Source organism: Microcaecilia unicolor, chromosome 6 (genome assembly GCF_901765095.1).
Source record: "Microcaecilia unicolor chromosome 6, aMicUni1.1, whole genome shotgun sequence".
Lineage (NCBI taxonomy): Eukaryota > Metazoa > Chordata > Amphibia > Gymnophiona > Siphonopidae > Microcaecilia > Microcaecilia unicolor.
The window spans coordinates 318431975-318495476 of NC_044036.1; the positions used below are offsets into that span (position 1 = coordinate 318431975).

At 44.3% G+C, this 63502-nt stretch overlaps 2 protein-coding genes across 2 annotated transcripts; both read right to left on the minus strand.

Moving 5' to 3' along the window:
- Positions 1–1077: 1077 nt before the first annotated feature.
- MRPL58 (mitochondrial ribosomal protein L58) lies at positions 1078–15626 on the minus strand. The gene is made up of 6 exons (XM_030208324.1): positions 15413–15626; positions 12684–12720; positions 11783–11842; positions 7555–7637; positions 3286–3455; positions 1078–1286 (listed from the first exon to the last, which is right to left on the minus strand). The coding sequence occupies exons 1-6, from the start codon at positions 15563–15565 to the stop codon at positions 1202–1204; spliced, it is 588 nt and encodes a 195-aa protein (XP_030064184.1). The 5' UTR covers positions 15566–15626; the 3' UTR covers positions 1078–1201.
- A 6248-nt stretch (positions 15627–21874) lies between these two features.
- Positions 21875–32443, minus strand: LOC115472561 (cerebellar degeneration-related protein 2-like). The gene is made up of 5 exons (XM_030206858.1): positions 32401–32443; positions 31804–31916; positions 28746–28894; positions 25818–25982; positions 21875–23533 (listed from the first exon to the last, which is right to left on the minus strand). Exons 1-5 carry the CDS (start codon positions 32441–32443, stop codon positions 22648–22650), a joined length of 1356 nt encoding a protein of 451 aa, XP_030062718.1. The 3' UTR covers positions 21875–22647.
- Positions 32444–63502: the final 31059 nt, after the last annotated feature.

The window sequence follows — 63502 nt, forward strand, 5'->3', positions numbered from 1 at the left end:
TTTCCAATTCTACTATATCTTTTTTGAGATACGGAGACCAGTACTGAACACAATACTCCAGGTGCGGTCGCACCATGGAGCGATACAACGGCATTATAACATCCGCACACCTGGACTCCATACCCTTCCTAATAACACCCAACATTCTATTCGCTTTCCTAGCCGCAGCAGCACACTGAGCAGAAGGTTTCAACGTATCATCGACGACGACACCCAGATCCCTTTCTTGATCCGTAACTCCTAACGCGGAACCTTGCAAGACGTAGCTATAATTCGGGTTCCTCTTACCCACATGCATCACTTTGCACTTGTCAACATTGAACTTCATCTGCCACTTGCACGCCCATTCTCCCAGTCTCGCAAGGTCCTCCTGTAATCGTTCACATTCCTCCTGCGACTTGACGACCCTGAATAATTTTGTGTCATCGGCGAATTTAATTACCTCACTAGTTATTCCCATCTCTAGGTCATTTATAAATACATTAAAAAGCAACGGACCCAGCACAGACCCCTGCGGGACCCCACTAACTACCCTCCTCCACTGAGAATACTGGCCACGCAATCCTACTCTCTGCTTCCTATCTTTCAACCAGTTCTTAATCCATAATAATACCCTACCTCCGATTCCATGACTCTGCAATTTCTTCAGGAGTCTTTCGTGCGGCACTTTGTCAAACGCCTTCTGAAAATCCAGATATACAATATCAACCGGCTCCCCATTGTCCACATGTTTGCTTACCCCCTCAAAAAAATGCATTAGATTGGTGAGGCAAGACTTCCCTTCACTAAATCCGTGCTGACTTTGTCTCATCAGTCCATGTTTTTGTATATGCTCTGCAATTTTATTCTTAATAATAGCCTCCACCATCTTGCCCGGCACCGACGTCAGACTCACCGGTCTATAATTTCCCGGATCTCCTCTGGAACCCTTCTTAAAAATCGGAGTAACATTGGCTACCCTCCAGTCTTCCGGTACTACACTCGATTTTAGGTAAATTATTAACTCAGTACATAATGTTAAACATCACAGAATACTTTATTTTTTAAATAACAACAAAACTAAGTTAATATTTTGTTTTTACATTTTTACAAAGAACTCTTCAAAATCTTGCAAGACAGTCCACACAGTCCCTTCTGAGTATACTGTCCAAGATTTCATTACATCTTGTTTCTGGGTCCTGCTTCCCTCAGTCTACAAAGCTCATTCCACATCTACTCTCCGGCTTTGCTTTATAATGGAATGAATTCTTTTCTGTTGAAGTCGTTCTCGATTCATGTTCTCTACCCTAGAATCATAAGCAACAGAATTAGAAACTTAAGAGGGGTCTAGTAACACCACGTACTACTTCACCAAGTAAAATACACATTTTTTTACAAGAATGAAGAAATGCCTAGAAATGAGTGCACAAGCTTTGTAAATATGTGACTGTAGTGTGTTGTGTTCATAAGTCAGGCTTTAATACTACAAAACCACTTTAGGATTATCTACTAAACATTTTCCTTAAAAACACACTGGTAAAATCATGCTTTGAATGTATGATTCTTATGCCTTTTACCTTTGTAAAGATATAAAATTGTGTGGGCTGAACTACTTGATATTTAATATGCTATGAGAGCAGTGGCGTAGCCATAGGTGGGCTTGGGTGGGCCAGGGCCCACCCATTTATGGCTCAGGCCCACCCAACAGTAGCACATGTTCAGTGGGAATCCCAAGCTCTGCCAGCTGAAGATTTTCCCCTGATGGTAATGAAAACACTACTCTCCATGACACCGGCACCTGCTCAGTTTTCAATGCAGGCCTGCTGCCAAGGTGGAAAGAAGCGTTTTCCCACTAGCTGAGTTAATTTTTTTTTTTTTTTTGGGGGGGGGGGGGGGGGGGGGGGGAGAACACTTGGTGCCCACCCAATTCTTGCCTAGGCCCACCCAAAATCTGTTCTCTGGCTACGCCCCTGGATGCGTTTTACATTTATAACAATAAAAATCAAATCACAAACTGCTTAAAGCCACCTAAAACATCAGCACTTTGCAGCTGCTGCTGAAGCTTCTTCAAACATATGCCATCTGCTTCTCCCCCCAACTCAAACAGAAGTAGCAGCACTGTTCTTCTGCTGCTCTGCCCCCTACCTTCTGGCAGCAGTAACGTCACGTCCTGCTGAATCTCCCCTACTCTGGCTACTGCGAATCTTGCTGCTTAGCTCACACTTTATACAGGTCTTCGGCTGCTTGACTTGGGTACATGCAGCTGTCTCACTATGGGTCCACGGCTGTGCATGTACACACACAAATACGTATGGATAGACAGGTAGATGGACACAGCCTCCAAATAAGTAGTTTTTTTTTTGGTTTGTTTCTTGTGAAATACGATTAAAAGGGTAACATTCAATTAAAAGTTGTGGGTAAACTGTGTCTACCTGTTTATTACTCAGGTCCAGATGCACAAAAATTAATGAGTCAGCAAAGTGGTTTTTACACTGGTTTTAGCTGGTTAAGCGAGCACGGAGTTCAGCGACACATGTACAAAGGGGTCCTACGGGCTCTTTTCCTGTCATGGTAGCAGCTAACGATAATTGCATGCTAAGTTATTTAAATGAGCTTAGCATTCAAGTGCATTCCGAGTAACGCACAGCTGTTTTCCTAGCGATGCACAGAAAAGACCGCCTACCTTAATGATGAAATTTTTATGGGTGGTCAGGAGCTCTTGGTACTGTTGTTTCCTTCCTACTGCCTTGGAAATAGCAGCTGCCTATTGGCCGAGGAGAGCTATGGCATCTCTAGTGCCCACCCCCTAAGCATTCTTTCGCTCTTTCCTTCACCTGGCTTGCTTTCCTTTCCCCGTCAACACCAGCTCCACTGCTGCCGAGAGTCATTAGGGAGGTCTGGCCGCAGGAAAGGGAGTGCTGCAGAGGAGACAGCTGGCAGCAATTAAAAAAACGTTTGGACAAAAAAAAAAAAAAAAAAAGCTACACCCTGCTTTCATACATGCAGCTTGTATGCATGTATGAAAGACGTCTTCAGCATGCGCAGAGCAGCCACGCTTAGCAATTGGCTGTTCTGTGCATGCTCTGGTGAACGATTGCCTTCCACCCTGTCGAGCTGCTCGCTGTTTTTGCGACCAACTCATTTGCATCTCGTTTGTTTTGAGCATCCTTTGCTATTTTCAACTTGGTAATTTTACAGAGGTGGAAATAGCAATTTGTGCTTTAACAGTACTTTGCTGCATCTGCCTCTCAGAGCGGTTTCCTTTTGGGTGCAGAAGGACCAATAATCCGCATTGCTTTCTTGTACCTTTTCCTTAGAACCTCTTTATCTTCCTTGCTCATGTCCTTGGGTTTCTGACTGGCATCTGCAATTATATCCCGGATTTTTTGCAAGCACTCAGCCAGGTTCCTCATCTGGTAACGACTTACTTCTGAGCTAACGATCAGCTCCCCAGACTTATTCATCTTGTTTTTATGCTAAAAAAGAGCAAAAAAAAATCTAATTTTACAAACTGCACACCCAATGAACTTGGGAGGTGGAAGCAGTGGCGTAGGAAGGGGGGGTATCGGTGGGGCAGTCCGCCCCAGGTGCACGTCGCTGGGGGGGGGGGGGTGTCGGCTCCGCTGGTTCCCTGCTCCCTCTTCCCCGGAACAGGTTCCGGGGCAGAGAGAGCAGGGAACCAGCGGAGCCGACGCAGCTCCCAGCGACGTGCACTCGGGGGCGGATCGGCCCTCTCGCCCGCCCCTCGCTTCCTAATACAAGTAAGAATACGCTTCGGGGGGGGGGGGGGGGGGGGGGGGGAGGGTGCGCTCCAGAGGGGGGGGGGGGGGGGGCGCGCCGTGCTGCACCCGAGGGGGGGTGTGTGCAGCGGCGACACGCCCGGGTGTCAGCTGCCCTCGCTACAGCACTGGGTGGAGGATCAAATAAGAGACCTTCCGCATGGATGTGTACAGCGCCAAGTCAGCCAATAATGATACTTTTTTATATTCTCTCTTAAAGCCCAATGCACAGAGCTTACCCAGTCTAAAGCAAATGTTATCTATTGAGTAATGCACAAAGGTTTTTTCCATGGCTCTAACGTGTGCAGTTAGAAGCCACCGAGAACCCTATACAAATGAATTACAACTAGCTCACTAGTATTCTAATGAGTATTCCGTGTAATGCACAGTTCCAGAGCAGCTGTAAAATCTGAGCTAGATTTTAGGGCTTCTCTGGAGTTGTTGGAGAGGAAGGAAACAGGCAGCTGCAAAGACTGCCCGTTTGTGCTTCCTATCTCTCCCTTCCTGACCCCTCCCTGCCACCCCCCCAAACCAAAAATCCCTGACCAGTGGACCCAGACACCCCTACCCTCCCAGACCTCCCCAAGCAAAAGAACCCTGGTGGTCCAGTGGACCAACTCCCGACCCCCCCCCCTCACTATAACTATCCCTCCCTGGTGGTCTAGTGACCCCCCCTACACACCTCAGATCCGCAGGAGGGTAAGAGCAACGCCTTCTCCCTCCTGCCTCTGGGCCCAGTCCTCTCAAAATGGAGGCACCCAGTCTCTAGCCGGTGCATCCTGAGATGCACTGTGAGGGGCTAAACACCATATAAGGAGTTTTATTTTCCTTATATTTATTTTATTTTTTATTTATTGCACTTGTATCCAGGGGTGTGCTGTTAACATTTTAACAACGGGCTCTCTCTCCGGGCATAACCGGCCCTGAAATTTGGGGAGGAGGGGAATACATGCCTCTCTTTTCCCTCCCTTCTGCAGGCAAGCTAGGCATACCTTTGCCGAGCCCCACCAGCCAATAAATGGACTGCCACCATTCTCTGCTGCTCGTTTCTGGCTCTGAGCAGCATGATGGAACCTTCTTGCGCTTGCATGAAAAGTCGCTCAGAGTCAGAAACACGGAGCACGGAGCAGCAGCAGTCTATTTACTTGGCTGGTGGGGCCAGCATCACTGCCAGCAAAGTAAAAGAGACTTCAGGAGGGGGCCCAAGCCCACATTTTGGGAGTCAGTTGTTAAAGTAGCCATGGGGAGGGGCCTACTTTAACAACCGGTTCCCAAAATTCTTAAAAACTTAACAAACGGCTCTCGCGAGCCCGTGAGAGTCCGCTCCAGCACACCACTGCTTGTATCCCACATTTTCCCACCTATTTGCAGACTCAATGTGGCTTACAGAGATCTGTTATGGCTTCGTCATGGCAAAGTATACAGTTGGTGTTACAAAGAGATAAAAGAAAGCAAGAGGCTCTGATCAGGTAGTAGTAGAGTGAGAAATTCTGAGTAAAGGAGTTTACATCTTACGAACTCCAGAAAAAAAAAAAAAACTCTCTCGGAAATAATGCAAGTACTACGGTGATGGTGTTCAGCCCCTCCCAGTGCATCTCAGGATGCACTGCGCAGGGTCTGAGCCCAGAGGAAAGGAGGAGGATGAAATGCTTCTCCCCTCCTACGGATTTAAGGTACGTGGAGGGGTCACTAGACCACCAGGGAGGGATATTTCCAGTGTTTGGAGGGGGGTTGTGAGGCAGTCCACTGGACCACCAGGAAATTTGTACAAGCTGTCAAATGCATTTGAAAGCTTCCAGTTGCAAACAATGATCGATGCACAAAAGGGGATCCAAGCAACTCATTTGCATGCGATCCCCTTTGTGCATTGCTTGCTGTTTGTGACCCGGTAAATTTTCCAGTGGCACTTGTATTACTGGGTGTCGCTGTGCATCGGCCTCTCAGTACCAAATGAAAATGTTTGTGAAGATGCAATACTACAGGTTGTGCTGGGAGCTGTTTGGCAGCTTCATGGGCAGAGCCTGACATGCACAAGCCATTATTAGATTGTAAGCTCTTTGAGCAGGGACTGTCTTTCTTCTATGTTTGTGCAGCGCTGCGTATGCCTTGTAGCGCTATAGAAATGCTAAATAGTAGTAGTATTATCACTCAGCAACAATGGAAGAATTTAAAACATGTGCTTTAATTAAATGCTGTCACAGATTATAGTAACATAGTAAGTGACAGACTTAAGGTATCTTTCTATATTTTCTAACCATTTTTTTGTTACCGTTACTCAGGTTTGCATTTTATGCATCCATCACTCCTTCCTGAGCCTACTTCCTTGGAGCTTCTTATCAAGAGTTCTAGTTCTATTGCTTCTTTTCCTTTGGAAAGGACTTGTTTGTGCATTGAGTGGAGGAGTGGCCTAGTGGTTAGCGCACCGGTCTTGAACTCCAGAGGTTCAAATCCCACTACTGCTCCTTGTGATCTTGGGCAAGTCACTTAACCCTCCATTGCCTCGGGTACAAGCTTAGACTGCGAGCCCACCTGGGACAGAGAAATATCTAGTGTACCTGAATGTAACTCAGCTTGAGCTTCTACTGAAAAAGGTGTGAGCAAAATCCAAATAAATAATAATTGATATTTTTAGGTATTTGAAAGGTTGTAGCTTATCTCCCCTATCTCTCTTCTCCTCTTGGCTCTACATATTTAGGTCCTGAAGTCTCACCTCCTATAGCTTCTGCTGCAGACCCAGAACCACTCCCCTGATTACCGTATTTTTCGGACTATAAGACGCACCGGACCATAAGACGCACCTAGGTTTTAGAGGAGGGAAATAGGAAAAAAAAAATTTCCTTTTTCCCTCCTCTAAAACCTAGGTGCTCCGGTGCGTCTTGTCCGAATCCCTCCCTCCGAGTTCGGGATCGCCCTCCCCCCGGCCCTGTCACCACTTCTCCCTACTCACGTCACGCGATCTTCCCTGGTGGTCTAGTGACGTTGGGGCAGGAAAGAGCCCCCTCTTTCCTGCCCAGCGCGCTGCTCTCCGTCCTCCTGTATGCAGCCTGACGGTCTCGGTGAGATTCAAAATGGCCGCTGAGAATTGAAGTCGGGCGATCGATCCCGAACTCGGAGGGAGGGAGGGAAATCTCTACCTTCGGACTATAAGACGCACCCCCCATTTTCCTCCCAAATTTGGGGGGAAAAAAGTGCGTCTTATAGTCCGAAAAATACGGTACTTCTAGCTGTATTACTGTATTACTTCTATTCTGTCTTAGAAGGGCCCGACAGAATCCAATATTTACTAAATAAATTTTGCAGCTGAAAAGACATTTCTGTTGGCCTCTCTGTTTCCTCCTGCACTTTTGGGCTTTCAGCTCAATGAGAACCTGCTCTAATTGGGAGGATGGTGCCATGAGCCTTCCATGACAGCTACCTGTGGTTTTCTCTCAACTTTTACTCTCTCCTCTTTAGTCCAGGCGCTGTAGCAATAATTCTCTGGTTGAGAAAGACCACAGTTTCCCCTACACAGACTAGTGCAAATGCACTCAACCAATCCCTGGGGGGCTGTAAATGCTACCTTTGCACCATCCCCGACCCTGGCTCCCCATACAGGAACTGGGTCCAGGATTTTAACCTATCATACAACAGTACACAGTGCTACCAGCAAAACCATTAACGAAAATATGCAAAAAGAGAACCAACTGAAGTCAAGTTGGCTAGCTGAGTTTTTCTTTAAACTCATTTTGTGTCTAATAATACAGAGGTTCCTCCCTATTTAAAGGAATCGTGTCTGGGGTAAAGGGTCATTGCGTACCATTATAGCTATCTTCTGCCGTACATCTTCTGCAATCCAATCTGCTGCTCCCAACTGGAAACGAACCTCTGCCTTGGTATTAACTGCAAACCAGAGAAAGGCAAGTGATAATCATCAGAGAAGGCAACACTAAGGTTTCCTAGTGAAGAGCACTGTGAATTGAATTTATGGCTCTGTTAAGTGACACAGAAATATGGGCTTTTGGGTTTGTTGCCTTTCATAGGATAATATCATAACCACATAACATTTGAAAATATCTATTCCCCGGGAACCATCCCAGTACATAGAAAGGAAGGACTCTCTCAGTCCTGAGAGAGATCTTGGTGTGAAATTGAAAACATCAAGTATTTCCAGAGCCTAGATGTCTTAAATTTCAGAATTAATATTTCTAGTACGCTATAGTTCTATATAACTATCTGTTGCTTTGATTTGTCCCTCCACATTCCCCTTACATCCTCTTTGCTTTGGGAACTGAAAGACTGGGGTTTCAAGGGGCCGGTGGTTGGGAGGCAGGGATAGTGCTGGGCAGACTTATACGGTCTGTGCCAGAGCTGGTGGTGGGAGGTGGGGCTGGTGGTTGGGAGGCGGGGATAGTGCTGGGCAGACTTATACGGTCTGTGCCAGAGCCGGTGGTGGGAGGCGGGGCTGGTGGTTGGGAGGCGGGGATAGTGCTGGGCAGACTTATACGGTCTGTGCCAGAGCTGGTGGTGGGAGGTGGGGCTGGTGGTTGGGAGGCGGGGATAGTGCTGGGCAGACTTATACGGTCTGTGCCAGAGCCGGTGGTGGGAGGCGGGGCTGGTGGTTGGGAGGCGGGGATAGTGCTGGGCAGACTTATACGGTCTGTGCCAGAGCTGGTGGTGGGAGGCGGGGGTGGTGGTTGGGAGGCAGGGATAGTGCTGGGCAGACTTATACGGTCTGTGCCAGAGCTGGTGGTGGGAGGCGGGGCTGGTGGTTGGGAGGCATAGTGCTGGGCAGACTTATATGGTCTGTGCCAGAGCTGGTGGTGGGAGGCAGGGCTGGTGGTTGGGAGGCAGGGATAGTGCTGGGCAGACTTATATGGTCTGTGCCAGAGCTGGTGGTGGGAGGCGGGGTTGGTGGTTGGGAGGCAGGGATAGTGCTGGGCAGACTTATATGGTCTGTGCCAGAGCTGGTGGTGGGAGGCGGGGCTGGTGGTTGGGAGGCAGGGATAGTGCTGGGCAAACTTATACGGTCTGTGCCAGAGCTGGTGGTGGGAGGCGGGGCTGGTGGTTGGGAGGCAGGGATAGTGCTGGGCAAACTTATACGGTCTGTGCCAGAGCTGGTGGTGGGAGGCGGGGCTGGTGGTTGGGAGGCAGGGATAGTGCTGGCCAGACTTATACGGTCTGTGCCCTGAAGAGGACAGGTACAAATCGAAGTAGGGTATACACAAAAAGTAGCACACATGAGTTTATTTTGTTGGGCAGACTGGATGGACCGTGCAGGTCTTTTTCTGCCATCATCTACTATGTTACTATGTATATAAAGAAAGCAAACTTTATCAACTAGTTTTTATACGCTTTCCTCCCATAGTTTTAAAACTTATACTACAGCTTTAACAGATAGCCTCTAGCAGCAAGACCTAGTTTAGTAGGGCTGTACTATTGTCTGCCGGGACAGAACGAACAGAAGGAAAACTGGCAAATTGGGCAAAGCTATAATAATGGGTGATTTCAATTACCCTGATGTTGACTGAATAAGTGTTACATCAGGGAGTGCCAGGGAGATAACATTTCTATATATAATAAAATGACTGCTTCTTGGAGCAACTGGTCCAGGAACAAACAAGGGGGGGGGGGGGGGGAGACAGACATTTTGGATCTGGTCCTTGGTGGTGTGCAGGGCATAGTGCAAGAGGTGGCGGTGTTGGGTCCTCTGGGAAACAGTGATTGTAATATGATCAAGTCTGAGCTACTGTCTGGGATGAACCTGCAAAGGAAATCTACTGCAGCTGCATTTAATTTTCGAAAGGGCGACTATAATAAAATGAGGAAAATGATTAAAAAGAAACTACAAGGATCTGATGCTAAGGTTTGGACACTAAATCAGGTGTGGATGTTATTCAAAAATACCATTTTGGAAGCCCAGTCCAGATGCATGCCACGTATTTGCAAAGGTAGAAAGAAGAGAAACGACAGTCAGCATGGTTAAAAGGTGAAGTAAAAGAGGCTATTACAGCCAAAAGATTGTCCTTCAATAAAATGGATCCAAATGAAGAAAATAAGAAGCAACATAAGCACTGGCAAGTCAGACGCAAAGCATTAATAAAGACAGCTAAAAGAGAATATGAAGAGAAGCTTGCCGCAGAGGCTAAAACTCACAGTAACAACTTTTTCAGGTACATCAGAAGCAGAAAGCCTGTGAGGGAATCTGTGGGACTGTTAGATCACAAAAGAGCAAAAGGGGTGCTCTGGGAGGACAAGGCCATAGTAGAGAAACTGAATGAATTCTTTGCTTCTGTGTTTACGGAAGAAGATATAAGAGATCTGCCTGTATCGGAAATGGTTTTCAAGGGTGATGATGCAGAGGAGCTGAAAGAAATTTCGGTCAACCCCGAAGATGTACTGAGCCAAACTGACAAATTAAAGAGTAGTAAATCACCTGGACTGGATGGCATACATCCAAGGGTACTCAAAGAACTCAACACGTGAAACTGTTGATCTGCTGTTAGTAATATGTAACCTGTCGTTAAAATTGTCTGTAGTACCTGAAGATTGGAGGGTGGCCAATGTGATGCCGATTTTTAAAAAGGGTTCTAGGGGTGATTTGTGAAATTACAGACCGGTAAGCCTGACGTCGGTGCCATGCAAAATAGTGGAAACGTTTACGGAACACAAAGAAAAACATGGTTTAACAGGCAGAGTCAGCTTGGATTCGGCCAAGGGAAGTCTTGCTTCATCAATTTGCTTCATTTCTTTGAAGGCATGAATAAACTATGTGGATAAAAGTGATCCGGTTTATGCAGTGTATCTAGATTTTCAGAAAGCTTTTGATCAAGTTCCTCATGAGAGATTCCTGAGAAAATTAAAGAGTCATGGGATAGGAGGCAAGGTTCTGGTGTGGAATAGGAATTAGTTATTGGACAGAAAACAGAGGGTAGTGTTAAATGGTAATTCCTCTCAATGGAGGAGGGTGGAGTACCACAGGGATCTGTATTGGGCTCAGTGCTATTTAACATATTTATAAATGATATGGAAATCGGGATGACAAGTGAGGTGATAAAATTTGCAGATGATACAAAGTTATTCAAGGTTGTTAAAACACGAGCGGACTGTGAAATATTGCAGGAAGACCTTAGGAAATTGGAAGACCGGGCATCCAAATGGCAGATGAAATTTAATATGGACAAATGCAAGGTGATGCACATTGGAAAGAATAATCTGAATCATAGTTACCTGACCGCACCTTGAGTATTGCATTCAGTTCTGGTCACCGTATCTCAAAAAAGATATAGCGGAATTAGAAAAAGTTCAAAGAAGAGTGACCAAAATGATAAAGGGTATGGAACTCCTCTTGTATGAGGAAAGGCTAAAGAGGTTAGGGCTCTTCAGCTTGGAAAAGAGATGAATGAGGAGAGATATGATTGAGGTCTACAAAATCCTGAGTGGTGTAGAACGAGTAGAAGTAAATCGATTTTTTACTCATTCCAAAAGTACAAAGACTAGGGGACACTCAAGGAAGATACATGGAAAAACTTTTAAAACAAATAGGAGGAAATATTTTTTCACTCAACAAATAGTTAAGCTCTGGAACTCTTTGTCGGAAGATGTATTAACAGTGGTTAGCGTATATGGGTTTACAAAAAGGTTTGGACAAATTCCTGGAGGAAAAGTCCATAGTCTGCTACTGAGACAGACAAGGGGAAGCAACTGCTTGCCCCGGGATTTGTAGTACGGAGTGTTGTCACAATTTGGGTTTCTGCCGGGTACTTGTGACCTAGCTTGGTCACTGTTTGGAAAGCAGGGTACTTGGCTAGATGGACCATTGGTCTGACCCAGTATGGCTACTCTTATGTTCTTATGAGTGTATTGTTCTGGTTTTGAATTTCCAGATTTTAGAGAAAACATTTATGGAAGAAGGTCATAGAGGATAAGCAAGTCTTTGTTCTGGTAGATTTCTGTAAATGTAGATGAGCTCTGGAGCAGTCAGGAGGTCTGGCTTCAATGAGTTTGAGAAATGGTGCAAAGGTAATAAGAAGCAAACTTGTTTCTACCTTTATTTACATGTTGGCCCCCTGGTCCACTGCTTCGACTATAGGAGATTGTCAGACGATCTGGAAGACAGAAAGCAAAAATAGGATACAAATTATTTTAAAATCTAAAGTCTCAAATATAGTGATGCAGGTTTTCTAACCATAGACATTTTGTGCAATTACTTGCAGTAAGATCTGAACTTTATATCTTTAAGAACACAAGACAATAACACAAACATACTTGAAACTTAGTTCATTGCTAAAACAAGGCACCACTTCTCTAAGCTCTAAGAGAATAAAACACTTCCTTTCCCCCTCTCAAAAAAACCTTAACTGTACAGTTGAATTTGTAAGCAAATTTTAATGTCACAGTAACTTAGAATACAGAGAATCTGTTCAATTCTTCACTCATGAGCATAACTGCAGTGTGTGTCAATCTTGGATTGATGTATCTTTCTGAGATCACATGACAGGTTTGGTTTAAAAGCAATACAATACCAACTTCAAACTTCTCTTTAACTCAGAAGTGCTTACATTATACTAAACTAGTAAAAAAGCCCCGTTTCTGATGCAAATGAAACGGGGGCTAGCAATGTTTTCTTCTGTGTGCATGTGGGAGTGTGTGTGTCCCTGCCCTCTCTCCCCTCCCCCCTCTGAGTCCTTCACTGTTACAGAGCCAGCGATTTGATTTCCTGCTCTGCTGTTTTCCTTCACTGACTGTTTGTGTTACAGAGAGGGTGGGGCAGACACTCATGGGGAAACCGGATATCTCTCCCCCTTCACACTTCCGGCTGGAGGCTTCATAGAACGTTGGTGTTGCCTTTTATATAGAGAGATGATATGTATTCTGGTCAAATATATCAAAATCCAAACAAAAGATGCTTGTTAGTTCAAACATTTTCCCCATGCTATGCAATCTTACCTACAGGAATATCAACGTTGCTCTGTTTTGTTCCACCCTGAAACATACATAAACATTAACAGGTGAATATTAAAAAGAAGGTGGGGATCAAAGACAGGAGTGCTTTTCCTTCCTTCAATCCCTTCATGTGGCTGCATTTTATTGAGTTTTTAGAATGTTATGCCCTCTGATACAACATGAATTGTATAACAAATGTGTCTATGTTAGGTTCTATATAATATGATTATTTATTGGGATTTATTAACATCCTTTATGAAGAGATTCACCCAAGGCAGTGCACAGCAGGTACACTAACATAAAACTTACAATTTTGTTAAACTTAATAGAACTACCGTGAAACAGTATCACAAATATACACATTTAACAGCACTGGAATTCAGATACCAGAGATTTAATACAACGTTAGCATAATACCAATGATACACCTATTAGAACATTCATCTAACACAGATACGATGGTAATGATTTTCTACAATAAAGTTTTACCACATGATGGGAACAAGATGTGTGGTATAGAGTCAGTTGGGATAATTTGATGGTTAGCTAAACTCAAGGCAAGTTCTTAGTATAGTTAAGCAAGAGATAAGGAACTGATCTAAGTTACAGTGTGCGTAGCAAAGCTAGTCCAGGTGTAGAATAAGTGTATAGTCAGTCACCCTATGTATTAAAGGCTTGGCAGAAGAGCCACGCTTTCACCTGCTTCCTGAAGTAGAGGTAGTCTTGATTATGCATGTTCTTTTGTAAATCACTTAGTTAATTAAGTGGTATATAAGTTTTTAAAATAAATCTTAAGCTAAATTCAGTAAATGGCGCTCAAAAATCAGCGTTCAATGCAATTCTATAATGGGCACTCAAAGGTGAGCATCGATTATAGAATAGCATCACGTGCCGATCTGGACACCAGCACTTACTACTGCCGAAACCAGGTATAATTCTGGGCGCCCAATTTGGGCGCACATCCCTGGTGTTCTATAGCACTGCATGCAAATTTGGATCAGTGCTCAATTTTGGGCACCATATATAGAATCCAGGGGAATAATGTACAGGATAAAATGAATTAGAAAACTCAGTAAATTAAATGCTCCAATTGGCTGAATGTCTCATTGTAGACCTTTTGTTTAAAGCTCTTTATTAATAGTGGTATCTTACAGTATCAACTTGGAAGGCAGGTTATTCCCCATCAACAACTCTAATCATAATGATGGTCAAGGTTTAATAAACTGAAAAAAATAGTAAAGGGAAGTGACAATTTGAAAGAAACAGCTACTAAGAGAGAAGTGCTATTTACTTTTGCTGAACTACAAGGAGAATAAGATTGTATCTGACCAGTTACAGTGAGGGAAATCTAGGTTTCAAACTAAAAGAGAAATAAAATCCAGTCTTAATTTAAATCTTTAAAATCCAACCTGGAGCTTGGAAGCTATATATGACTTTACTATAGGATTTTTGCTGTGGCAATAAAGAATGGAATTACATTTGAAACGTTACGATAAAGGGAGAGATATTCAGCCTGCAGCAGTTAGTACTTTTTTAACACTTAAAGCTGCGCGCTGAATTAATCCCCCAATATTCAGTGCCGGGCCAGGTCTGGGCCCTGAATACCTAGGTAATTGCGGTCACCCAGCAGTTAACTCATCTTGCTGTCCTAACTTTATCTGCTTTCTTAGCTGGTTAATGGATCAATGAAACAAATCATTCCTTAAACCACCCAAGCACACCAAAAAAACACCTCTCACACGACCTTACCTAACACCTTCCATCTATATCCTCTTTCACCTCTGCTTATGATTGACTGTTTTGAAATCATGTAACAACGTTATCATATCTATACTCTGTAAGCCACATTGAGCCTGCAAAAAGGTGGGAAAATGTGGGGTACAAATACAATAAATAAATAAATGTTGCTGATAAGTTCTGGCTTCACCCCCGCACAACTTTGGCACTAACAGGACAGTACCTGGGCAGTCAGAGGCAATATTCAGCGGCACTAACTGCTTGATGGCCAACCCAGAGGGATTTAACCAGACAGGTGCCCATTAACTATTGGGTCCATAGTTATTCAGAAGATATCACAGCTGAAGTGATGAAGACATGGAAGGAATGCAACAACATTTCTTTTTAATTGATATGATAGACTCCCGACTTAAATGTTCAGCAGAAATGATAGGAGCCAAAACAGTGGCAAAATTCAGACGAGCTTGTTGGGGTAAGGAGAGGTTGACCAATCAAGTAAAGTCTTAAACAGCACAGTAGATGGGTAGGAATGAGTAACCTGGTGAACCCATTGGTTCTTACCTTCTAACTGCAATGTGTGTTAATCTTGGGTTGTGTTATATTTCTATGTAGGTACAAGTTCTTGATCTTAAGCTCTACCACAGCACATGAAGTAATGGGTGCAACATATATATTCCTTAAAGTATCAGTGGAAGGAGAAGGATCTAAGCCCTTCTTTCTAGGCTAAACTAAGTTACCAATGGACAGAAGAAGGGTATCAAGTGGAGGTGGTCTGCTCAGGCTCCTCAGTTTGCTCCTGGGAGAAATGTCGCCTAATGGGTTAGTTTAGCCCATACCATGACAGCCATGAACCTCTCGCAGAAGCCATATGTGGAGTATCATATGAAACGGGCGCCAAAGGTTAACTTGCTGCTGCCTCTTTATCCTAGTAGCTTTCTACTTCATGCACCCTTCCTCCTACCGATGCTCCTCACTAGAAATTTTCCGATTCTCACCTCGGAGCTGGGGTACAGCTTATCCAAGCTGTAGATGCTGCGGAACTCCGAGCCGGACTCCCCGTGCAGGAAGCCTCTGAGAATCTGCCCCGGTGCCGCACTTCCCCGGGACGAGCGACAGACAGAAACCCTAAAGGCAGTGAAAGCCGCCATCTTGGAATGGGAGACCAGCTGCACTAGCACTAGGCCCTGCTGCTAGGGGGCAAAGCAGGCGGCGCGGCGCCCGCAATTTGACGTCACTTCCGGTTGTGTGACGAAGCAGCTGAGCCGCAGAGCTCAGGTCAGCTGTGGAGTTTCTGTCTTTTCCTCATAATCACTTGTAGCCTAGGGTAGCTCGCGGGCAGCAAAGGTTAACAACTGCAGAGCTTCGAAGTTACCCACCGGAAGGAACATTTTAGACCAGTCACATTATGGGACCTGCAACTTCAACAGTGATTGAAATGGGTAGAATCAGGAACTTTGCTTTTGACTCGTAACCACTTGTATCCACTCTCCTCTTTCCTCTACACATTAATTGATTTGTTTGCTTTATTTTTTTGTCTACTAGATTGTAAGCTCTTTGAGCAGGGACTGTCTTTCTTCTATGTTTGTGCAGCGCTGCGTACGCTTTGTAGCGCTATAGAAATGCTAAATAGTAGTAACTATAAATCTTACAGTGCTTTGGGATGTATGTTTAAAACAACCAGGACTGGCCAACAATCTCCCCACTGGAACTGCGTAAGTTGGCAGCCCTGCTTTTGGGTGGACCGGTTAACATCCTGGACTTTTGAGTGCCCCCCTTTTTTTTCTTTCCTATTTGCTGTGCTGATTTCAGATGCAGAAAGCAGCGTTATACAGCCCATGATGGTCTCAAAGCAGACGGTTCCGAAAACCTGGATGCGCTCATGTCTTCCTTCAGGATCATTTGGCAGTTCTGTGTTACTAAGGCCTGGACACTACTAGAATGAATTGGAACGTGCATATCCAGAGTATATCACCCAAAAGACCATATTAGCATAACTATTATTAAAACAACTGTCTGAACACAGCACCATATTGCCACAGGGCAGAGCATGTTTCAGTTACTTTACAAGTGCTTCTATTCCACATATAGAATATGTGGGGCTGCTTTCAGTGGCAAAAAGCGGGGTTACATAAATGTTCTAAATAATATGCTACTACTACTTAACATTTCTAGAGCGCTGCTAGGGTTACGCAGCGCTGTACAAAATAAACAAAGAAGGACGGTCCCTGCTCAAAGGAGCTTACAATCTAAAGAACGAAATGTCAAGTTGGGGCAGTGTAGATTTCCTGGGTAGAGGTGTAGAGGTTGAGTTCAGTGCAGATCACGATACAAAGAAATCTAGCAATAACCCTAAGGTTCTTTTTCTTCAGTATTCAGATTTTAACACATCCTTCTTGAAAATAACTTCATGTGTGCTAACCTTGCAGAAATGGTGCGTGGTTACTATTACATAGCTCATGTGAATAAAGCAGTGTTCCCAGTTTAGAATTAAGGGAACTATTGGTGTAAAGATCCAGTTGAAAACTAATGATGACTTGATGAGTTGTTTCATTAACTTACAGTAGGGTACCACATTTTGTTTATACTTTTTTTTTAACCCAGGGCTGCCAAGTTACCTAATTCCACGATGGAGATTTTTGGGCCACTCATCTGACAACTCCATCCTGATGCTTTAAGAGACTAATGTCAGTGATTTCTAAGGGTAGAATCGGGGACTACAATAACCACACTGCATTGGGATGAGAATTTAAAAACAGGGCTGGCCAAAAAGGCTTCCACCTGGAACTGGCTAACTTGTCAGCTCTGTTGACCTGCTCCTTTGTATTTCTAGTTTAGTCAGAGCCAGAGCTGGGTTATTTGAGTTTCTGCCAGGTACTGGGCTAGATGGACCATTGGTCTGACCCAGTATGGTTGTTCTTATGTTTAATCCTGGGCCTTAAATCTGGCCCATGGGTGTCTCAAACACTGACTGCGACGCCTTCCTTACCCCACAACATTTTTGCTAAGTCAACCTGAGTAGTGGAAGATTTGATTTGGGGGCTGAACAGAACTTACTGAGCCGCTCTGCTGGCCCCCACATTACGTTTTATTTGAAAATATATATTTTAAAAACCCCTCAAAGTATGTTTTGATAAAATTAAAAAATTGTGACTCTTTTGCTTTGTGAGTAGCTTGTTAAGAATGGGACCCTTTTACTAAGCTCTGTTAGGTGCTATCATGTGCCTGACACAGCTAAAAATGGAGCACTGGGGGATGTGATCAGGTGTCCTGCGGTAACTTTGAAATGTGTGTGCACTAAGCATGCAAAAAATATTTCAGTTTCTTTTGAGGGGATGTGTCATGGGTGGAGAGGGGGCATTCCTGCACTAACCAGTTAGCACATCTACTGCGTGGCAATAAATACTCATGTGGTCATTTTTCCATTTAGCTCATCTACTGCAGATCATCTATTTTCTACATCAAAGGTCCGAAATCATGGAATGCTTTGCCCATTGAACTTCATTCAGCACAAAATATGGACCAATTTAAAAAAGCATTGAAAACTCATTTATTTCTTCAGGCTTTTGGTTCCTCTGATATATAAATTATTTTAATACCATGTAAATTTTAATCTGCTGTATGTTTGAATTGTATAGTTTTTTTTGTAGTTTGTTGTGTAAAGAAATAATTTTTATTGTTTTGTTTTTTTAATATTTTGTATATGATTTGTTCCCCGCTTAGACTTTAAAGATATAGCGGGTTATAAATAAAGTTTTATTATTATTATTACTGCATTCTAACTGGCTAGCGCAGGAACACCGTGTGAGCCCTTATCACCTATAAAATGGGTAGCGATAAGTACTCATGTGCAACATTAACACATGGCCATTATTACAAAAAAATAGAAAATCAGCCGTTTTACAGCAGCAGTAAAAATGACCTGCGTAAGGGTACACTAAGGCCACTTTTTGCCACAGCTTAGTAAGAGGAGCCCAGTGTTAACTAGACACTTCCATAAAGGAACAGCACAACACCAAACATACTCAGCCCAAGTTGAGACTCATTTATTTGGGGGCCCTTTTACTAAAAGGTTAGTCCACGCCAATCTGGAACTACCGCTGAGCTACCGCAGCAGCCTGGTGGTAATTCCACCCCTAGCGTGTGCCATTTTAAGTTTATTTCTGTATTTTTACCACTTGGTTAGTGTGGGAGCCCACATAGCCACCTCAGTGGGTGGCGGTAAGTGCTTACCCCCCCCCCCCCCCCAAAAAAAATGGCTGCATGGCAAGTGCGAACTTACCACACAGCCATTTTGTTTTTGGCCTTTTTACCCTCTGCAGTAAAAGGGGCCTTGGTGCACGGCAAAAACACGCTCTGCCGCTAGGGCAGAGCCCCTTTTACTGCGGCTTGGTAAAAGAACCCCTTGAAGACTAAAGGCTTCTTTTACAAAGCTGCACTAGCAATTCTTGCACGGCAATGGCGTAGGTATGTGGGGCCATGGGGGCCTAGGCCCCCCAAATTTCCTTTGGGCCCCTTGTTTTGCTGGCAGGGGTTAGGGACCCCCGCCAGTCAAGGTATTTGCTGTAGCAAGGGGAAACCAAAATGTGCCCCCCCACATCGGGCTCTGGCCCCCTCCCACCGCGAGGTCTGGCTACGCCCCTGTTGCACGGCAAATGAGAGGAAGCCCATTCAATTCCTGTGGGCTTCCTCTCAGTTGCCGCGTGGGAATCGCTAGCGTGGCTTTGTAAACAAAACCTTAATTTAATTTTCCCAGCAACGCTGATTCTACTCATGTCGGTGGACTATCATGTATTTGAGTTCAAATCTAAACATATTATTATCTAGACCTAAATCAAGCGTTACTCTAAAATAACTAGTATTTCAAAGAAATGAGGACAGAAACCGACAGCATATAACTTTAAGAATACTGATGTTTTATTTAAGAAGAGAATAAAGCATTTTTTAAATATATTAATCTGATGTACAAATGAAAACAAGACATTGGCCCCTTCATCATGTTTTCATGGTTCATGACCTTCCAAAAAACAAATCAGATTTTTCAACATGAATTCAAAGTCCCCTCTTTAAAGTTTTGAAAGCTTAAATATAAATAAAGCACCAGCTCCAGGAGAGCAGCAATGCAGCAAGAAGACAAACCAATATTTATTAAGATGGCAATTTTAATATAAACAAATAAGGCATAAAGATCCTTCACACTGGCAGTAGACCCTGTAGTTGTGGCCATCATAATTATTTGCAAGGTGTGTAACTTTTTAGGGGCCCTGTTTACTAAGGTGCGCTGGCATTTTTAGCACGCGCTAACTGTGTAGATGCCCATAATATTCCTATGGTCGTCTACACGGTACGGTTTGCGCATCCTAATTTTTAGCACACGCTAAAAACACTAGCAAACCTCAGTAAACGGCCCTGGGTTTGAAGTTGAACTGGCTTAGCATGTAAGAAATGCTTTTGGTTTTGGCAGGTGTGAGGAGAGTACAAGGTTGCATCACAGGACAGCAGCGATGGAATAGTGACATCTCATTGGTAAACTTGGCCCATGTCTGGCTAACCAGAAGGAGCTGTGTTAAAACATAGAACTTAAACACCACATTTTGGAGAACAGAACAGAAGAGATACAATGCTGGATAAATTATGCATTAAAAATACAATTGTTCTGAAAACAGAGATAAAATATAACTTAGTAGTAAAAATGCATAAAATACTGCTTAGTAGCTTTTTCAGTTGCCATTAAGTGTTGCTTGTGTGCTGCGTGTACAGTTACTGTGAACTGAATCCAAGATATTGTGTACACTTATGAAAACACCCAGCAAGGGCAACTTTGGGTACATAGGAAGAGGTTTGTGGCAATTCCTGAGATCAGGCAGACTCGGGCAGCTGGTGGGGGATCAAAGGCATCAATACTATTAGAGATATTCAAATATATTTAAATTGCTATGAAATGACAACGATTAAAGAATAATCTGATTTGGCACAGCTTCAGCAAAAGACGGAAACTGTCAACCAAAAATACATCATGGAGAGGTTAGGAAGACCGCTATGAGTAGATAGCACTTTTCATGGATTGGATTTCCAGTGGTAGAGAATACTGTGGTTGGCTCCTTAGTTTTTACAAGCTCTTTGTTGTATCTGAGAAAGTGGCTGGAAGAGACTGGTGGACAGGCCAAACATTTTCATTTTGTTTTCTTACCCATTTTTTTATAACGGGATTTTTCATTTTTTTTTTTTCGTCTTAGGGGCAATGCCATCTATGGTGTGCATTATTGCATAATGGTGCAGCCCACTGTTCAAACAGTGCACCTACTGATAAATATTGTACATTACTGAGCAATAGTGTGTGCTGTTGATGACACAGGAAAAAGGTCTTCAGCTTAAAATAACATGCACATCCCTAGAAGAGACCATGCTGGCTGCTAAACCAGTAAAGCTGAAAAGGACCGAGAGTCTGACGTGGATGGTTTTTTTTTTTTTTTTTTTTGAATAATGGCAATTTTCACTCCTGGCTTTGAGTAAAAGCCTTCATTGTTGGATTCCCCAATTAAGAAAATTTATTTTTGTTACATTTGTACCCCGTGCTTTCCCACTCATGGCAGGCTCAATGCGGCAGGCAATGGACGGTTAAGTGACTTGCCCAGAGTCACAAGGAGCTGCCTGTGCTGGGAATTGAACTCAGTTCCTCAGGACCAAAGTCCACCACCCTAACCACTAGGCCACTCCTCCACTGTTGCTACTATTTGAGATTCTACATGGAATGTTGCTATTCCACTAGCAACATTCCATGTAGAAGTCGGCCCTTGCAGATCAGCAATGTGGCCGTGCAGGCTTCTGCTTCTGCGAGTCTGACGTGCAGGACGTCAGACTCACAGAAACAGAAGCCTGCGCAGCCTTGTACATGGAATGTTGCTAGTGGAATAGCAACATTCCATGTAGAATCTCCAATAGTATCTATTTTATTTTTGTTACATTTGTACCCCGCACTTTCCCACTCATGGCAGGCTCAATGCGGCTTACATGGGGCAACGGAGGGTTAAGTGACTTGCCCAGAGTCACAAGGAGCTGCCTGTGCCTGAAGTGGGAGTCGAACCCACTAGCAACATTCCATGTAGAAGTCGGCCCTTGCAGATCACCAATGTGGCCACGCAGGCTTCTGCTTCTGTGAGTCTGACATCCTGCACATACGTGCAGGACGTCAGATTCACAGAAGCAGAAGCCTGCGCAGCCTTCTACATGGAATGTTGCTAGTGGAATAGCAACATTCCATGTAGAATCTCCAATAGTAGCAACATTCCATGTAGAATCTCCAATAGTATCTATTTTCTTTTTGTTACATTTGTACCCTGCGCTTTCCCACTCATGGAAGGCTCAATGCGGCTTACATGGGGCAATGAAGGGTTAAGTGACTTGCCCAGAGTCACAAGGAGCTGCCTGTGCCTGAAGTGGGAATTGGAACTCAGTTCCTCAGGACCAAAGTCCACCACCCTAACCACTAGGCCACTCCTCCACTGAAATAGGGCAAAAATGGAAAAAAAGACAAATACTGGCTGTGTTCTAAAGTATGTATAAAACTCTCATTTAAGGGACTGGTGGATGTAACAATTTCTCATCAAACTTTTCCAGTATGCAACAAGTTTTTCACTAAAGACAATTTAATAAAACCTGAGAGAGTGAGGAGGCTTAGTCGGGAACAACATACTCTCTCCTTAACTTAGTGAAGACCACGAGAGGAATCATTAAGGTACATGTCTGTGTCCTCATTAGTATAACAAACTGGAATTAAAAAAATGTCTGGGGTGCCTGAGACAGTGTCAGGAAGTGACAATGGCTTTTCTAAGTGGTTACCCCGAGCTTCTCTAGCGCACTGCTTGGCGTCTTCAGTTTCTCCATATGGCACATAAGAGCAAATAACAGAAAAGGGAAACAGCAGAAGTCAGTCACAGCTGGTGTGTAGGGTAGGCTTGCGATTTTGGTTGTAGAGAGTACACCACATGCAGGAGATCTTAGAAAGTGTCCGAGGCTGCTACAGCTACAATATTGCTTTGTGGTATGTACCGGAAATATATTTTATTTATTCGCCAAACTTAAGTCCTACTTTAATCAAAGTACCTGGCTGAATATTTTACTGCAGTTTCAGTTCAAGTTTGAGGAAACACCATGAGAACCTTCCTGGGGATAACAGAGAAGCCATGGCATTTTAAGTCCGGTACAAGAATGGAGAATGCACAGTGGTTAGTATTCATTTGCTTGTATTGTTTTTCCCCTTTGTGGCATTGATGTCTGCTTTCGTTTTTTGTATGCGGGAGAAGATCTCCTTGAACAAGGCTTTGTACTCTGGTTGGCTCTGCTCCAGCCTCTTGTCCACAGCCTCTACCTGTTTGCTGAGGCTCTTCTCTATCGTCTTTCGCTCTTCCAGCTCATGGCCTTCCACCCGAAAGTCCCTAAAGGAGCTGTCACGAGAGATGGGACGGGACGTCTGGACGCCAGCGTGACGCACGCTCTCTTCATGTCGCCTGCACTTGTTGAGAAGCTCCTCGTATTTCTCTAAGAGAGCGTGATACTGCTCATCCACCTCCCTCAGAATCGACATCCCCCGCTTGCGCACATTATTGGCATGTAGCGTGTAGTTGCCTTCATGCCGGCTCACGGCATCTTTAGTCACAATGGCATTGAGTGCGGTGTCGCTGCAGCTTTTTCGGACAGGGTGATTTAGGGAGGTTTCTATGGCTGGGTCCTGATGTTTCCTTCCGTCTTCCTCGGAGAGATCAATGTAGTCCGATTCTGGGGTATTATTTAACGGTTCCAGAAGTGCCTCGGACAGGTTTTCCTCCCTGCTGAGAAGATATTTCTTGACCTGCTTCATCTGCTGAAGCTCCAGCAGCTCTGCCTCCAGCTCCTTGATGCGCAGTTTGCAGTTCTCCGTTTCACAGACCCGCTGTTCGAGTTCAGAATACTCTTGAATGACAGATGCGTACTCTCGTTCCACCCTCTCTTTCCGCTGCTTTTCTTGAACAACCTGTGACCTCAGAGAGCTCACCAAGGTTTGCAGACGCTCATTCTCCTGCTCCATGCTCTTCTGCGTGATCTCCATAGAAGAGCTGTGAACCTGGAATGCATCCTCGTACCTGCGAAATAGAAGAACTGCAATGAGCTGCAACGCTTCCAAAGAACTCCGCATAATTCCTAGTTTTGTTCTAATAGAAAAGGACATTTTGAAGATGTGAATAAAGGGCATCAGAAACACGCTATTTGACAATAGCAGCGTTGCTTCAAGAAATACCTTGAGGTGCGGTAGGGTGTAAGAGGGGGAAGGTGAACATTTGAGACAGGCCTGCATAGATTTTCACCCTCTGAGTATGAATTTGTTTTTCTGCAGTCAAGTCTATGACTGTGGAAATTATTTTGGAATGTAAAAAGCTGACCTGCATGCATAAAAGTTGCTCTACGCGTTTACGTGGAAAATTTAGAATGTAGCCACATTTACTTACATGACCATACACAGGATGAAGAAGGCATGATGAGGGCATGATCTCTCTGATCCTTCAAAATATACATGTATTCTGTATTTCAGAATACCAATACATGTATATTTTAGAACATTTCCCAGTCAGCATTTAACCTGATTGGAGTCATGTGCATAGGAGCCGGCTCTGTGGGTGCTTGAGCACCCCTAATATTGAGAAAATGTCTTGTATATGTCTAGGGAGGAGTTATTTCCCCAATAATTTTGAAACGTTGGCTCCCATGGTCATGTACAACTATGCTTTAGCTTCTCTTTTGAGTCTGGTCATGGGAGATCTTGAGGGGGGATTTAGTACTTACCTTTCGGGGTTAAAACCCACCCCACGATTGCAAAAGTTTGACTTTCAGAGTTTGTTTCCTTCATTGGCTCCCAGAGTACATGCAGGTTTGGAAAATCTGCCCTTTACAGGGGCAATTCTATAATGGTGGCACCAAGAGCATGTGCAAATGACCAGAATTCTGACATAGGCATGTATGTTTACTACTACTACAAATCATTTCTATGTTTACATAAGTAGAGAGGTGTGGTAGCCTTGTTAGTCCACTCTTAAAGGTTATCAATAGAAATCAAACAAAATAAAACATGGAAAATAAAATAAGATGATACCTTTTTTATTGGACATAACTTAATACATTTCTTGATTAGCTTTCCGATCTGACGAAGAAGGGCAACCTTCGAAAGCTAATCAAGAAATGTATTAAGTTATGTTCAATAAAAAAGGTGGTATCTTATTTTCTTTTCCATGTTTTATTTTGTTTGATTTCTATTGATATGTTTACATAACAAACAAGGAAGGCTACTATACTTCAGTGAACCTCTGTACTTTCCAGTGCCAGTAAACCTCAGTAGCAATGCACTGGGCTTAATACTTTCACTGGTTTCTGACCACCACCGCCCTGTATTGTTTGCTATGTGTGTTCATAGTGGCCAAAAAGAAACACCAGAAATTCACTGCCGGTCGCCGGATACGGCGCAGCAATGAATTTCTGGGTTCGCCACCGACTGCGGGAGTTAGCCAGACCTGCCTCCAGTAGTCTGAATATTGGCTCCTATGTTGGTAATTTTCTATACGTTGCCTAAAGTTAGGTACTGGGATGATGCATTAAGTGCAAATTCTATAATGCATTTTAGAATACTAGCATAACTCCACAGTAGCGCACCTAATTTTAGCTCAAAGGCTGGTGTAAATGCTCACACCTAGGTGCATAACTGCTAGTATTCTATAACCTGAGCATGTAAGTTAGGTACGCCCCACAATGAATATTCATCAGAGAGATGAGATCTGCATGCACTGCTTCCACTACATGCAAATCTAACTCATGAATATTCATTGTGGATATCCTGAAAACCTGACTGTCTGGGGTGACTCCAGGATCAGGTTTGGGAACCACTACTCTATGCAAAATTGGGCTTCAAGCTTTGAAAAAAAAAAACAAAACCCTCTTTAAATGTGCATGGTGCTATAGCACAACAGAGGTGGGTTCTGAAACGATTCAGCTGAAATCCCAAAGAAGCAGGAACAACAATAACAATAACATAGCTACAAATCTTATTACAAGAGCATTACAACAGATGACATTGGGCCCATTTTTGCCTAACAGCTATTAACATATTACTAAGAAGATCTCAAAATATGAGAAAATTCAATTTTGTTAACAGTTTTTGTGTTCCTAGAGTAATAAAGACAAATCTTGGCTTTAGAGGAATGCAAGAACTTATTTTTTTTAAACCCTGAGTAAGTGGATTTCATGTAAGTGCACGGGCCATTTTTGTTGTTATCTGCGTCGTGTACAGAGGAACTGCTGCCTGTGTCTGTAATCTATTCTTGCAGCAGCCAACAGCTGGCTTCCCAGCTCTTCTGCATCCTTCATTTCTTTGCTGTCTACCTGGGGCTAGAGCACAGCTCTTTGAGGCAGGGAAAAGTGTGGATTGTTCTTCGGCGTTCACGTTTCTCCCGGCGGATACGCAGTTGCTCCAGGCTCCGCATCTCATCCACCTGGTTCTGCAGACTTTCTACCTGATTTTGCAGACCCTCGACAGTTCCCATCAGGCTGCCAGCAAGAACAGAGAAAGCATAGACAATGATGAGCAAGTCAGACTTTATACCAAATAACCTGATTTACCTTTCGGCTTGTTATGCTCTTAAATGTCACACTTATAGCTTAAGGAGGAATTTTTATAGGTACGGTTAAAAATTACTTATAGATTCACTTAGAACATACATAACTGGGTTATATTAAGAGATACAGCCATTTAACATTTAGGGTGTCTTTTACTCAGTGCATTTTTTCTAGCAAAAAAAGGTGCTGGTACTCAAATGCCTGGCCACTCTTCAGGGCTAGGGTGATCACTGAGGAACCCACCCCACAATAGCCAATTCCCCTGCAACCAGTCAAAGTGACAAGGCAGAATTGGTATGTAGAGCCTGAACTCTTTCATTAGGGGCCCATGGGTCAATTTTAGCAGACAATGGAAAAGGTGCCGGTACTCAGTACCCCCAAGTACCCCCTCAAAAAAGCCCCGCTTTTACTAAAGATTTGTGCAAGTTTATCTGCAGCAGGACCCGTAGGAATAAAATGGGTCCTGTGGTAGATAGCATGAGGTCTTCATTAGTAAGGTCCTCCTAAATGTTCTGGAAGCCAGGTAGGAAACAATCTGAGGTTCGAAGTCTATATGCTTATGATATGTGGGGACTGCTCCATAGCCAAGCCCCAGGAGAGGGAGGAGAGGTGGGGGCACATATTTCAGCTCATCAGCACCACCCAGTGGTATGTTTAAAGGTGCCACTTGTGCTGGGGCCTGAAGCCCAACTCCCTCCTAAAGCAAACATTGACTGTAGGACTACTGCTGTGAAGACTGGACTATAAGGGATGGAACATGTGGAATTTTAAAATGAGAGGAAAAACCTAGAAAGCTACAACTGAAATTCCATGGTATCCCCTCTTCAGACCTCCAGTGTAATAAGTAACAGTGAGACAAAATAGAAGCTCAGGTACCTGGAAGCTACCTACTACTACTACTACTTAACATTTCTAAAGCGCTACTAGGGTTACGCAGCACTGTACAGTTTAACAAAGAAGGACAGTCCCTGCTCAAAGGAGCTTACAATCTAAAGGACGAAATGTAAAGTTGGGGCAGTCTAGATATCCTGAATGGAGGTATAATGGTTATGTGCCGAAGGCGACATTGAAGAGGTGGGCTTTGAGTAAGGATTTGAAGATGGGCAGCGAGGGGGCTTGGTGTATGGGCTCAGGGAGTTTATTCCACGCATAGGGTGAGGCGAGGCAGAAAGGGCGGAGTCTGGAGTTGGCGGTGGTGGAGAAGGGTACTGAGAGGAGGGATTTGTCCTGTGAGCGGAGGTTACGGGTAGGAGCATAAGGGGAGATGAGGGTAGAGAGGTAGTGAGGGGCTGCAGATCGAGTGTATTTATAGGTAAGTAGGAGAAGCTTGAACTGTATGCGGTACCTGATCGGAAGCCAGTGAAGTGACTTGAGGAGAGGGGTGATATGGGCATATCGGTCCTGACGGAAGATAAGACGTGCCGCAGAGTTTTGAACGGTTTGTTTCTAGAGGGATTTGGATGGATGATGAAATTATCTATCGGTATTTTACTGTGTTTTTGTTCTAGTTCTTTAGGCGTAAAAAAAAAAAATAGGGGCCACTATTCAAAACCTGCCAAGGCATATTAGAGACTTTTCAGACAATCACTGTGAAGTATCATATTAGACATTAATATGCAAATCTCAATCAAGCAAGTGGAAAGAGCTGAGTAGTGATTATAAAAAATAGCTTACAATATTCTTTCAACCTATACCGCTTTATTTAAATTGCAACCAGGATGCACTTTTTTTTTTAATGTATAAACGGCTTTGAAAACAGTGACATATTTTCTTTGCTTATGAGGAACGATGGGTGAGATTGGACTTGAAGCCAAACGGCTGCAATAGTCAGCTTCTGTGAACTAGGACAATTGCAGATTATCTCTTACATTACAGGATTCAAGGAAGAAGACAGGTGTTTTTATTTCTGGGGATAATATTCCTTTCTCCTCGGGGAATGAGAAGCCAGGGAAGTATCACATGGCCATTATTCATGGGGTGGACAGGTTGGTTGAAAGAGAACTGCCAAAATCCCATTGCGTATGCTTTGATGCCCTGGTGTTAGTTGGAAGAGTTCCTTTAAGATGAGCATTTTCTCAGTAAATTCTCAGTGCTGGCTCCATCACTCAGGTTGTCTGGGGATGCTGTGGTTTCACAAAGAACTGTAGCTGCATTTTCAAGGCTAGAGCAGTGGACTGACATTACAATGGGAGGAGCTGAAAAGTGTGTGTGTGAAGGGGGTGGTGGGGAATAGAAGCTTACAATCCTGCATTTGCACTAGGAACCAATTCTGATTAAGTATGATGCCCGAAGCAGGAGGAGGTTGTGGGAGGAAAATAATTGGTGGCTAAAAAAAACTCCTCCCCCAATCCTGGGATTCCTTTGGAAAGAGAATATTTGCTGATGACTGAAAGAGAATGTTCTGCTCTATATCATATGAGTAAAAGTGGGAACTTTATAGAGACAATACTTTTACCAGTCATTTCCAGCACATTGACATTTGCCTTTTGTTGTTTCTTGATGTTTTGGTATCAGTTGTACTGTAGTACTTACCTCATTTTGCCGTTGTTTTTTTTTCTTCACATTCTATACCTGGCTGATTCCTTTAATAATATTTGTACATGCCTGCTTCAGTTCTAGTCATCTTTGTTAATTGTCCTTCATGCCTCTGCCTCATTCCTCACAGCTTGGGAAAATCTAAGCTGTATATGTTACCATTGTATCTTCTGCTGGGATGTCTTGCTTTCCAGCACAAGCTTCTGATTGTTAAGTTCCAGGTCCCGGGCTGTCATATCCAGCTGCTCGTAGACTTTGGCATGCTGCTCGTTCATCTGTCGTAACATCTCCAGCTGCTTAGTCAGGTACTGCAAGAGACAAGAAGCCGGGTGTGAGCTGCTGGGGTGCTTCAGTTCAACTTGCCTTTATTCTGACTCTCCCAGAGCTCTTCTCTTTACGTAAGATAGCACAGAAAGAATACTCTGAAACCTCCCTGTAATTCAGAACTACCTTCTTCCTATGCTGCAACTTAGGAAGTACTTCTAAAGTGGCAAGTTAGTGGGTCAGGCAGGACATAATGGGGGAGAGAAAAAGGGAGAGATTGGTAGCCTGCTGGTTATTTATCTGCAGGTGATTAATTCACCTACAGAAATGTGTGGGTAAAATATCCAGCCGGTGGCGGTGAACACATTTTTTTTTAGCCACCCCCAGCTTTATGCCCCAGTATTCAATGCCAGGCCATGTCCGGGCATTGGCATTAAGTATTTGGGTATATGAGGCTAGCTGGAATTTATCCAGTTAAGGCCAATATTCAGCGCTTAACCAGATAAGTGAAACTGGACACAGACAGGACTGTGTTTTATGCAGTCTGACTTGTCTGGTTACCTTATGCGGTCAAGTGCTGAATATCAGCACTTAATCGCATAAGTGATGACTCCTCCCCCAGACCACCCAGTACATATAGTCGGTTTCGGCTTAGGTGGTTAGATGGGATATTCAGCAGTGCTATCCAGTTGAGTGTAGCATAGTAACATAGTAAATGACGGCAGATAAAGACCTGAACGGTCTGTCCAGTCTGCCCAACAGTCACATTCGTTATCAATTCAAGATTAAATCAACAATGAAGTGAGATTATATACTTGATCGCAGTGTTTCTGGGACATAGACCGTAGAAGTCCATCAGGCTCTGTCCTTATGTTCCAACTACTGGAGTTGCTGTCAAAACAAACTCCAGCCTATCTGAATCTGTTGTGTCATTTGCGGGACACAGACTGTAAAAGTCTGCCCGGCACTGTCCTCGCATTCCAAATTACTGCAGTTTCCGTCAAAGCCCTCTCCGGCCCATCCTAAACCGGACTGCTATATGCGGGACATAGACCGTACAACTCAGCCCAGCACCGGCCTTAGTTTTTACAGCTAGAGTTGCCATCTAAGCACCACTTGACATGCAAACACATGTGCAACCCTTTAAGTTTTGATTTTTTTTATACCATTCGTTTTCTAATTAGAGATCCTCTGTGCTCATCCCACACCTTTTTGAATTCTGCTACCGTTCTTTTCTCCAACGCCTGCCTCGGGAGGGCATTCCAGGCATCAACCACCCTCTTCATGAAAAATAATTTTCTTTATTACTCCTAAGTCTACCACCCTGCAACCGCCATTCATGTCCTCTAGTTTTACCATTTTCTCTTCTCTGGAAAATATTTGTTTCTATATTAATACCTTTCAAGTGCTGCTGAATATTCCCAGATAGCCCTGGCTCTCCTGCCCGGTTAAATTGCTTTCAATATTGACTCCATAGTGTTTATCTAAAGAAAAATCACAGTAGTTTGCTTTCCTCATCTAAGTATGAGATCATTTGTGATTAGTATGATAATGTGCAACTTTCAAACTATACATTAAGTAGAGGAGTGTGGTAGCCGTGTTAGTCCACTCTGTCAGACTGTCATAGTAATGCTTGAATGTTTTCACTTATATACACTGTCAGCTAGCACATTTGCTTATTTCCGATCTGAGGAAGAAGGGCAACCTTCGAAAGCTAATCAAGAAATGTATTAAGTTATGTCCAATAGAAAAGGTATCATCTTATTTTCTTTTCCATGTTTTATTTTGTTTGATTTCTATAGATTCTACATGGAATGTTGCTATTCCACTAGCAACATTCCATGTAGAAGTCGGCCCTTGTAGATCACCAATGTGGCCGCGCAGGCTTCTGCTTCTGTGAGTCTGACGTCCTGCACGTACGTGCAGGACGTCAGACTCACAGAAACAGAAGCCTGCGCAGCCTTCTACATGGAATGTTGCTAGTGGAATAGCAACATTCCATGTAGAATCTCCAATAGTAGCAACATTCCATGTAGAATCTCCAATGGTATTTATTTTACTGTCATAGTAATGCTTGAATGTTTTCACTTATATACACTGTCAGCTAGCACATTTGCTTATTTCCGATCTGACGAAGAAGGGCAACCTTCGAAAGCTAATCAAGAAATGTATTAAGTTATGTCCAATAAAAAAGGTATCATCTTATTTTCTTTTCCATGTTTTAATTTGTTTGATTTCTATTGATAAACTATACATTTAAATCCTGCATCATCAGATATATCTTCTATGGGCAAAGAATAGTAAAAAGTTTAATGGCATTTGATATACTGCCCTTAAATTACTCTTCAGAGTGGTTTGCATATTATAAATAACTAGTAAAAAATGCCTGTTTCTGTGAGAAGTGAAACGGGCGCTAGCAAGGTTTTGCTGCCCAGCGACCCTCTTGTCCCCTGGCCCCCCCCTGCAGCGACCCATGGCCAGCGACCCTGCTCTCCCCCTATCCCCCTCCAGCCACCCTGCTCCCCCCCTGGCCCCCCTGCGGCCACCCATGTCGTATGACCGTCCTCTCCTCCTGCCCCCTTGCAGCCACCCATGTCCTGCAACCCTCCTATCCCCCTGCCCCCTTGCAGGCACCTATGTGTAGCGGCAAGGCTCCTCTCCCCCTGCCCCGTTGCAGCCACCTATGTGCAGCGGTGACCCTGCTCTCGCCCTGCCCCCCCCCAACAGACACCCATGTCTAGCGACCCTGCTGTCTCACCTGCCCCTCCATCCACTGCGGTGTTGTTTTTTGAGCGTCATTTACTGGATCTAGTGCTTTCTGTGTTTGCTGCCATGTGGCTAATACTTGACTATATACACTTTATTCAAAAACAAAATCCACAATACAAGAGCACGAGAGATATGCAAAACTTAAACAGTCCCATGTTGACTTTCACCAATCTGTTCCCTTTACCTCAATCTCCTGCATCTGCTCCTCGTTGGTCGTATACATCTGCTGCAGGGACTCCTCCAGCTCCTTATTCCGCTCAAGAAGGGTTTTTCCTAGTTCAGCTGCCAAATGCAGATCTGCAAAACACGTTTTAAAAAGTCGTAGACATATACGTTTCTAGAATGTAATTTTATACATTTTTTTGCACATAAAAGCACTGTTTTACACAAGCATAAGGGCCTTTATCAAATTACCCCAAGTGGTACCTGTATAAAAGTATTCTCCATGCCAAGACGACATGTATGTTTATGCAACCCACTCATGGGCATGTTCTCAGGTGGAATATAGGCAAACTCACAATTTATATGTGTAATTTATAAAAATACATGTGTATAAGTGTATTTATTTACATGCTAATATTTACAACTTTTCAAGTAGGCTTAAATACCCGTGGCTTCAATTTAGCCATGATTACTGTCTGCTTACCTCTGTTATTGTATAAAAACCCACGTGTGACCATTTGTCTTTGTAGCTAAGTTAAACATTGATGCTTTTTCCAACTCCAAACCTGTTATAAAAATTACTTCCCACATGTAACACCAAGGAAGGTGCATTTCCTACTCTTGTGATTTACACTCTCATTTTTCCGCTCCTGCACAACCATGACTGACCCTTTCCTCACCGCACAACCCTCCCTTAGATAGTGATAGCATTTGAGTGTCTCAGAGGGGGGAATAACAGGCAATAAGAAGAAGATGATAATATCCCTGAACAAGTTGTTGGAGAGACCCCACTTGGAATGTTGTGTTCAGTTTTGGAGGCTGTATCTTTCCGAAGACACAAAAAAAAAAAAAAAGCTTGAAGCCATTCAGAGGAAAGCAATCAAAATGATATTGAGTCTGCGTCAGAAAATATGACAAGAGGGCCGGTCTTAGGCATGGGTGGTCGCACAGGGCCCCACGCTCCTAGGGACCCCGCATCTCTGGTGCATCTGTGGTCCTGTCTCGGAATACCGCCTTGCTCTGTACCCTAATGTGCATCCACATTTCAGTAGAGAGCATCAGGCAGCGGCAGTGATTGTCATATCCTGCCAGCTGCCGAGCCCAGAGCCTCCTTGCTGCTGTGTCCCGCCCACTTTTGATGTCACTTCCTGCTTCCACAAGGGCAGGATGCAGCAGCGAGGAGGCTCTGGGCTCGGCAGCTGACGGGATATGAAAATCGCTGCCACTATCTGCCACTCTCTGCTGAAACGTGCTGGATGAGTCGGGGTTCCAAGAGCTCTCAACCTCCTTTTAATCTCTCATAAATTATGGCTTATGGTGGCGGATGGGGGGACAGGCAGGGGCCCCACTGCACAGGGTCTGCACAGGGCCCCGCAATTGCTAAGACCGGCCCTGTGAGTATGCATACCCTAGAGGGAGAGGGTGGTGGATGTCTGGAATGCTTTTGTAGGAGGTGGTGGGGGACAAAAACAGTGACAGAATTCAAAAAGCCTTGGGATAAGGGTTGGGATTTGAAATACCACCTGCCTTTCTGTGGTTACACTCAAAGGGATTTACATGTTATATACAGGTACTTCATTTTGTACCTGGGGCAATGGAGGGTTAAGTGGCTTGCCCAGAGTCACAAGGAGCTGCAGTGGGAATCAACCCCGGTTCCACTGGTTCTCGGGTACTGCACTGACCATCAGGCTACTCCTCCACACAGAGGATCCCTTAAATGGCAAAAGGATGGAATATAAGTATAGAGCACTTCCATTCAAAGCAAAACTTAAATAACTCTCACAATCTGTACCTGCTGCCCAGTGCCTTGTTTTAATCTTAGTCATCCATCTGAGCAGACTGGATTGGCCATGTTGGTCTTTATCTGCCGTCATTTACTATGCTACTATGATTTTATATAATGCAATTGTTTATCAATTGTGACTTCATACTGTAACTTTACTATTCGTATTTTGTGTTTGTGATCTGCCTTGTGCCGTGAAGATCATCATGAATATAGATGTTAAATAAATAACTTGACAATAGTCACTTTGGTGAAAAGTGTGAGAGGCCTTTGGGTTGTGTATGTACTATTACATGACTTTTAGGTGTTATATGTCATATATATAATGGAGAAAATATCTATTCTTTCAGCTCCTTTATCATGTTTATGTAACGTGGGCTCTAATTTTCTTGCTTAGACAATCTGCTGATAATGGTTTAGATGAACGACAGTGGAAGAGGCAAAACTTTAGAATTTACCAGTCTTAAAAGGCTGCTGCTGTCCCTGCTCCCTCCTTACATCCTTACCCCTGTCTTTGATTTCCTTTTGTAGCTTTTGTTATTTTCTTGTAGCTTTACCCAAATAGATGAAGTGGCCCCTGTCTGAAAAGCAGGAAGTTAGCTGTCTTTAGCCTCTTGCTTCTTTCCTGTGTTTTTCTGCCTATCTCAATTAGACTGTAAGTTCCAAGGAGCGTACACTGTCTATTATGTCATTGTCTGAGCCCTATAAGCCATTATCACTATACAAATAATCAACATAATATGATAATCAAGAATACACACAGTCTGAACCCCATAAGCCATTATCACTATACAAATCACCATAATACAATAATCAAGACACACAGTCTGAGCCCCATAAGCCATTATCACTATACAAATCATTATCATAATACAATGATCAAGAATACACGCTGTCTGAGCCCTATAAGCCATTATCACTATACAAATCACCATAATACAATAATCAAGACACACAGTCTGAGCCCCATAAGCCATTATCACTATACAAATCATTATCATAATACAATGATCAAGAATACACGCTGTCTGAGCCCTATAAGCCATTATCACTATACAAATCACCATAATACAATAATCAAGACACACAGTCTGAGCCCCATAAGCCATTATCACTATACAAATCATCATCATTCATTATACAATGCAAATCATCATAAGGTCTGTGCCCTGACAATGGCAGATACAAATCAAGGTAAAGTATACACAAAAGTAGCACACGTGAAATTATCTTGTTGGGCAGACTGGATGGACCGTGCAGGTCTTTTTCTGCCGTCATCTACGATGTTACCATATATATTAATACAGTGATCAAGAGTACACACTATCTGAGCCCCATAAGCCATTATCACTATAGAAATCATCATCATTGTAATACAATGTGTTCCCAGGGTGCATGGTAGATAAGGCCAGATACTCCTAACATCTACACATCTCCCTTTCCCCTAAGTTTGTGTTTAACAGATCTGCCCTGTTATTAGCTCCTTGAGGAGTGAATACGCCTGGAATACTTGTCCTTAAGGAAGTACATTTGATGCGCTTTGTGTATGTGGGCAATGAAAAATGCAACACTGATTCTTATTTTTTGGAAAATGACAAAAGTCTCAAAAGATAAGATGCCATGGTCTCGACACGGGCCGTGTTTTGGTGAAAGTGCCTTACTCAGGAGTCCATAAATCAACAATTGATGTCTTTATAAATATGAGGTGTAGCTAAAATGATATCAAAATGTCAGAAATGCCAGTATGAGAATCAGTATGACCTGCATTTAGCAGCTCTGGAGACATGTTTCTTTTAGTAACCGTGACACACGGCTTATTCTAGAAATATACAACACACTACCAAGTAGAACAAATGTGTATGTTATGTATACAGTACTTTTATGTTCATAGGTAAGTCTCATAAGGTCACTGGGGTTTCACTGTGATTTCTTGCACACCCCTATTTAGTGACAGTTGTAATCATCGACTTACCCTTCATCCCTCCTTTTTTTTATATTAGTTATTTTACTTTTTCTGGCTTTTTTTGTTTTTTACTAATTATTTTTTTTTTGTTACATTTGTACCCCGCGCTTTCCCACTCATGGCAGGCTCAATGCGGCTTACATGGGGCAATGGAGGGTTAAGTGACTTGCCCAGAGTCACAAGGAGCTGCCTGTGCCTGAAGTGGGAATCAAACTCAGTTCCCCAGGACCAAAGTCCACCACCCTAACCACTAGGCCACTCCTCCACTGTTGCTACTATTTGAGATTCTACATGGAATGTTGCTATTCCACTAGCAACATTCCATGTAGAAGTCGGCCCTTGCAGATCACCATGTGGCCACGCAGGCTTCTGCTTCTGTGAGTCTGACGTCCTGCACGTACGTGCAGGACGTCAGACTCACAGAAACAGAAGCCTGCGCAGCCTTCTACATGGAATGTTGCTAGTGGAATAGCAACATTCCATGTAGAATCTCCAATAGTAGCAACATTCCATGTAGAATCTCCAATAGTATCTATTTTATTTTTGTTACATTTGTACCCTGCGCTTTCCCACTCATGGCAGGCTCAATGCGGCTTACATGGGGCAATGGAGGGTTAAGTGACTTGCCCAGAGTCACAAGGAGCTGCCTGTGCCTGAAGTGGGAATCAAACTCAGTTCCCCAGGACCAAAGTCCACCACCCTAACCACTAGGCCACTCCTCTCCTCCCTCTGGTGATTATAAATCACCAGAGGCGACTGTTGTCACTTCTACATACACATCATGAGCTTTAGTGTTGAGCAATCAAACAAGGCTGCAAACTTTTCTAATGCAAAAGCATAACTTAGCTTCTTAAATTGCGGGAATCTCCCCAAGTCTTCAAGTGCGGAACTCTCCCCGACAGGTGCCTGTTTCGCACAACGCGGCTTTCTCAAGGGGTTGTTAACGCACTGGTCAGCGGGACAGCCTGTTTGCGCTCATGCTCATTATGTTGGATCCCGGGAGTAGGCTTTCTTGAATAAGCTGGTCTTGAGTAATTTCCTAAAGTTAAGATGATTTTGGGTAGTTTTGACAGCTTTTGGTAAAGCATTCCATAATTGGGTGCTGATAAAGGAAAAGGAGGCAGCGTAAGTAGATTTATACTTGAGGTAGGATAATGGAGGTTTAGGAATGAACGGGATGTTCTTGATGTATTCCTAGAAGGAAGGTTGATTAGGTTATTCATGTATCCTGGGACTTCTCCATAAAGAATTTTGTGGACTAGGGCACACATTTTGAAGTTAATTCTTTCCTTTATTGGGAGCCAGTCTAATTTTTCTCGAAGGGGCTTTGAATTTTCAAATTTGGATTTACCAAATTACCATAATTAGATCAATTTACCAAACTTATCATATTAGATCAATTCCAATTTGATCTTCACCGAAGATGTAATACTGAAACATTTTTATTATCGCTACTTGATGCGATATGGGCCACAATCTTTGATGGTGGCTCTTGTGATTTGTGTGGTTTGAGTCTGTTTTGAGTTATTGTTAGTTTTGCATAGAACACCACCAATTCTTCTATGTATATAGATGGATATTTCCTCTGGAGTTCCACAAGCTCTGTCTTGTCCACAATGCTATTTAACGTATACACTGTACCTGCTTTCTTGTTTGGGTGTCAGCTACCAGTTAAATGCAGATGAATCAATTGGAAGAAAAAGTTGCAGCTCATCTATAACTGCAGCTATTGATTACCTGTCTAAGAGCCATTAAAGTGTGGATGTGGATGTCTGCGAATCATTTTTGCTTAAAAATGAGCAAGAGCCAGGTTTTGTATATTTTTAGTCCGCGAGGCATGCATTATTTAGGGATTTGGCTAGATTCTTTTTTTGTCTTTTCATTATACTTATGAACTGCAATACAGACTATATTTTATAAGCTGAAACTTGTCCACTGCTTATGTGATTTTCTTTTTTTAGCCCTGACAATTTTAGGATGGTAATTCAGAGTGTGGCTATACAGCTTCTGGACTACTGCAGTGCACTACATTTGGGCTTACTGTTGTGTAATTTTTATGCCCTGTAGCTCAGAATGCTGCTGCTCATTTGATGTCAGGACTGACTCATTATGAACACCACTCCTGTTTTGGCCAAATTACACTGGCTACCTGCACTCTGGAGCTTTCATTTTAAAATGTAATTTTTGAACTACAGAAGAGTCCATATCGAGTACTCCACTGCCACGCATAGGAGCCAACTCTGTGGGTGCTTGAGCACCCCCAATATTGAGAAAATTCCTTGTATATGTCCAGGGAAGGGTTATTTCCACTGGGCTTAGCATCCCCAATAATTCTGAAAAGTTGGCTCCTACGACTGCCAGAGTGGGCTGGGTGCCGGTTAGTCAATGTCTCTGCTAAGATTCCGTAGATCCATTCCTTCTACGGCATGGATCTTACATTACATTTAATTACATTTTGTTCCCACCCCCTCACTTGCAAGCTGTTCCATGCATCTAGATAACTTCTTATCTGTCCTGGCAGTCTCACGATGTGACCCCCTCCCTCTAGAACTTCCTCTCCATTCAAAAGGCAGAGCTGGGGGACTGGGTTCTGCTGCTTAGGGCAAACATTAGCAGATATTAGGAGCATTTATAGCTCCATGTTCCCCCCCCCCCACACACATGCATAAATTATCTTCTGTACACAAGTTCAAAGTGTAAAACCAAACATCTAGAATCCTAGTGCTTTCTGAGCTTATGATCCTTAAGTTTCCTATTGCTTTGGAAAGGAGCCAGCCAGCCAGGGCCGCCGAGAGACTGAGCCAGGCCCAGGGCAGGGCTCCCCCCCCCACAGGATCGTCACCATTGCCACCCCCCAGGATCACCACCGCTGCTGCCCCCCCCGACCGCAACTACAAATACCTTGGCTGGCAGGGATCCCGAGGCCCTGCCAGCAGAAGTCATCTTCCAGCCTGCTGTTCACTTTGCCACAATTGCCTGCCTTGCCCCTGCTGTTGTTTTTTCTCTCACGTTGCAAATGCTTGGTTTCAAATCCGAGAATGCGCGGCCTGAGGGGAAAAGCAGCTGCTTGGCAGGAAATGCAGCAGAGTGAAGAACAGCGCTGGAGGAAGACCTCTTCTGCTGGTGGGGCTTGGGGGGGCACCCCTGCCAGCCAAACCAGAGGCCCTGGCCTAAAGAAGCCCTGCAGTGCCTGCTCCTCCCCAGCCTTCAAGGGGGGGGCCCGGCACTGGAGTTTTCTTCAGGGGCAGGAGAGAGAGAGAGAGACCCCAGCGCTGGGCCCCCCTTGGAGGCCAGGCCCGGAGAATTTTGCCCCCCCCCCTCGGCAGCCCTGGAGCCAGTTCTGTAGGTGCTATGGGTGCTTGAGCACCCCAATACTGAACAAACTCCTTGACTGTGTCCAAGGAGAGGTAATTTCTGTTGGGTTTAGCACGTCCAATGATTTTGAAATGTTGGCTTCCAGTATGGAGATGGGGGTGGGCGTGGAGGAGGGAGGCAGAGGAATAGAGTTGATAGGACCTGCTTAGGACAGCTAAAAATCCCAACAAAAAGATACATTCAAAAAGGCAGAATTCAAAACATGCCAATTTCCCTGACAGATCTGAAGCTACTTAGAGATTAATTACTGTAAGTAATTGACTTTAGCTGTGTCTGCTTTATTCCTTTTATTACCTTGTCGGTGGAAAATTATCTCATTAATCACTGAGGAAATGGAGCCCCTAAACTCCCTCCAGGCTGCCCCCATGAAATTCATGTGGAATGGTGGGTGGCAGACCCCCATGTCACAAAACAAACAAAAAAAAACCTCTTTTAAGAAACTGGTCTCTGCATTCCTTCTGTTGTTCGCATTCTATTCCAGTCTGGGTTTGGGTTGTTGTATTTTTTTAAAATGGTCTCAGACTGTCTCTTTTCAATAAAACGTAATCCCTGCATCAGAGGGTTTAATTTAGTATATTCTCTTAACTACAGTAATTGTCAAAATGACAAGATGTAGGAACACCATCGCCTTAATTACTGATGTCTGTTTGCCTTTTTTTCACCAAGACTGCCTAGAACTTATTCACAGTTATTTTCAACTCTGCATTTTAATATTGTTCATTTATTTACTTTATAGCCAGCTCTTACAATGGCTTAAGGCAGGGTCTTTAGTAGCTTTGTTTAAATCTTGGCAGAGCTAAACATTAGATTTTTTTTCTTTTTGTTAACATAACAAATTGTTTGCCTGCAGCTACCAAGTAATTGTTGCAGGAATGGTCAATCAGATTTCAGATGTGCATAACACATTTTTTCTTCAAATGATTTTATACAGGTGCTGTTTTGAAAAAAAACAAAAACAAAAACCAGAGGCACTGGCACCTTATAGCCTAACCAATTTATTGAGTCATGAGCTTTCGAGGCAGTGGTGTAGTCACAGATGGGCTTGGGTGGGCCCACCCATTTATGGCTCAGGCCCACCCAACAGCAGCAGATGTTTAGTGGTAACTGGTGGGAATCCCAAGCTCCGCCAGCTGAAGATTTTCCCCTGATGGTAACGAAAATGCTACGCTCCACAACACCGGCACCTGCGCATGCTCAGTTTTCAGTGCATGCCTTCTGCCAAGGTGGAAAGAAGCATTCTCCCACCAGCTGAGATAATTTTTTTTTTGGGGGGGGGGGGGGGGGAGAGAACAGTTGGTGCCCACCCAATTCTTGCCTAGGCCCACCCAAAATCTGTTGTCTGGCTACGCCCCTGTTTCGAGGACCAGGGTCTTCTCCTGGACAGGTGTATAGAGAGGCTAAGCTCGAGGCAGAGTTGAGCAAGGAGGAGATCGCACAGGTTCAGGAGCTATACCTGGAACAGGAATTGCAGGTAGGTTGCAGAGATGCCAAGTTACCCGATTTCAGGCTGGCGAGTTTGGGACAGTCCTGGATTTCTGACCACCCCATTCCTGGTGCAGTATGGGACTTGCAGCACTGATTTCACTGGGCAGGATCAGGCACTACAAATCCCACACTGCTTTGGGATGTAAGTTCAAACCCAGGATTGGCCAAAACATCTCCAGCTTGGAACTGGGTAACTTAGGGCCCCTTTTACTAAGCTGCGTAGGTGCCTACGCGTGCCCAACGAACGCCAGAATGGACTTACCGCCCGACTAACGCGTGGGCTCTTGTGGTAATTTCATTTTTGGCGTGCGTCTGAAAAATAACTTTTATTTTCGGGCGCACGCCAAGTGGCATCTGACGTGTGTAGGTCCTTACCGCCCAAATTCTTTACCGCTAGGTCTATGGCTGGCGGTAAAGTCAGGGACCCAAAATGGACCCGTGGCAATTTTGATTTCACCTTTTTTACAGGCACGCTGAAAAATGATTCTGCGCATGCCCAAAACCCGCGCTTATGCTACCGCAAGCCACTTTTCAGCGCACTTTTGTAAAAGGACCTCTTAGATAGATAGCAGTAGACACAGAACGGACCCAGCAAAAACTGTTGAACCAGCAAGGCTGTGTCTGGCTGGATTTCCTTAAATACTGCTATTGATAAAGACACAGCTTTTGCTGGTTGTTTGCACCATCATCTACTATGTTATGTTATGTTATGCTCTGGAGGAGAGTGGGTGGTCTTCTCCTTCTGCCCCTTATGGTCACATTTCTGGGAGCTCAGGTTGCAGCTAAGCAGGCCTCCATGACTCAGTCCCAAATCTCCAGTCTTTAGCCCATGAGGCTGTGAGTTCTGTATGGGAAACCATGCCTATATAAATTGGTTTTTATAATAGCGCCACCTGTCTTTACACCAGACTAACACAGCTACCTCTTTTAATGTGCTGGGTGCCTAGGCTCCATTACATGCATTGCCTTGGGATGCCTATATGGAGGCACCAGGTATAGAATTGTCCCATACTGCTTTTATTTTGGTTGCATGCATTAAAAAAAAATCTTTATACATCCTTTGTGCCAGTGGAAAATAACATATTAGGGAAGAGTGTGTCCATCTATCTGGTGTGCATATGTAAGGTAGTGGATATTAAGGTGTGCCAAAAGGCTCTTATATGGCAGCTTGACCCCTACTACTAGGGGTCACTGGTGCCATTTGGAACCTAGCGGCTGGATGCTTCTCAGATGGATGCTCCTGGGATGGAAAAATAAAGCTGGTGATCTTTTTCCAGGAGCTTGCAGGCTTGCAGTGTTTACCGCAAACTGCAGTATTCAGCTTGCATAGTAATGAGCTGGTTTGAATGCTTTTCTTCTCATTATTATTTAACCCATAGCAGTTCACATTAATGTGTGTTACAGTAATGTGATGTGCACTAGTGCCTTTTTAACACATGTTAAGGGGCAAATAATGTGCATTAGGGTCATAACATACCTTAGAAACTACCCCCTAAGTTTGCTCATCTTCTTTTAAGGCTGCTGAGAAATGCAGAATCCAGACTGGTCAGATTTAAGGGAGGTTGAGCAGGGCGGTTGCCCAGGATCCCATGCAACAGAGAGTGCTACTGGGATCCCTAAGCTGAAGAAGGAGGTGAAGGTGAGTGACAGAGTGTGCAAAGCAGAAAAGGACCCCCTCATATGCCAGTGTGCTACTGCCTTGGTGCTTCAACATAGGCTACAGCCCCTCTCCCACCTTGCCTCTATTGCTTTCATGAAAAATATGGCAAAGGAGTTTGCAGGAAGGCCTCTTATGTCCAGGGGCAGGGATCTGTAGGAGCGAGTGGGGGCGCTATTCCTATGGGGACACGGAAAGTGCCATCAGCATTCCTAGCAATTACACCACTCAGACTCCGGTGCACCATGGGGTGCACAGCAGTTCATCATGTGTACGCGTGGTGGTCTCACAAAGAATGCATTGGGAACTTCTGGGTACTGCAGAAAAGAATACACCTTTCACATCTTGTTTTATTTTCTTGGTTTAGTCAGGGTCCAGTTTTGTGTCCCCGGTAGCCTTAGGTGTGGTCATATTATACAGATTAATCGCCCAAGAAGGGACCATCCTCTCAGTTCGTTGCTCAGACCTTACATACAGTATGATTATCAAAGCCAGAGAATTTCACCTGCACGTTCCATGTTGTGTCCTGCCTCAAGGTGACCTATGTACACATTGTATTATTGCTTTGCTCCCTGGAACTTTGCTTGGGTTGTGTACTTGCTACTTTACAAGCAGATGATCAAAAGCCCTGCGTTGTTCCAAACAGCGCTCTAAAAATAGCGCTGGAACAGCATGGGGTGTTATTGGACCTATGATCAGACCTATGACATGCAAATTTAAGCACGCAATTCTCTCTGATCATGGGGTAGAAGTGCGGGAGGATTGTGCCTGAGCGCATCCTCCTTCACTTGTTTGACAGGTCTGGGCTGTCAAAAGCCCAGATCTGTCAAACACTGAGGACCCTCCCCCCCACCGACACAGGTTCAGGGAGGGCTGGAGATCTGGTGGGTTTCCAGCTTCCCTAACCCCCTGCAGCATTTCTAACAAGTTCCTGGACCTGTGTCGGGGGGGACCAGAGGTCCGCTGGACATCCAGCCCTCTCTTGCTGGGGGTGGGGGGTGGGGGGTTGCTTCATTGGGGGGGAATGGGGGCCTGCTAGCATGGAAATGCATGCTGGACAGGGCTTACCATTCCTCCCCAATGGTCTGCAAACCCTAATGCCAGCTCGGAGCTGGCGTAGGGTTTGCCGCAGCCAGCAAGCCAATCTTTGGCGCATGGGTCGCTGATCATTGGGGATAAATAGGTTTAGCATGCATTTGCATGCTATTTGCACTAAGAACCCTGTTTTGCATGCTATTTGCAGTTAGAGCCCGCGAGCACAGTGTTTCATGTGCTCGGGGGCTCTGATCATAGGGCAGTAGCAAACGCAGGCGCTAGTACAGCGCTAACAGCCTCTAGCACCTGCGTTTGCTTCTGATCATTGGGGCATTAGTTCTTAGAAAATACGTGTAGCTTGAATATTTATTTATTTTATTAATTTATTTATTATCTCATTTGTACCCCAGTTTCCCAACAATGTCAGGCTCAATGTGGCTTACAATGCACCACAGAGGCAGGCGCCAATGCAGTAAAATGAAGCTAATACAGCAAACCTACAAGAGATAATGGGGAAGAATAGGAATGGATGGAGATAGAGGGCAAATTGTGAGGGAAGAGGGAAGGGGGATATGTCCAAATGTCTTTAGGTCGGAATATACTCTCTTCTTGTCACATTTGTCTCTTATTTTGAGTTAGTTGACATTTGTCTTTATGAAACGATTTAGATCTGTAAGAGAGTTAACAAGAATAAAAATCCCATGGCCTATGTACCTTACCACTGACTGTATTATTCAATTTCTTTATTAAATTTTCAAATTTACAAGATAAACACTTATAAATCAGTAACCCAGCATTGTAATTACAGATATTGCATTATTCCTTATATACAAAAGAAAATATTCCCAACTTCACTTAGTTTTGCATTCTCTACAATAAGTAGAAATATAATAAACAATAAGAAAATATAGGTTGCTTTCTTAGACCACAATCCTAGATGGGGGTAAGGAGAAAACTATTTTAAGGAGAAATAAGGCATTTTTACAGATGTAAATGGCCTGGCTCAAAAAAACCCCTATTATTATACTACTAGGAAAAAATGCCCGTTTCTGAGCGGAATGAAACGGGCGCTAGCAAGGGGCCCCCTCCCTCCGTCCCTCGAAGCTACTTGCCTTGTTCGCTGTGGGCCGTTTCGGGCGCTAGCAAGGGGCCCCCTCCCTCTGTCCCTCGAAGCTACTTGCCTTGTTCGCTGTGGGCCGTTTCGGGCGCTAGCAAGGGGCCCCCTCCCTCTGTCCCTCGAAGCTACTTGCCTTGTTCGCTGTGGGCCGTTTCGGACCTCGAGTGTCATAGCTCCGCCCTCGACGTCATGATGTTTTGACGCGAGGGCGGTGCAGACACTCCAGGGCACACCGGATATCTCGGGCGCCTCAATTTCCGTGGAGGCTTCAGAACGTTGGGGTTGCCTTTTATATATATAGATTACTTAATACTCCACAAACTCTATCTGGTCAGTTTCTTACTAACTATAAATGCTTTAAGCTGGTCTGGCTCAAAAAAGATGTATTTATTTCCCAGATATTTAATATAGCATTTGCATGGATAAGTTAACACAAATGTAGCACCCATTGTTTTAATCTCTTCTCTATAAGCTAGAAAGGCTTTCCTACGATCTTGTGTAGACCTAATCACATCTGGAAAAATCCAGATTTTTTGTCTGCAAAAAGTTCTATTTGAATTCTTAAAATAGAGTCTAAGTAGTGCCTTCGCGTCTTGCTCGAAGACAAACGATACTAAAAGGGACCTTCGGGTAGGTACTTCTGACAAAGACTCTTCCAAAAAGGCCGATATATTCAATTCAGGGGTCTGGTTACCACTGACTGTAATTTAATGATAGGAAATGCTCACCGTGTCCCTTCCTGTATTCTAGAAAAGGAAGCTATGTATGGAATGTGACTCTAGTGGCCTCCTACATGCAAAGTCTGTCTCCAGGAATAGACACACAGCCAAGAGAAGGAAATGCTGCTGGCTAAGCCAGTTCTTCAATACAAGGGTTGCAGCTGCACTCGTTTGCCTCTCTGCATACACACAATTAAGCCATGAAGGATGACTGCTACCTTTTGCACAGCTGCAGACTGCCAGCACTGAAGATATAACCCATCTCCTTGCTTCTGCTTTTCGTAGGTGATTATGTGAGAGGTACCCTGAACATCTGGTCAGACCACCTTCTTGGCACTCTCTGGACACTGCTGGGGCGGAGCCCGCAATTACCCAGTTGGCAGTGATTTTCAGCCTGCTAACCGAATAACTCTCCAAATAAAATCAGATTAGCAAAAAAGCCGTCCTAACTTTTATCTGGATAGTTATCCAGGTATCTCCCTGAATATCACCAGTACCTGAATAACAGCCAGCAGCCACCCGATACCGGATATTCAGTGCCAGTAACTGGGTATGGCCCAGTGCTTAATATCCAGACATAAAAAGCCCTCGGTGGCTGGAATTTAGAAAAAGAGAAAATGACGGCAGATATAAACCATATCACCCATCCAATCTGCCCATCCATTCTGGGTGCCACCCTGCAGGGTACTGCAAGGCTCCCCACTCTCCCCACTCCTGTTTTTAATGTATTTATGTAATCCGAGAACATCAAGATGCGGGATGACGAACTCCCATAGCAGCCAGCTCTGTGGGTGCTTGAGCACCCCCAATATTGAGAAAATTCCTTGTATCTGTCCAGGAGGGGTTATTTCCATTGGACTTAGCACCCCCCAATAATTTTGAAAAGTTGGCTCCTATGACGCCTACTATTGTAGGCAGATGGCATTTTTCTGCTACACTGGTGGGTGGCAATTTATCAGAAATTACCTTTCGGATATCCAGCAGCATGGATTGCATTCAAAACTGGGCCATCGAAAACAGACTGAAGCTGAACACAAAACCAAACTACTGTGGTTTCACACTCAAACGGACCTCATTCCAGGTACATTAGCTGTATCCACTAGCCTATCTCAACCAGGGGCGTATCTGAGGTTTGGCGGTAGGGGGGGCAGGGACTAGAGTGAGGGGGCACATTATAGCCCCCCCCCTACCGCCGTCACCTACCCCCGACATCTGCTTCCTCCTGCCGGCTTTTTAAAATATTGCTTCAGCTGGCGGGGGACCCCAACCCCCCGCCAGCCCAGCCGCGGTCTTCTTTAACTTCTTCATCCTCGTTGTGCTGTGAAAGCTGCATGCCAGGGTTGCCAGGTGGAAAATTTTTTCCCCACCCAAACCAGCCCAAAACCCGCCCAAAGTCAAACCCCGCCCCTGACACCCCCACCCCCGCCGTCATCACCCCGCCCCCGCCGTCATCAAACCCGCCTCCGCCGTCATCGGCCCCGCCTCCCCCGTCATCGGCCCCACCCAGAACGTCACTAACCCCGCCCAGAACATCTATAACCCCGCCCAAAATGCCACTAGCCCCGCCCCCGCGGCCCGAAAAACCACTAAAAACCGCCGAAAGAACCCAAAACAAGCCCAAAAAACCGCAACCCACCGCGGGCAAAATTTTCCAGCGGCAGGTCGCGGAAAACCGCCCAATTGGGCGGGAAAACCACCCACCTGGCAACACTGCTGCATGCATCCTTAGTTCCAGTTGGACGGAGTCTGACGTCGCAGTAAGTTGACGTTACAACGTGCTGCGACGTCAAACTCCGTCCAACTGGAACTAAGGATGCATGCAGCTTTCACAGCACGACGAGGATGAAGTTAAAGAAGACCGCGGCTGGGCTGGCGGGGGGTTGGGGTCCCCCGCCAGCTGAAGCAATATTTTAAAAAGCCGGCAGGAAGAAGCGGACATCGGGGGTAGGTGACGGCGGTAGGCGGGGGAGGGAGGGAGGGTTAACGGCGGTAGGGGGGTCTGGGGCGAAATCTGTGGGGGCCCAGGCCCCTGTGGCCCCACGCAGATACGCCCCTGATCTCAACCACAAATCAACCATCTATGGCAGAAAACATTTTACAAACTCAAACAGCTAAGACTGATCAGAGCCTACTTCGGTCAATCCTCCTTCGCCTTACTCATCCAAACACTTATTCTCTCCCACAAAGACTACTGTAATGCTTTTAAATACCTCAATGTCCTGGGCATACATAACTATTTATCAGCCTTCTCTGGTCTCAGCCCTGAGGCTGTTCCATAGGTAAACCCCACTTGCTCCATTATCCAGTCATCTATCCAAGCAGTTCAGATCTCTGCCCCATATCTTTCCTGGTACGCTTTTTCCCCTCCTCTGCCGTCCTGGGCTACCCATGTGCTGCACCTTCTCTGATTAGGGTTACCATATTTGCCACGACAAAAAAAGAGGACACAACGTAAAATGCAGCCATGTCCCTGCCACGCCCGCACAGTCACCTTGCTCCCCACCCAAGAAAGCCAGATGCTATAAGCAGTGAAAATACTGGTAAAGTAGCAGAAATGCATTTGTCTTCCATACTCTGCTAAATACAACATGAAAAGATGTATATTTCCAAAAAAAGCAAACATCCATGAGCATGTCCCCCTTTCAATCCCAGATAAAAAAAAAGGAGCGTAGAGAATGGACCACGGACTCCAGAAATGAAGAGAACAATCTGGATGCTTGAAGTCTCAGCAGCCATTTTGAAGCAGGTCTGTGGCAGCGCCAGGCAGGAAAGAATGGGGTTCTTTCCTGCCTTGAAGTCAGAGGCCATTAGACCACCAGGGCGCATTAAGGTATGTGAGGGGAGGGCACCATGAGGCCCACCATACAGCTAGTCTGCCCACCTGCCCAGAAACTCAGACAAACAGGCAAGCTGGAAAAAAGCCACCTGGAGTCCCCTGAAAAAGAGAACATGTCCAGGGGAATCCAGACGTATGGTAACCCTACTTCTGATACTTCCTGGTTCACTGCTCAATTCTCCTCTCATAAGTAAATAAGTATTGCTATACTGGGACAGACCGAAGGTCCATCACGCCCAGCATCCTGTTGCCAACAGTGGCCAATCCAGGTCACAAGTACCTGGCAAAGATTCCAAAACAGTACAATACATTTTATGCGGCTTATTCTAGAAATAAGCAGTGGGTTTTCCTCAAGTCCATTTTAATAACGATCTATGGACTTTTCCTTTAGGAAGCCACCCAAACCTTTTTAAACCCTGCTAAGCTAACTGCTTTTACTACATTCTCTGGCAACGAATTCCACAGTTTAATTACACGTTGAGTGGAGGAATATTCTCTCCGAGTCATTTAAAATTTACTACTTTGTAACTTCATTGCTTGCCCCCTAGTCCTTGTATTTTGGAAAGAGTAAACAAGCAATTCATATCTACCTGATCCACTCCATTATTTTATAGACCTCTATCATATCTCCCCTCACTCATCTCTTCTCCAAGCTGAAGAGCCCTAGCCGCTTTAGCCTTTCCTCATAGGGAAGTCATCCCATCCCCTCTATCATTTTCGTTGCCCTTCTCTCTACCTTTTCTAATTCCTTTACAGTGCTGCAAGACCTTGCAACATACTGGCTAAATAGCCCTGCTCTCCTGTGCAAACTACAAGAGACCTGTAGCCTCCAAAATCTCAGCTATGCTGATGCACCTGCAGGTCCCAGCCAGCCAGTGATCCTCTTTGCTTGCCTGGGTAAATGCGTTTTTTTTTTAATTATTAAACCACTGATTATATTGGGAAGGACCAGAAAGCTATGTGCAGAAAAGAGGTCAATGAGCACTAGATTTGTTTCCCCTGTAACTAAGCAAGAGAATAAAGGCTGTGTTTGAAATCTGCTGCCTGTGTGTGACAGTCCCAAAACAGTAGCAGAACACAGGCCTGACAGACTGGTGGCTTCTGACATCACAAGAGGCTTTGAGAAAAAGGGGCCTATTTATTAAACCTCAATAGCAAATGAATGTGCATTAAAGAGCCGGTTCCATTTGGACGCTGTGATGCAGCACAATAGGTGCCCTGTTCTCTAATGGCATCTGGGTGCCCAGACTCATTATACAATCCTACATAATCCAGTATTGATGTGCCTTATAATTACCTGCCTCAAATTCCACCAGTCATAGATCTGAGCCACTGTTCCCTCTAAGCCAGGGGCGTAGCCAGACTTCGGTGGCAGGGGGGTCCAGGGCCCGAGGTGAGGGGGGCACATTTTAGTCCCCCCGCACCATTGCCGACCCCCCCCCGCTGCCATTGCTGACCCCCCTGCCATTGCTGACCCCTACCACCATTGAAGACCTCCCCACCGCCATTGCCGACCCCCGCCGCTGCTGCCAACAACAACTTTGACACCCCCCGCCGCCGCCCCTCTCGACCCCCTCCCGCCGCCTACCTTAGCTGGCGGAGGACCCCAACCCCCGCCAGCCAAGGTCCTCTTCTTCCCGCGAAACGGTTTTGTTTAGTTTCTGAGTGACGTCCTACATGTTGTACGTGCAGGACGTCACTCAGAAACTGAACGAAACTGTTTCGCGGGAAGAAGGACCTCGGCTGGCGGGGGTTGAGGGGCGGGTTTGGTGGCAGGAGGGGGGGGGGGGGGTTGAGAGGGTTGTCAGCAGGGGGGTCCAGAGCCAAATCTATGGGGGCCCAGGCCCCCCATAGCTACGTCCCTGCTCTAAGCTGAGCAGGAGTCCCTCCAACTGCACTCCTGTCAGTGTGGGGAGCTGCTTCAATATTCTGTTTTCAATCATTAGGGTCAGGCAGGTTCTCTGGAGTCCTGCACAGCTTACTTGTCCCTCATTATGAAAAATGTGATAGTGAAACAGCACCCCCCACTTGGCAGGACCATAGGTGGGGGACTCCCACTCACAGGGGACAGTAGACCTGGCATAAATGCAGCAGGGACGCGAGTAACTGGCATTACTCTGTAAGTTACATGAGCTCTGCCCATGCTCCCCTTGCATTTACAGGCTACGCCACTTACGTGTGCAATTACAGAATAGAGCTTAGTTGCCCTGCTCTTTCTTTTGTAGGTCAATGTACTCTTACCATGTACGTGACGGTATTTGGTGTATTTACATGCTGAACTAGTGTGTACGTGTAGGCACCCTGTAAGATACTTACATTTTGTTGGCAATTCTATAAATTGGAACCATAAATTAGGCCTCTTCACCAAATATAAATCATTGTAAACAAAATTTTTCACATCTTTCAAATGATTTCAAAATGTTTAATTCTAATGAGATCAGGAAGTCCGAAAAGACTACACTGTCAAAAGAACAGGAATGAAAAGGCCTCAGAATGTAGTTAAGTGACTACAAAAGTTTTGCCCTGTGCATATTCCTAATGCAAGTCACGGATACTGAACTGCACCTTTCGAGGTGTGGTTTACTGCTTTACGTGATTTGCTGCTATGCTAAGCTGCATTAAAAGAGAGGCTGGCACTCCCCACATTCCAGGAACAACCCTTAAAAAATGTATAATTACTGTGGAGGTTTTGCAGTTAATATGCATTAAAAATTGACATTAATGGGAAAACCTTACTACTACTACTTAACATTTCTAGAGCGCTACTAGGGTTACGCAGCGCTGTACAATTTAACAAAGAGAGACAGTCCCTGCTCAAAGAGCTTACAATCTAATAGACAAGTGAACGGTCGGTCCGATAGGGGCAGTCAAATTGGGGCAGTCTGGATTCACTGAACGGTAAGGGTTAGGTGCCGAACGCAGCATTGAAGAGGTGGGCTTTAAGCAAAGACTTGAAGACGGGCAGGGAGGGGGCTTGGCGTAAGGGCTCAGGAAGTTTATTCCAAGCATAGGGTGAGGCGAGGCAGAATGGGCGGAGCCTGGAGTTGGCGGTGGTGGAGAAGGGTACTGAGAGGTACCTTAGCGCAGTGTAATATGTGCCACGGCACCCAAGTCTCATATTTTCAGTTCGGTTGGATAATGTCTGATCTACACACAATATTCTTTCAGTCACCTATATTTTTCATGGAGTTCCACTCTTATAGATTTTTTTTTTTAAAGAACTAATTATGTTACAGTCTATGTGGCTGGCTTGCACCATAGTCTATGCAAATTATATTGTTTCTGACATCTGAAATACAGCCCCAGTTATTACTGTCACTTGTGGAAACTCCATCGCTGACAATTTTAAGACAACAGGTGCATCTCTACAGACGTGACTGCACCACCTGCACCACATTTCATGCTTGAAAAGCATGTGGGATTTGTTCTCCGTGCTTTAAAAGCATGTACGTTTTTTTTTTTTGGGGGGGGGGGGGGCGGACTTTGGGGGGGGGGGGGGAGGGAGGGGAGGAAAAAGAGGAACAGTTTTGCATAAAACCTTGCTGAAACTATAAGGTGCATTGTTATATCTGAAATTGTTTCAAGTTCTACCTGGTTGTTTTGAACCAGCGTGTTGTTTTTTGTTGAGGGACACAGTGTTAGAGATTCAGGATGTAAAAGATATATGTTTAAAGCACAGGGAGGGATAACTGTTAATCAGAAGCTGAAGTACTTTCCTCAAAGGCCAGTGAGAATAGCCAGGTTTTGATCCCAGTTTTAAAATAAGATCTGAAAGCTCTTATCATTAACATGGCCTACAACAAATTCAAGAGGAAGGATACTACATAGCAGAAAAGTGATTCACACAGGGATGGAAATGCAAGATTAAGCTACAGGATATAAGAGACCATTCAGGGAAAGGAAATCGGCAAGTCTGAGATTTAGGCCAGGGCACCACAATAGAGTGCACGATGCATTAGCATCCGGGTTTTGAATAGAAGTCAGAAAGATGGGTAGCCAGTGAATCTCCTAACCATTACTCACTTGCCCTGTCCTTATTCTTACCTATTTATTCCCTTACCCTTAATTGTTCTGTCTGTTTACCTGTCTTATCTAGATTGTAAGCTCTTTGAGCAGGGACTGTCTTTTTGTGTATGGTGTACAGCGCTGCGTATGCCTTGTAGCGCTATAGAAATGATAAATAGTAGTAGTAGTAGTACCTGTTTGATTAATAAAAGAAGATTTAAAGTAAAAGCATGTACTGTTTTAAAATAAATACCCGTGCAACAATTGTGCTAGAAGTGATACCACTGCAGGCGAAAGCCCAATAGTAGGAAAAGCAAATGTCTTTCCTGAAGGTCTTTTCAACTCAGTGGCGTAGCCACAGGTGGGCTTGGGTGGGCCAGGGGGGGCCCACCCATTTATGGCTCAGGCCCACCCAACAGTAGCACATGTTTAGTGGTAACTGGTGGGAATCCCAAGCTCCGCCAGCTGAAGATTTTCCCCTGATGGTAACGAAAACGCTACTCTCCACGACACCGGCACCTGCGCACGCTCAGTTTTCAGTGCATGCCTGCTGCCAAGGTGGAAAGAAGTGTTTTCCCACCAGCTGAGATAATTTTTTTTTTTGTGGGGGGGGGGGGGGGGGGGGGGGGAACACTTGGTGCCCACCCAAAATCTGTTGTCTGGCTACGCCTCTGTTTCAACTACCCTGCAGCACAGTTCAGTTAACAAGTTCCTCCCAAGTCAACTAGGCAGATTCATTTAGAGGAATATAGATCCTCTATTTTTTATGTTTGTGGTCCTAAGTTGTGGAACACTCTTCCGATAGTGCTTCACTCTTTGAACACCATTTGCTTCTTTGGGTCTTTCGGAGAGTGTCTCTCGGGTCTTGCTGGCTTCCAGGAAAGATTTCACTGAGGTGTTATTCTTTCAAATGGAGGAGGTTTGCCATCTGGTGTGAGAGCAGTGGCGTACCAAGTGGGGGCGGTCCGTCCTGGGTGCATGCCGCTGGGGGGGGGGGGGTGCCGTGGCGCGCGTCTGTTGCCCTGTCTCCTAGTTCGCAATTCGCATGTGTTCACTGCTCCCTCTGAGTCTGCCCCGGAACAGGTTACTTCCTGTTCCGGGGCAGACTCAGAGGGAGCAGTGAACACATGCGAATTGCGAACTCGGAGACAGGGCAACAGGCACGCGCTGCGGCACCCCCCCCAGTGGCGTGCACCTGGGGGGGTGTCATTTCTGTTGGAATGTATTGTATTTTACATGCATTGCCTGTCACCTATTATTTCTCTGTGATTACTCTGTGACCTCTGATGTGAATTACTTAGAGAGGTCACACTGCTATGCAACTTCCTGTGGGGGTTTAGATGCAGCACATGCAGCACATGGAGCACATGGAGCTCATGATCTCTCCTAACCTGAGAGGATCTATGGTGGTGTGAGCATCCATTACCATCTAAGCACATGGAAGGAGCTGATAATACAAATGTATAGTAATATGTATATATAAGCCTGTCTGATTATAATCTAACTACAAACTGTGAGTAAACAGATGTTTTGTTACTTCAACTTTAAAGTGACTCAGCAGTGAATTATTCAGGGGTGAATGAGAGAGAGATGAAGAAAGAAATTAACATTTCTAAAGCTGAAGCTGTGTGTACTAAAATCTGCTAATTATTTACTACAAATAATCCAACAAAAGGGTTATGGGCCCAGGGTCCAGGAATTGAAAAAGAAGAGAAATATTACCAGGCAGAAAAAAAGGCCACATTTTTCTCTTAAGTTTTAAAGGAAAGATTCAGTCTGTCTCTCTCTCCCCCCACACAGCAGACAGAAGGCTAAGAAAATGGCTGAGGGAAGAAATTCACCATTGTTCTATTCTCTCAAGGTGCCTAAATTAACTGAGTTTAATTATCGGCAGTGGGAATTAAGATTCATATGTCTCCTTCGAGCAAAAGGATTGAATATATGCTTAGACCAAGACAGAACAGCTGAAAATATGGCTGAATGGGACAATGCAAACTATTATGTGAAGTGCATGCTTTTGGAAGCTCTCTCAGAGAAACAAGCCATATTAGTGGAGGGAAAAGATACACCAAAGGACATTTTATATAAACTGAGAACTATGTATGCAACTACATATGCAAAGCAGCAACCAATTTGGTTAGCAGAGTTGAATGAAACCAAATTAAGGGATAAAAGTAAATGTAATGATCACATTATGTATCTTATGTCTTCATTTCAAAAGCTAGAACTTTCAGGAATTCCCATGTGTGATGCATTGAAAAGAGCATTTCTTTTTACCTCACTATCAAAGAAGTTTGATGTTTTTAGGTCTGTAAATGAGGCCATTGAAGGGCAATCTTTTGAACAGACAACATCAAAACTAAGGCAGGAATGCATAATAAATGATTCTGAGGAGATGTGTTCTCAAAGCAAGTCAGAGAGAAATGAAACAAATTTCTTGGCAAAGAACAGAGGAAGGCGGAGCTATGGGAAAACTCCACCCAAGGGCAAGCTGATTTGCTACTCATGTGGAAAGGAGGGACATGTATCTAAATGGTGTAAGGAAACACAAAACACTCCCTCTAGCTCACCTAAGCCAATGGAACTAAAGAATTTTCAAACCAGGAAATGTATGAAGGACAAAGATAAACACAAGGGCTTTCTAATGGCAGAAAAATCTTTGACTATGGTAAATAATAATTCAAATGAAAGTACTTGGATTTTGGATTCAGGGAGCACATGCCATTTAACCAATTGTAAGGATTTCTTTCAGGAAATGTGTCCAGAGGAAGGTATTCTTAAAACTGCAAACGCAGGGACTGCTAAGATCCAAGCAAAAGGTATTGGATTCTTAAAAATGCAAAGTGTCTAATGAAGTTAAAGAAATTCCTGTAAGTGATGTCTTGTATATTCCCCAAGCAGTTTGCAATATGCTTAGTGTATCTACATTAGATAAGAAGGGATTTGCGATTCATTTTGAAAACAGTAAGTGCACAATCTCTAAAAAAGATGAAGTGTATGCTGAAGCTTTTATGCATAATGATGTTTATAAGCTGAACATTTCAGGTGAAGCCTCACATCTGGCGCAAGTAAGGAAGAATGATGGTAAATGTAGTCCGGAAATCTGGCACCGCCGCCTGGGACATCGTGATTCTAAGGTGATCCAGGATCTTTACAGTAAGCAACTGGCCACCGGCATTCAGATAAGTGCAGATGCTGGTAAAATGGAGAAATGCATAGACTGTGTTACTCAAAAAGGTGTGAGACCCTCATTTCCTGCATACACAGGAAATAGGAGTAATAAAGTACTGGACTTAATACACAGTGACTTATGTGGACCGTTTAATATCCCATCATTGGGAAATAACAGATTTGTGCTAATATTCTTGGATGATTTCTCTAGATATTGTGTGGCCTATTTGCTGAAAGAAAAAAGTCAAGTCACAGACATGCTGAAGAAATACGTAGCCATGGTGAGCAATAAATTTGAAAGAAAACCAAAGGTTCTTCAGACCGACAATGGTGGTGAGTTCACTTCACAAAGCATGCGCACATTTCTAGAACAAGAAGGCATTCAGCATATCACAACAGTAGCTTATACACCAGAGCAAAATTCTGTTGCAGAGAGAAAATTTAGGTCACTTGTGGAAATGACCAGATGTATGCTGTCAGATAGCAATCTCCCTAAAAGACTATGGGGGGAAGCCATTCTCACAGCAGTGTACCTACAAAACAGAATGCCAACTAAAGGCGCTGAGCGCACACCACATGAGACATGGCATGGTAGGAAGCCAAACCTGTCACACATAAGAACATTTGGAAGTACAGCATATGCTCATGTACCAAAGCAAAGAAGGCATAAGCTGGATTCCACAACAGAAAGGGGCATTTTAGTTGGCTATGCTCCAGGACACAAAGGATATAGAATTTTGAATCTGAAAACTGGCATTGTTGGCATAAGACATGTTACATATTTTGATGAAAACAAAAGGGTTGATAAAGGCTGGATTATCCCAGATGAGCCTTATCATCCAGAATATGAAACTAGAACCATAATAGACATGCCAGTGTATATAAATGCCATACCAAGGCAGATGTCTGAAAGCAACTCACCTGTATCTAACGAGGAACAGGCAGAGGAAGCAGACACAGAAAGGATCATTGAAGAAGACAGTACAGTTGGAGAAGGGGAATCAATTGGAGAAGAACTCTCAGATTTAGAGGATGCGGAAAGGTCAGACCAACCTGTTGTCAGACGCTCATCCAGGGAAAACAAAGGTGTTCCACCCCCAAGACTGTCTTACCTAACAAAGTCAGCAGAAGCTCAAGAGCCCTTAACATGGGATGAGATTGAGAAAATGCCAGCAGAAGAAGCTGCTGAATGGCATAAAGCTGCACAAGAAGAAATTGATGCATTGGATAAAAATAATACTTGGATTCTTACAAAATTACCTCCTGGCAAGAAAGCTATAGGATGCAAATGGGTATTCAAGTTAAAAAGGAATGCACAAGGAAAAGTGGAAAGGTATAAAGCCAGATTAGTGGCAAAGGGATATCTTCAAAATATGGAGAAGATTTTGATGAAGTGTTTGCACCTGTAGTGAAACACACGACAATAAGAACACTTCTGAGCATTGCAGTCTCAAAAGGCATGCAAGTCAACCACATTGATGTGAAAACAGCGTTTCTTCACGGAGATATAACTGAAGACTTGTACATGGAACAACCAACAGGTTTCATAAATACAAAACAAAGAAAGCTAGTGTGTAAATTAAACAAAGGTCTTTATGGATTAAAGCAAAGTGCAAAATGTTGGAATGAAAAATTGCATGAAATATTGACAAATTTAGGATTTAAGCAAGGTGAAGCAGATAAATGCTTGTACACTAGGTGCACAAATGGACAATATGCATACATTTTAGCTTTTGTTGATGATCTGCTCATTGCAAGCAAAAGTGAGCAAGAGTACAAGGACATTGTAAAATATTTAAACCTCAATGTTGAGATAAAAGAACTTGGTAATGTGTCATACTATCTTGGTATAGAAATTGAGAAACAAAATGATGGTTCTTATCTTCTAAGCCAGAAGCAGAAAATAAATGAGCTTATTGAAAGTTTAGGTATGCAAGATGCCCAAGTTGTAAGCACTCCCATGATCACTGATTTTCTGAAGGATGAAACAGTAAGAGAACCTTTACCAGATAACATCCAATATAGATCAGCCATAGGTAAGCTTTTATATCTAGCTACCACATACAGGGCTGATATAGCAAATGCAGTAGGAATTTTGAGCAGAAGGGTCAGCTCACCTACCAAATCAGATTGGACTGCAGTTAAAAGGATGGTAAGGTATTTAAAGGGTACCATTGATTGTAAATTAAAGATTTCAGCCAATAGTAATCCAAAACTAATATGTTACTGTGATTCAGATTGGGCAGGGGATCATTCTGATTATAAATCCACAAGTGGATATGTGTTTATGTATGGAAATGTACAAATTTCATGGGCCAGTCATAAACAAAGTATTGTGAGTTTGTCTTCTACAGAAGCTGAATACGTGGCCGTATCGGAAGCGTGCAGAGAACTGATGTGGATTGAAAAACTTTTGCTGGATTTCGGAATAGCTGAACAGAGACCAATCCAGATAATGGAAGATAATCAGAGCTGCATCCGACTGTCACAGAATGACAAGGTTCAGTCACGCACCAAGCACATCGCAACGAAATACCACAACGTGCGAGAGTTGGCGAAAGAAGGGGTCATCAGTCTACACTATTGTCACACCAGTGAGATGACAGCTGACATCATGACCAAACCGTTACCCAGAGAACATTTTGTGAATCTGCGTATAAAGCTTGGACTTTGTATGAATAAATAATTGCATGACAGTTATGCATGAGAAGGGGTTTGTTGGAATGTATTGTATTTTACATGCATTGCCTGTCACCTATTATTTCTCTGTGATTACTCTGTGACCTCTGATGTGAATTACTTAGAGAGGTCACACTGCTATGCAACTTCCTGTGGGGGTTTAGATGCAGCACATGCAGCACATGGAGCACATGGAGCTCATGATCTCTCCTAACCTGAGAGGATCTATGGTGGTGTGAGCATCCATTACCATCTAAGCACATGGAAGGAGCTGATAATACAAATGTATAGTAATATGTATATATAAGCCTGTCTGATTATAATCTAACTACAAACTGTGAGTAAACAGATGTTTTGTTACTTCAACTTTAAAGTGACTCAGCAGTGAATTATTCAGGGGTGAATGAGAGAGAGATGAAGACAGAAATTAACATTTCTAAAGCTGAAGCTGTGTGTACTAAAATCTGCTAATTATTTACTACAAATAATCCAACAATTTCGCCGGGGGGGGGGGGGGGGGGGGGGGCGTATTGGCGTATCACAGAAAAAAAAAAAAAGAAAAATAGGGGGGGGGGGGAATGACCCAATTAATTCCAAAACAAAGGTAACTGATTTAATAGTAACCAAACAATTAAAACTGTGCAACAAACCTATACATTCTTCCTTGTTGACAGTATATCAATAAACTTGCTATTGACAGTGTTTCAGTGCAAGGAGCACAAGTAGTTCAGTCTAGTTGACAACTTATTTAGCTTTTGCTCACACCTTTTTCAGTGGTAGCTCAAAGTGAGTTACATTCAGGTACACTGGATACAGTGGTGTGCTGGTAAATTTTTAACAACAGGCTCTCTCCCCGGTCCACCTCTGCGCCCCCCCCCATCCACCCTTGGGCCCCCCCCCTGTCCACCTCTGCGCCGCCCCAAAATTGTGGAGCTGGCTATAGTCGGGGGGGGGGGGGGGGCAGCGGCAATGCATTACTCTCTCCAGGAAAAAAAAAATTAAATGACCCCAGGTTCCAATCTAATTCATGTTTAATGTGGGATAAATGCCATAAATAAGTAAATAAATATAAATTTTTAATGTTGAGCACCCGATTCTCAAAGTGAACATATTCCAAAACACTATAATGAAAATAAAATGATTTTTTTTCTACCTTTGTTGTCTGGTGACTGTTTTCTGATCATGCTGGCCCAGTATCCAATTCTGCTGCTATCTGTCCTCTTAACTCCGTTTCCAGGGCTTCCTTTCCATTTATTTATTTCTTTCCTTTCTTCTTCATTTCTGGTCCTCAACTTCTGCCTATTTTCTTCATCCATATGCAGTTTTTCTCCTCTCTTCCTTTCCCCTAATCTCATCTCCTTCCTCACTCTTTCCTCCCCTCCATCCATGTCCAGCATTTCTTCTCTCTCCCCTCCTCTCCCCTGCCCTCCATCCACCCATGTCTAGCGACCCTCCTCTCCCCTGCCCTCCATCCACCCATGTCCAGTGACCCTTCTCTCCCCCTGCCCTGCATGCACCCAGCGACCCTCCCCTGCCCTCCATGCAATCATACCCAGTGACCCTCCTCTCCCCTGCCCTCCATCCACCCATGTCCGGTGACCCTCCTCTCCCCTGCCCTCCATCCACCCAATCCATCAGTGACCCTCCTCTCCCCTGCCCTCCATCCACCCATACCCAGCGACGACCCTTCTCTCCCCTCCATGATCCACCCATGCCCAGCGAGTCCCTAGTTCTCTCACCTGCCACCGCCTCCCGAGTTGTTAATAGAATTCTCCTCCCTCCCTCCCATCACCAATCTGACTCCTTTAATTCTTCAGGGCAGGCAGTCTTGCCTGCCCGCTACAAGCACTGACTCAGTCCCCCGTTGGCGCTGCCGGTTCGCGCTTCAAAATGGCCGCCGAGACTTACAAGGGCAAAGTCTCGGCGGCCATTTTTAAAGCACGAACCTGCAGCACCAGCAGGGGAGAGTCAGAACTTGCTGTGGGCAGGCAAGACTGCCTGCCCCGAAGAATTCGTCAGGTCAGTGATGTGAGGGAAGAAGGAGAGCCGGCTCGCGGGTTTCAACAACCGGCTCGCAAGAGCCGAGCAAAGTTAACAAGCGGCTCTTGCGAGCCGGTGCAAGCCGGCTCCAGCACACCACTGACTGGATATTTCTCTGTCCCAGGAGGGCTCACAATCTAAGTTTGTACCTGAGGCAATGGAGGGTTAAGTGACTTGCCCAAGATCACAAGGAGCAGTGGGTGGGATTTGAACTGGCCACCTCTGGATTGCAAGACTGGTGCTTTAACCACTAGGCCACTCCTCCACACCACAATGCATGGATATCATCAATGCAAGGATACCAGTCAATAATTCCAAGCACAAAGGTACAACTCTGGAACCATCTGGGGAGCCGCAGTACAGCAGTTCAAGAACAGTAAACTACAGTTGTACCTTTGTGCTTGGAATTACTGACTGATATCCTTGCATTATCAACTAGACTGAATTGCTTGTGACTCCTGAAGCAGGCGCTCCTTGCGCTGAAATGCAGGACAGCGTGTCAGTAATCAAGTTAGGAAGACTGTAAAGCTCTTTTGCACAGTTTTAATTGTTTGGTTACTATTAAATCAGTTACCCTTGTGTTGGAATTCAATTGATCGTCCCCCACGTTTTTCCTGTCGCTGTGCGTGGGAGTATCTTCTTCATTTTGGATTAATTTTACATGTGCGTGTCAATCTACATGTGTAAATGCTGCTATTTACACACGGGGATAAGGGCCACACTGAGTCTCTAGGATTAAATTATGGTAACAGTTGTTCAAAAAAGCATCTTCTGGTTATTCTATATCAAACTCTATCCAGAAAACCAGTAAGTGACAGGGATACTGAACAGCTATGCTACCTCCCAGTCAAGTATTCCATACAAGGTCAAAAAGACATTTTTAGTCCACTCAACTTGTCCTGACATGTGGAACCTTGCTAAATTCCCTCTGTTCCGTTCAAGATGATCAATTAAGCAAATTAGGCACTTGTGTACAGGGCACTGACCTCTGACAGTTTGAAGTGACCCCATGGGAGTGCTTTGTGTGTGCATGGTAGGACAGCTTTAATTTTCGGTGGTTAGACCTCCCTCCCTTCCTCCCTCCCCCATTCCACATTCACCAGAAAGGGTGAAGTGATTGTGAATCTGGCCCCCTCTCTGTTCAGATGTCATGACTGAGTGAGCTTGAGGAATTCTCATTATAGCACATCAACCGTTGGCTGCTATGCAGGAAACACTACCTACTGATTACTGGTTGACTTGATTAGGTAAAGGAAATCTGAAGACATATATTTTTCAGGAGGTTTTGCATGAGCAGCCTGTCTTTTCTTAGCCTTTTTGAAAGAAATGATGACTACCAGAGTCAGGCTGGTCAACACTCTTCCACTGTTTGGCAAAATCTGTTGTACCTTCAGAAATGCATATATTGAATTTGGATTTTAGATTTAATATCTCGTCCTTTCCAAATCTGAGCTCAAGGTGAGTTAACATCTTCCAAAACACTTGGTACATTCCTGCCCAAGAGGATTTGTAATCTAAAAGCTTTATTGACTAAATTGTGCAGGGTTGGTCACAGCATTAGTCACGACTAGGCAATTGCCTAGCAGCACCTTCGGGAGTGGGGGGGGGGGGGGGGGAGCAGCTGCAGTCAAAGCAAATAGATTCTGATAACCAAACTCAAACAATTCTCAATGTGTACTGTAACCTGCAGGAAGGATGGTGGATTTTCAAATGCCCATTTTTCTGGGTAAAGGATTTGCGTTACATAAACCTGGGTTAGCAGGTTAGTAAATAAAAGTTTGTGCCTGAGGGTTAGAATGGGTAACAGTGAACGGATTTTTTCACTCTTTTAAAAAGTACAAAGACCAGGGGACAGTCGATGAAATTACATGGAAATACTTAATAGGAGGAAAGATTTTTTTTCACTCAAGCAATAGTTAAGCTCTGGAATTCGCTTAAAAAAAGGTTTGGACACATTCCTGGAGGAAAAGTCCATATTCTGTTATTGAGATGGTCATGGGGGAAGCCACTGCTTGCCCTGGGATGGTAGCATGGAATTTTGCTACTAATTGGGTTTCTGCCAGGTACTTGTGTTCTGGCTTGGCCGCTGTTGGAAGCAGGATACTAGGCTAGATGGACCATAGTCTGACCCAGTATGGCTATTCATATGTTCTTATGTGGTAATGTTAAGTGATTTGTTAAAGGCCACATTTAAAATCCTGGTTTTCCTCGTTCTCAGCCTGCTACACTAACCACTATAGGCCCGATATCCAGCTGGCAGCAATCGGCATTTTGCTGACTGTCGCGGGCATAAACCCAGAAATTCAATGCCAGGCACCTGACATTGAATTTCCAGGATTCCGTAGCTGGCTAACACGTAGACGGTTAAGTGCACGATTCAGCACATAACCGGCTATGGGTTACCACATAAAGGTAGGACTGAATTTTATGGGGCCTATTTATGCAGTTAACCTGACTGGTTAAGTGCTAACTCTGCCCCAGAACAGCTGGTTTTCAGTTTGGCATTGACTGGTTATTTTCAGTGGCCCTAACCAATTAAACATTTTTTTATTTTTATTTTATTACATTTGTACCCCGCACTTTCCCGACTCATGGCAGGCTCAATGTGGCTATGGAGGGTTAAGTGACTTGCCTAGAGTCACAAGGCGCTGCTTGTGATGAAGTGGGAATTGAACTCAGTTCCTCAGGACCAAAGTCCACCACCCTAACCACTAGGCCACTCCTCCACTGTTGCTACTATTTGAGATTCTACATGGAATGTTGCTATTCCACTAGCAACATTCCATGTAGAGGTCGGCCCTTGCAGATCACCAATGTGGCTGCGCAGGCTTCTGCTTCTGTGAGTCTGACTCACAGAAAACAGAAGCCTGCGCAGCCTTCTACATGGAATGTTGCTAGTGGAATAGCAACATTCCATGTAGAATCTCCAATAGTATCTATTTTTTTTTTTGTTACATTTGTACCCTGCGCTTTCCCACTCTTGGCAGGCTCAATGCGGCTTACATGGGGCAATGGAGGGTTAAGTGACTTGCCCAGAGTCACAAGGAGCTGCCTCTGCCGGGAATCGAACTCAGTTCCTCAGGACCAAAGTCCACCACCCTAACCACTAGGCCACTCCAATCTCTGAAGACCTATCTCTTCAACAAGGCATACCACAATGATCAATAATTGTAATCGTAACATATCACCACTTTACCTTATATTCTGAATTGTTTTCTTCCAAGATTTGTTTGCTTAATTGTTTAATTCTATTATGTCATCTATGTTCTCTGTGTAACACCAATTGTTATCTCTCACTCTGGAATGGCGACTGCCATAGCGGAGCATTGTAAGCCACATTGAGCCTGCAAATAGGTGGGAAAATGTGGGATACAAATGCAACAAATAAATAAATAAATAAAATAAATGCCACTGCAAATTTAGTGGTTAGCCCAGAACAGGCGATTTAACCGTCTATGAGTCGTTTCTGGCCAGCTAACCATTTTGAATATCGACCCCTAAGTTAATACGGCCCTTATTTGTTTGACTTTATTTCCATTATATACAAAATGGGGGGGGGGAAACCCAAACAAACCTTAGTAAATCATTCCGAAACAAAGCGTGTGACACAGAAAAAGACAACAGAAAGATAGAAAGGAAGAAAAGGACATAATGGCTGTCTGCTCTTATTGTTACTACACTTGAAATACCTCATAGATTGTTGTTCTGCGTTAAGGTGTTGCGTTTATGGACAGCCCAGTTTAACAATTTTGTAAAGTCCTAGGGCAAATCTGTTGGATCCGGCTTGAAACCTCCACAGCATGACCCAAGAGACCTTGTGCGCGATTCAGCAAGTACAAAAAATCAAAAGAAGCAA

Bases quoted from the DNA above. Each gene is read 5' to 3' on its own strand.
- LOC115472561 (XM_030206858.1), bottom strand. From the start codon at position 32,443: ATGGTTGTGCAGGAGCGGAAAAATGAGAGTGTAAATCACAAGA. The intron at 31,917-32,400 runs GTAGGAAATGCA...CGTGTTTTGCAG, and splicing joins TGAGAGTGTAAATCACAAGA to ATCTGCATTTGGCAGCTGAA. The intron at 25,983-28,745 runs GTAACATATACA...TCTTGCTGGCAG, and splicing joins TCCCAGCAGAAGATACAATG to CCTGATGGGAACTGTCGAGG.
- MRPL58 (XM_030208324.1), bottom strand. From the start codon at position 15,565: ATGGCGGCTTTCACTGCCTTTAGGGTTTCTGTCTGTCGCTCGTCCCGG. The intron at 12,721-15,412 runs GTGAGAATCGGA...TGTATGTTTCAG, and splicing joins AGCTGTACCCCAGCTCCGAG to GGTGGAACAAAACAGAGCAA. The intron at 1,287-3,285 runs GTACAAGAAAGC...TTATGATTCTAG, and splicing joins AAAGAGGTTCTAAGGAAAAG to GGTAGAGAACATGAATCGAG.